General features: G+C 45.5%; 1 long non-coding RNA gene across 1 annotated transcript; it reads right to left on the reverse strand.

Moving 5' to 3' along the window:
• Window positions 1-18,001: 18,001 nt before the first annotated feature.
• Window positions 18,002-39,255, reverse strand: LOC131273996 (uncharacterized). Its single transcript, XR_011646162.1, has 4 exons — window positions 38,856-39,255; window positions 26,358-26,508; window positions 26,117-26,238; window positions 18,002-23,704 (listed from the first exon to the last, which is right to left on the reverse strand). It is a non-coding gene; the product is annotated as an uncharacterized lncRNA (long non-coding RNA).
• Window positions 39,256-72,089: the final 32,834 nt, after the last annotated feature.

Consider the following 72,089-nt stretch of genomic DNA (forward strand, 5'->3'; position numbering starts at 1 on the left):
AACAGTTATGGCTTTCTGCTTTAAAGGATTTGAGATCACTGACCAGGGCTTGTCCAAAAATAGTGGGTACATTTTTAAATCCCTGAGGCAATCGCATTCATGTAAGCTGTTCCTTTTCACCTGAGTTTGGATTTTCCCATGTAAAGGCAAAAATTGGCTGGCTCTGGGGTGCTACCCAAATGCAGAAGAAGGCATCCCTGAGATCTAGGCATGAAAAGTAGATTGCTGATGAGGGTATTAACCTGAGAAGAGTGTATGGATTAGAAACCGCAGAATGAAGGGTTATTACTGCCAAATTAACTGCTCTTAAGTCCTGGTCTGGGTGGTAATCCCCATCAGCCTTTTTAATTGGGAAGAGTGGGGTGTTCCATGGAGACTGGCACGGCCTCAATATGCCTTCATTCAGTAATCTCTGAATATGTAGCTGGACCTTTTCTTGCACTTTGAACGGAACTGGATATTGCCTTATGCTTACTGGACTGGCGGTAGCCTTTATTTCAATGATGATTGGAGGAATGTCACTTGCCATCCCTGTTGGGTTACACTTTCTCCCTACTTCAGGCACATCTTCAAAGGGGAGCTGTGTGGCCATGGATTGGCCAGTCTCACTGAGGCAAAACAGTCTCCATTCCTCCTGCAGAGGAAGGGTTAGTGCTATTTTCAGAGGGTCCTATGGCCCCAGTGTCAGTGTGGATTTCCCTGTGGCATCAAAGGTAATTTGAGCCTGCAGTTTTGACAGCAGGTCTCAACCCAGGAGGGGGACTGGCCATTCTGGAAGGTAAAGGAATTTGTGAGTGACCTGCTTCCCCACAATGGGCAGGTCCTGGCTTGAAGGAAGGGCCGTTGGGGACTTTTGCCGGCTGCCCCTACGATAGTGGCTTGTCTCTTTGATAGAGGCCCAACAGGCTTGGTCATGACAGAATGTTGAGCCCAGTGGCAACCATCATATGTATGGTGTGGCCCCCAATTTGGACTCCGACCATAGGCCCTTTGGGGCTGAGAGAATAGGAACCCGGTCTATCCTAATAATCTCTATCAGAGTCCTCCATTCCTGCCAGCCCAATGATCTGATTTGCAGGGTTTTTTCCTGAACCTTTAGGGACCCAGCGTTCGGGTTGTGGTGCCCCACTAGCCTTTCAGGCTAATGTTTTCACTGCAGAGGCTGGGTCAAGTGGCCGGCTGGGACACTCTTGCTTCCAGTGCCCATCCTCTTTGCAGTATGCACACTGATTTTGCCCTAGACGTGGGCCTTTCCCTCTCCTTGGGGCTGGGGCTTGCCAGGTTACTCTCCTTGACACAGGAATGGATTTTTCCACCATTGCCACTTCTAGAAGATCTGCCTATATTTTCATCTTCTGATTTTCTTCCCTTCTTGTTTCTACATCACAGTTGACATAGACCTTAGCAGCTACTTCCAAGAGCTGAGAGATATTCATTCCAGCAAACCCATCCAACTTCTGCCGCCTTCTTTGGATGTCAATCTGTGACTGGGCAGTGAATGCTGCATTGACCATTGTTTGGCTCTCAGGAGCATCTGGGTTAAAGGCGTGTATACATGAAACGCTTCACACAGTCTCTCATAGAACTGAGCCAAACTATCATCCAGAGCCTATAGAATTTGACTGGTTTTTGCCATATTCGCTGCCTTGTGGCTCCCTGCCCTGAATCCTTCAACTAAGGCCCTGTGCAATGTTTCTAGTTGGCTGAGCCTGGCAGCACTCTTCGGATCCCACAGGGGTCCTCCTCTGGGAACTGCAAGCGGGCATATTGATCACTGTACAAAGTTCCCTCAGGTGGGTGCTCCCTAAGCCAGGTTAGAGCTCCCTGTGTGACATGCATTCTTTCTTCAAAGTTTAATAAAGTCATTATAAGTTGTTTACAATCAGCCCAGGTGGTTGTGGGTCTGTGTGATGGACTGGAAAAGGTCTGTCATGGCCTGAGGCTACTCCGAGAATGGTGGGGTATGGCTTTTCCAGTTAAAAAGGTCCGTTGTCCTAAAGGGCTGATAGATGACTGTGTGGTTCCCCCCTCCCGAACCTGGTCATCTGCATAAAAAATTGGGGTCTGGGTTCAAGGAGAGGTAGCTGGAAGGCAGCCTTTCTCTCTGCTCCCTCTGCCCCTGGGGCTCGCCGTAGTTTGAGTTGCAGCCTCTCAGTTTCTCCCTCCTGACTGATGGGCAGCACTGCAGTGGTGTTGCCAGGGGCAACCAGCCATAAAAGCAGCGGGTCTGCATTTTACATTATGGAAAGTGCCAAAGACCAATGCGGAGACGGTAAAAGCTGCTGCAGGGATGGCGTAGGCTCTCAGGTGCAGATGGCAGTAAAGGCAACTGCAGGGATGGTATAGGTGCCCTCTCTGATGGTGATAAAAGCAGCGGCGGGGATGGTGTGGGCGTCACACTTCCCCAATCGGATGATGACAATGTGGCACTGCCTCGGGAGCCTAGCTCATTTTCATTCCTTAGTACTGCCAGGGCAGGAGTCATCGCATAAGGCCATGGAAATTCATGTTCATATGTCCCTTCTAAGATGGGCGGATTGGCACTGGACTTGGGACGCACTTTCTCTGGGCCCTTTGCATGGTGATTGTTTGGTCTGGTGCCCGGGACGGCACTCCTCAGTTTTTGTATTAGGCAAATTCTAGCTTCCTTAGTCACGCACTTCCCTAACCAAGGTGGGTTTTAGCTCACAGCATTTTCCCAAGCATCGATGTTGGGGAATTGGTCTGGATGCCCTGGATTTCCAGTTACTGCATCGTGAACTTTATGGATGATCCAGGGATCTAAAGTGCCCTCCTGGGGCCAGCCCACGCTGAAAGTTGGCCATTCTACTTCACAAAGCTTCCTAAGCTTTCCTGGCTGGAACCTTATGCCATACACATCTTCACAGAATGCACGGGGGAAGTTTTTCAGCATACGATGTAATGGGGTTTTACTGTGCCTGTTTCCCATTTCCACCCTGTGCTGACGGTGAACAACAGTCACTCAAGCCTTATGCTTCATCTGTCTCTGGCCAAGTCCCTTGCAGGAGTTTTCGGTGCCTCTTAAACTTAGCGGATTGGTATAAGACCCAATTTGGAAGAGGGCCCCTTTGCAGGGACCCCCAGACCGCCCTTGATTGTATGAGGTCACCGCGGATCAAGACTCCTCACTCAACCTGCAGAAGTGATTTTCTGCATCACACTCAGTTGCCGCAAGCACACGCACACAACCACCCCCCTTTCCTTTCCTCAGACCTGGAGAGGAGATGGCTTCCTCCTGTATTCTCAGGAGTACTAGGGCCTCCCCTTTTAGAGAGTTAATCAGGCTCCCTCCTAATTTTAGAATTAGGATTTTCCTGCACTGTGTCCCCCGGGGGTCTTACCAGTCTGACTTGTAGAGCTCCTTGTTTCTTTCTCAGGGTCTCTCAGACCCTCCGGTGCCTCCGGTTCATCCGGGAGGGCTCCAGTGAAGATCACAACTTCTTTCTGGACTCAAATGGGGTGTCCAGGGGCGCCCAGGGCTGAGCTTTGCCGAGGCCCTCCAGGCCTCCTCAGAGATGTCTGGGAGGGGCAAACAACTGTTCCTGCCTCTTACCTTCTCAGGACAATCCCGCACAAGGCCCCAGAGATGCAGTAGAGAAGTCGGGTGTACACGGTGTCAAAGGCCAGGAAACGAGAACTCTGAGAAGGAGGTTGATTTATTTCAATTGGCCAGACTCGGCAGACTCCTGTCCTAATAAAAACAGAGCCCCAAATAGAATTCTTCGGTCCCTTTTATACAGAGGAAATAAGTAGGGAGACAAACAGTGCTTCTATGCAAAAAGACTTTTGTTAGTTTCTTCAAGTGTTTTATCTGAGTATTAAGTTATTTCCTGCAGGTAAGCTTGATTTAACACATATTCCCCACATTCCAAGCCAACTGGAATTTAGCATATCCTCCAAATCTCCTCTGGATGCAAGCTTGAATACACATTCAGTCTTACTTCCTTTCTGAACATTCAAAATCTATAGGGTCTATATTACTTATTTGGATTTCTAGAGATTAGGTACACTTGGAAACAATTTTGAATTTATGCACAAGCTATTACTAATAGAACTTTCCTCAGAGAGTCGTAGCAGAGTCAATTAAACCATGGAATGAAGACACCGAATGCTTATTCAAGGGATGCATGTGCCAGGCTCTGTTCCAAATTCATCATATAAATTAACTTTCTTAATCATTATAACAGCCCTATTAGGGAGGAACTATGATTATCCCCATTTCACAGAAGAGTAAAGTGAGGTAGGCCAGTCAAATGACTGGCTTTCCCAGCCAGTAAGAGACAAACCTGGGACTGGAAACAAACAGACTGACCTCAGAACCTGGATATATGACCATCCACCTCCCTGCCTCACAGAACTTCCACCATATTGCAAGTGACAGCACAATGGTAATGATGGCTGATCAGCCACACAGAAAGCCCAGAAGCTCTTCTGCTGTTTTGAGAAATCCTAGAGGACATCAGAGCTGGTTAAGGGGACACTTAGGTGGAGGGCTAAATTCCAGTGGCCCCCACAGAAGAAGTAGAGCCACCTTGAAAAGGGCCTGGCATCTGAGCCCTGGAACCTACACAACTGGCATTGGGAAATGCTTGTTAGATCTAAAAAGGCAAGATTGCAACAAAAACAGGGATTTGGGGGCAGATTCGAGTTAGTGAAGTGTAGATTGCTTTGGGAAGGACAAGGGGGAGCTAAGAGAGCCTTTCTGCGGACACCCTTATGCTTGGGGCCTTGTCCTGCAGAAGGAGGGTGGCATGCCCTCCTGTGAGATGCAGCTGGCAGGGCCCTCCTCTATCCTGAATCGCAGGGGCCCTCATGCCTCCCAAGACCTTCCCAGACTGCCTCAGGTTTCCATGATTCTCACCGGGGCCTGAGACTTGCCATGGAGTAGGTTTTCTGGGGTTGCTTGGCTTTGAACTACAGCAAGAAATGCTGGCCATAGAGATAAAGCCACTTGGCTTTTGTGAGAGCAATACAAAGACCTACAAAAAGGATAAGCATGCCAGTGTCCTTGGCTGCCTGGAATATGCTCAGGTCCAAGGGTGAGTATAAGTGTTGTAAGAATTTTAGAGCACCAGAGAGCTGGGGCATTAGTTGGTAGAAGACACTCAAGGTGGCTGACCATAAGCAAGTGCAGATATCCCTCTAAGCTAGTGATTTTGCTCATCCTCAAAATGCTGTTATACCTTTCTCCAGACTGTGTTTACTTTCTTCCCTTACAAAGTGCTTCCCACCCTAGAAAAGCAGGCCTGAGAGACCATTTCTTGGCAACCATAACGTCTATGTCTTCCATCCCCCATGTGAGGGTCAGGCTCTCCCCTATATCACAATGTGTGGGACCCCAACCTGAAGGTTGGGTCATCACACTCAGAAAGACTGAAAAACATAGGTCTAGGAGAAAAGACTGTGGACACCAGGATGGTGGCCTATGTCCATCCACCAATGCAGATTCACAGAGGGTGACAGCTGTGCAGGCTTCCCACAGAGGAGGCAGGGCAGAGCAGGCATTCCACAGGACAAACTGATGACTTCCCTCCAGGTCACCTGAGAGGTCACTGTCTCCTCAGATGGCTCCAGTCAGGCCAGAGAGAACTTAATTATGCATTCTGGACATTCCTTTGGGAAATGTTCAGCATTCTTCAGAAGGAGCAAAGGGGCCAGTCCAGGCCTCAGAAGTGGCCCTGGGCATTAGCAGGTAGGGGGGGTGTGGTGGGCATCCCCTCAGGCCCACCTGCCTCCTACAGGCCCCCTCTCCCGGTATCTTTGGAAAGCCCCTGGCTAAGGGGGCTGGGTTAATGATGCACAGCTGCCTGCTCCTCCAGACCGTCACACCCCCAGATTTCAATCTCCACAGGATTCCTACCTGCGGCTCTGAGGAGGAACTTGAGCTGCTCACTACCTCACCTCCTTATGAAACACGGGCTTCATTGGGGGTGGGGCTTTTTATCTGTTTGGTTCACTGATGAATCCCTGAAACCTAGAAGAGTGTTTGCTACATAGTAGGGGTAAAATAAATATTCCTTGGATGAATGAATATTGGTTAAAAAGTAGAATTCCTGAGTGCAGATGTAGCTCAGTGGTTGAGCCCATGCTTCCCATGTACGAGGTGCTGGGTTCAATCCCTGGTACCTCCTAAAAAATATAAAGAAGTCTTTAGATTTAGTGGTTACAAATCTTTACATATTGAATAGTAACACTGAAATATATACAGCAAAAGCTATTAGAAATAGAAGGACAAAGTGGCAAAATGATCATCATACTAGGAGAGTTAAAAAAATCCTCAGAGAAATTGATTCGTTGAGTAGACAAAACATAAGTTTCATTTTAGACTATTTGAATAATAAAAACTACAATCTGAATCTAATAATATTTAGCCTATGGAGCATTTTTAGAAAATGAACATGCACTAAGCCACAAAGAAAATCTCAGTAAATTCCAAAAAGATAGGACATGTTATTTAATGCTGACTTCTAATGATGCAAAGCAAGAAAACCCTAAAACAAAAAAAAGAAATACAGGCCAAGAAATCAATATACACATCTCACTTATGGCTATTATGATGTGGGCTATGGGTGGGAGGCTGTTTATCTCTTTTTTTTTTTTTTTTTAAGATTTATTTATTTATTTAATTTCCCCACCCTCCCCTGGTTGTCTGTTCTCTGTGTCTATTTGCTGCATCTTGTTTCTTTGTCCGCTTCTGTTGTTGTCAGCAGCACGGGAAGTGTGGGCGGTGCCATTCCTGGGCAGGCTGCACTTTCTTTCACGCTGGGTGCCTTTTCCTTATGGAGCGCACTCCTTGCACGTGGGGTGCCCCTACATGAGGGACACCCCTGTGTGGCATGGCAATCCTTGCGCACATCAGCGCTGCGCATGGGCCAGCTCCACACGGGTCAAGGAGGCCCGGGGTTTGAACCGCGGACCTCCCATGTGGTAGATGGATGCCCTAACCACTGGGCCAAGTCCGTTTCCCTGTTTATCTCTTCATAGATAACCTGAGTTGTGCCTGTGGAACAGTGAGAAGCTACAGCCCCGCCCTTGGAAACCATGGCAATGACTCCAGGCTGATGGAGTGGGCGTAATTTAGCAATGAAAACCCTATATAAATAGGAGTCAGTCCAGAGAGATTCTGAAAATAGTGGTGCCAAATCATAAATAAACTTAAACTTGGCCTCAAGGGGAAATATAACATAGCCTGTGCATGAATTCAAAATGATCAAATTCTGTATTCATCTGTGCCTAGAAATCCAATGCAGTAATACAGTCCCTTTAGACTGAATATTCATAAAGGTTGTATATTCAACGTTGCATTGAGATGGAGTGTGGGTGATATGATAATTCAAAACCTATCTGGTACTCAGGCAAACACTTAGCTAACAAAGAAAATCATGTTCTTTCATAAAAGCACCACTTGACTCCCCACCCTGTATAAAAGGAACTTGAAATCCTTGTTCTGGGCTTGGGTTTTGAACAGAAAGGTCTTAAGTCCAGCGGCCATAAATAAATCTTTTCATTCCCAAACAATTTCTAGAGTCCTGGTCTTTCTATATGCAAATAATTGAACCTCTATCCACTAGTATGACATTTTTGGGGGCTCGTCTGGATTTTCAAATGAAGGCCAGAGATGGTAGCATTTCCCTACACCTTCTGAATCCCCGAGGAAGCTGGGAGGACACATGTGAACCCAAATCAGGGAGCCCCTAAATTAAATTTAGTCCAGAAAAGAGGTGGTCTCCACCAGAATCTTCCCAATGAAAATCGAGAACAATGGAAGGTCTGAAGAAAATTCTGGGAATGAAAAAGACTCCATACATGGAGGAAGGTAAGACTCCCCAGGGGAGCTTAGTCTGGAAAACTCTAGCTTTAATTGCTAGGTAGGGGAGCCTGATCCCCTCCTGAGAGAGAGTCCCAGTACCACCAGGAATTTAGGGGGAAGCCATTCTCTCTAGGCCTGGTAAAAAAAGGAGAAATAAAAGGAAAATGCCTGGTGTTTGGGTTTTGTCTAACTGCATGTTAGAATTTGGTACTGGTCTTGTCTCCACTGAGGTAATAAAGGCTTAATTATAGTAGGAAGGGATGTTTATAGGTTCGAGTCGAACATCCTGGAATTTGGTCTCGATTTTGAAAAACTTGGTCACAGAAAAATGAATCGGCCCTTTTTTTACTGGAGCTTGGTCTGGGTGTCAAGTTAAACAATGAAAAAGGTCTAGCTGGAATCTTTTGATATGGTACTGAATTGCAAATGAATTCGCTTTATATCAAATGTTAATGTTAAGTGTTCTCTCTTTCTAAAGTTTGTAATGGCTGTGGGGGCAGTCATGCTGAAGATGATATATATAGAACTTGTGGGTCAGATTAGTGAGTTTTGTGCCTCTGTTTGTGTCAGCTCAATGCTGGTGTTGGAGTTGTGTGGTTATCTAAAGTGGTGGAATTTGGTTGATCTGGAACCCTCTTTTGCCATTGTCAGAGCAGTGAGTAGACTGTAGTTTGTGAAGCAAAACCCCATGCAAAACCATGTACTTTCAGGCTAATTTTAGCAACTTCTTTCCCCTCCTCCCATTATCTTCTTTCCCCTCCTCCCTGGGAAGGGGGAGCAGCTTGCCCATTTGCAGTCAATCCACACCTTCTATTTATAAGCCACATTCCTATCAAGTCATTGACCAAACTGGAAGGGGGGAGGTAAGGGAAATATCTCTCTTTGTAAGTCTATGCTTTGAAATGTTTAAAGCTCTAAATGGGTAAAATACCTTTGTCTGAGGAAGGAGGCTATTGCTTGAATACAATAAACCTCTAATTACCTGATAGCCCTTTTGAAGGTTTGGATAAATGCAGTCAACAGTGAGGGTCCTAAAACTACAGGGGAAAAAAAGGTATAAACCTCAACTTCAAAATCTGTGTTTGGCATTTTTTAAAAAAGATTTATTTATTTATTTCTCTCCCCTTCCACCCCCTACCCCAGTTATCTGTTCTCTGTGTCTATTCGCTGTTTGTTCTTCTTTGTCCACTTCTGTTGTCAGCGGCATGGGAATCTGTGTTTCTTCTTGTTGCGTCATCTTGCTGCATCAGTTCTCCATGTGTGCAGTGAAATTCTGGGGCAGGCTGAACTTTCTTTAGCACTGGGCAGCTCTCCTTACGGGGTGCACTCCTTCTGCATGGGGCTCCCCTATGTGGGGGACACCCCTGTGGTGCTTGACTCTCCTTGTGCGCATCAGCACTGTGCATGGCCCAGCTCCACACGGGTCAAGGAGGCATGGGGTGTGAACTGCAGACCCCCCATGTGGTAGACGGACGCCCTATCCACAGGGCCAAGTACACTTCCCTAATAAGTTTATTTAAATGTAAGGTAGCTAGTCTATGAGGTTGTGATTAATTGTAACAAAGTTTGTGAAAACATCTTCCAAACTGAAACATCTAAACAGTTCTAGTTCTAGAAGTCATTGGAACTAAAAACCTAGGTTGGTATTGATGGCAAAAGGTAACCTTGTGGTAATAAAATCTGTCTGAAAGTCACCGCTAGGTGCATTGTTAAGTAAGTGTTAATCCAATGTCCTCTTTTAAAAAACAGGCAATCCAAAATTATAATTAAGTTTGTTTCTTTCAGAATGAACATCATATTAACCATATGAAAACTTTATCCAGATTCATGCAGAATGCCAGATCCATCTTCCTCAAGTCGAAATAAAGTAACAAACTTTTTACACCTTGTTCAGTGCTGGAAAGAAATCTTCTTCTGGAAGAAAATAAGGCTTGCCTGATTGTGGAGAAGAAAAGGATTTATTCTCAGTCTTGCAAGAAGGGGCGCACAACCAGAAAACGTGGCTGGCATGCCTAACAAAGAAAAGTGACACTATTTATACCCCTAAGCCTGGCATGCAATCCTTTCCTCTGTTTCTCCATAGATTGGATACTTCAGAAGTTACAGCTTATCTGAGAAGATCTAACTTTCCCATGCAAAAGTTTGTGATTCAGAGCTTCCCCCATCACATTCCAACCATTTTAGTTTTTACCTGCTTTCCTTTGCCAAATAAGGAATGGAATTTAGTGCTGAATTGGTATTGACTTGGCTCTTTCTTGGGCATCTTTTTGACTGCCTATAGGGCTGGCTTAAACTGGTTTCTTTTGTTCCTGCTTACCCCAGTAGTGGGAGACTGAGGCAGTAGGCTCCCAGGTTACAGTAATCAATATTTTCTTCCTTTATGTGAAAACTAAACTCGTCTTCATTTCTTACAATTGCCCGTCTTTCTTTTAAACTCTTTTTAGTTTTCACAAGTCCATTCTTCAAATTTTCTAAGCGCTATCTCACACTCTTCATAGTAAGAATCTCCTTCTTTAAGGGCGTACACATTATTTTGCCTACACTGTATGGGCATTTGTTTGGTTAGGGCAGTTTCAATGAGTCTTTGAACTAGCCCTCATGCACAGGGAATGATACAGAATCCGACTGTTGTAAGCCCCCCGCTGAGATAATGAGGGAAGTTAAGATAGACAGTGCTACCCCTTTCCATTTTCCAAACCAATTTTCCAGCCATCCTGTGAGTGAATTACTAATGCCAGAATTCTCTGCTAATTCCTCAGATAGGGCTGTTAGGCCTTATAAAGCTTTAGATTTCAGAGGCAGTGTTATTAGGGATGAATGTACAGCAACTACCTCCAATCATAACACACACTTCCCCTTTCTCAGCTAGCATCCTATCTAAGGCCATTCTATTTTCCCATGCCATTCTGCTAGGAGCACCTAACTGTTCTGCAATTCCCTGAACTGCATTCCTGGTGTAATTAATAAATCCCTGTTGATTATAATACATACAATTAATCCAGTCTACATTTTTATTAATGGTGATCCACCAGAACAAGAATGACTGAAACCCCCCTGCTACCTGATTTATAGCCTTAAATTCATCTGGGACTCCTTGAGGAACTCCCATATTGTCTAAATAGATCCACTCATCAAAAGAACCAAGGAAACTTCCTTTCTCGCTCCCTCAGTGGGATGATATTCTTGCATCTTTTTCAAATGGCAAGGTGAATGGGATAGCCAATCGGACCAGAGCACAGGTTCTGCCCCACCTCTCAGGCAGTATTGGTTGGAGAACACCCTTTCCACAGTACCACCACAGGTCTCCTCAAGGTCTGAACAAACTGGAGAAATTGTCAGTATGATCACTGCTTACATTCCACACTTGTGTATATGAGGCCATAGTTCCAAGGTCCTGGAATCCTTTCCCCTGTCTAGAGAGACACGCAGAATGATTTCCTGGGCCCAGATAAGAGGCAGATATGGCCTTGATGTATCCGATTTTGACTGATGCAGAGAGAGGACAATGTACTACAATTTTCACCAGGCTTAGCATTTTCATGCTTTTCCATACCAAGCGGAAAGGGTACAATTTAAGCTGTGGGCTGGCCTGCTGCATGAGCATAACAGTTGCTTTTGTTTAGACTCTGGATTGTATATTTGATCCATTCAACCCAGGCACTTTTGTCCCTATATCCTGTCTCCATTTCTATGGTTTGCTTTAAATCTTCTGCCTTAAGTATCCTAACTGCTTTGGGATCATTTTGAATTGAGGAACTGGCCTTTGGTGAGTTTTCCTGTGGTCTTTCTGAAGGGTTAGTAGAGAGGGCATTCTCGATGTCATGTCTACAGGGGGAGGAAGGACACCCATATCTTTACCTGTAACATCTGGTCCCATTCCATATACTCTATTGACCACTTGGTCCCTACCACTGCTCCCAGCTTCCAGTTTCTCTGCTTTCTTAATAGTTACTACTACTGAAGGCTTTTGCAGTCTGGTGGGGTGTTACCTTTATAAAAGGTTACCTAAGCCTTTAATGGCCTTGAACTTGGTGAGACCCATCCCTATTCATGGTCCATCCCTTAAACTGGGTAATCCACCATATATCATCCCAGGAGGGGAAAGGAGGGGCTTGAATAGGCATTCCCCATGGCTCTGGGCATAGGTATTTATTTTTCCCACTCAGCCAGTGCTGGTGCTCTAAATTCCCACAGTCTATTACTTGGCAAGGCATCAAATTGCGCCATCTGGGACTCCAGACCTTCAGTCACATTTTTAACTAATTTGATGGGCCTAATTGCTTCTTGGGTTTGAAATATCATGGCTAGTAAGATTATTTTCACTTGTAAATTGAGATCTGAGTTTCTCCTTTGGTAGTCTGATAGGACGGGGGCCATTGTTGACTAGGACAATACACACCTCAATTCCCTTCCCACTGTCCCCCAGTCATTGTTTTTTCAGTGTGATCTTTAAGGGACCTGGGGCAGAAATTATTTTCCAAGACTGAGGCGAAGTTGTTGGGAACTTATTGTCCAGTTGAGGTACTGGTCCAGCCTTTTTCTGCCATTAGGCCTGCTGTTTCAGTTGTCAGCAAGACTTGATAAGGTCCTTCCCAGGTCGTTTGGAGTTTGGACTCTTTCCATGACTTGATTAGGACCCAGCTGCCAGGTTGGTGTTGGTGGACTGCAAATTCAAGAGGCAGTCTGAGCCAGCAAACCCTGATGTCTGAGGGATGACAAAGTAGAAGACAAGGACAGTATATCATTTTGAAGAAAGAGATCCTTCAACTCAAAGGAGGGGAGTTCTCCAGGCTTCCCAGGGAAGGGCAGACCAGAAAGCATTTCATAAGGAGAAATTCCCAGTTCCTTCCTAGGGGCAGTTTGGATTCTTAACAGACCTACAGGTAAACATTTACCCCATGGTAATTTGGTTTCTAAGACCAACTTAGAGAGATGTTTTCTTAAGGTTTGGTTCATTCTTTCCACTTTCCCTGAGGATTGTGGGTGCAGGGTGTATGGAAATTCCATGTGACACCTAGACCCTGCATAATATTTTGCAACACTCTGGATGTAAAGTGACTACCATTGTTTGAATCTATGTTTTCTACTAACCCATATCCAGGAATGATTTCTTCAAGGATAATTTTTGAAGTCCCTGATGCTGTAGCTGAAGCATGAGGGTATGCTTCTACTCACCCTGTCAGGTGATCCACAATTACCAGAACATACTTTAGTCGACCTACATGGGCCAATTGAGTATAATCAACCTGAATGCTCTGGAATGGTCTGAGACCAGGCTCTCTACCCCCTGGCACTTGCTTCCTTAAGAATTTCTGATTAACTTTCTGACAGACTAGGCATGGTTCACTTATTTGTGTCGCTATAGTAGAAAGGCCCATACACCCAAAATGCTTGAGGATGAGGTCATACATGCCCTCTACTCACCAGTGACGAACTTGGTGTAAAACTGCTAGTAATTCCCTCATTATTTGCTTATTCAACAAGTGCTGGTTGTCTGGGAGGAGCCACTTCTCTTGGTTATCTAAGGTTGCCCCAGTTGTTCTAGTTCTTTTACTTCCTTTTCAGAGAAGACAACGATTCCAATTTCTTTGGGGATTGTTGGAGATTTGGACCTGAAGTGTATCAGGAATGAAAGAAAGAGAAATAGGAGAGTGAATGAAAGAGAAAGAAAGAAAGAAAAAGAAAGAAAGAACAAGAGAGCTGCGATCAGGGGGTCTGCGAGTAGAGACTCATCAGACAACTTTATTGTTTACAAGGAGCTCTCTATATACCCCAATCTACATGACAACAAGCAGGAACATGTAGACCAGTAACATGCAGTTAACTGTCAGAATTACCCATAGTCTAAGGAATTTTTAAAAATCTCAACTGAAGGTACAAAGTCTATGTTTTCTATTCACTACAAAAGGTATGTTCTCATCTTTTCTTTCAGCCTTTAACTGCTTCATCCCATTTGCCGGGAACTCTTAATCACTGCATTCCTGAGAGTGCAAGCATAGCCATGGAGACAGCACTAGCATGGAGACAGCACCTTTCTCCTTGTGAGGCCACTGTGCCTCAGTTTCCAACATCTCCCCTTTTTGTTTTAGTCGAGGTGACTGTGCCTGTCTTAGGTTGCCCTCCTCTGAGAGTCTTACCCATCATTGACTACCAGCCAAGCTCTTCGACTAGGGGAAGTGATTGAAGTGCTTTTGCTAGAACCAGATTATTCGCATGTCTCTTGGCTATTATGCTTTGCAATGATCTTCGAAAGCAGTGTCCAGCACAGGCAAGAATCATGAGCAACAGAACAAATATGATTAAACCTATTCCTAAAGCTGACAGGAAATGCTGTGATTTCCACCAAGTAACTGGGTTAAATTTTGTAATATGTGAATCATCTGAGAAAATATCCTTGATATTGGCTACATGAATTTGATTTTGAGACATTTCTAATATTTTTCTTTGTAATTCAATTATTTCCTGAGAGATATTTCTTTTCTGGCCTAGCAAATGATTAATCTTTTTTTCTATATCAGATGAATTACAGGCAAGAGGAGTAATACAAAAGTGGCTTTCATTCCAATCACATTTCAATCCCCTTAACAAGTTTCAATTATACAATTTATCTCCAATATGCAAAACAGCTATTTCTAAATCATTAACCCGATTATTAAACTGTTCATCAATGTGTTCTTGGCTATGCCACAAATGACTAGCATTTTTATGCCAATCGTGCACGTATTATTGAGTCTGAACAGTCTCATGCAAAGCGTCAGCAGCAGTTGCAGCAGCTCTGATGATTCCAGTTAGTCCCATTATACTAATTATTAGGAGTCCAATAAATCTTTTTGTCCATTTCATGATTTCTTGCGCCATGTGTAGCAATAGCTGACTTTCACGTGATGACTGCCATATTCGGTTCATTTGCATGGGAATCCATATACCTCGTCGTCTTCTGGCTATTGTGACGGTGTCTCAATCCTGCAACACACTTTCTGACAGATAAGTACACAAGGCACCATTTTTATAAAACAAGGCATTATCTTTTATAGTTATTTTTCCAATAATGAATATGAAAGGATCCCTGACACATGCTTTCAATGGATAGATTTGATTTAATTGTAGATATTAACCTGTTTGACTGTAATTATCAATCCATTCATAAGCAGGGGCAATTCCAAGAAATACTTTCCACAAGTTTTTATGTATATTAAGACTATAGGTGTCATTAATTCAAGGGGTTGGTAACCATTTTCCTTTACATTTCCAAACAGTAAAATTGTTAGTATATACCACTTGTTCACCCAAGAATAGAGATTCTGAAAGAGGATATTGCATATGTCTAACTTGTTGACCCTTGTTAAGTCCATACCATATAAATCTACCATTATATTCTTTGGGGGTCTCCATAGAAGCACTTTCCCTCACTATTCAATAGGAATCATTAAAAATGACAGATCCTCTTCCTATATGGCATTCCTGCCATCCCTGTTTTCAGGATTTTCGGGTGGACAATTATCATTTTGCTTTTCAGTTACTGAAGAATTATATGAAGGAAACAAAGTTATGAATAATTTTGTACCATTATTTGTCATGGTAACCATAGTCCAATTTTTTGTTGGAATGCAAGGGCGACTTTTTCCAATATATAATGGTGTATGATCAAAAGGAAGGATAAGATTATATATTTCCTCCCTTCTTCATCAGGTTTTAAGGGTAGTCTGTCATCTATAGGCCCAGGAAACACATGCGTTTCATTCACAAATATAGGAAATGATTGGTCTCTCCATGTTTCTCCGTGGTCGGGATGTACAACAAAGGGCTTACAGTTTGATTGTCTACCTAACAAATATTAGTGGTAGAAAGAATGGGGACCTCAAATCCTTCTCCTTTTACCCATGAGACTGTAAGGGAACTTCCAGAGAATTTGGTTCCTCTGGGGAGATAAGTCACAGAGGATCAGGCTGTGCCAGTGTCCACTAGAAATGTAATTTTTTTATGACATGGGCCCACCGTTAGATGTACTAAAGGCTCCCAGTGGGCTTTAGAAGTGAGGAGCCTCAGACCCCCCGAATGCTCAAAATTCATGAGGGGAATTACCGGACTCTCTTTCATTAAACTCCGGCAATCCCTTTTGAAATGACCCATCCTCCCAGTCAGAGCACCCTGCAGAGCCTTGCATTCTCCTTGTCCCCTTATCTAAATAAGACCAAGTTGCATCTTTATCTTGCCTCTGCCTATTCCCTCCCTGACCCATCTCCAGTCTTTTTCTTACCATTTGATCGACTTTGCTAATCACCACCTTTGCTTTCTGTTTCTGCTTTTCCTTCTCTCTTCTTACAAACACTTTCTGGGATTCTCTCAATAACTCTTCCAATGGCTTATCCATCCATCCTTCTTTTTTCTGAATCTTCTTCTGAATGTCAGGCCAAGACCCTTTTACATAGCTGACTTTTAACATTCCCTGAGCCACAGGATCTTCAGGGTCCATCCCTGAATATTTCCTCACTTGGTCCCTCAATCGTTGCAGGTAAGCAGAGGGCATTTCATCCTTCTCCTGGGCTACTTCAAAGGCCTTCTTCAAGTTTTGAGATTTGGGTATGGCCAATTTGATCCCCTGTATAATGAGGTCTCTAAAATCCTTCATTTGTGTTCTGTCACCCAGGTCATTATGATCCCAATTAGGGTCTGTGTTTGGGAACTTCTGTTCTCTTGCCATCACCCCCTGTCCAGGTGGATGCTGCCATTCCCACTCCTTCATAGCTGCCCTCCACACCATTCCTCTTTCTTCTCCCGTAAAGAGGATATTCAGTATGGACATAAGTTCAGGCCAGGTGTATAATCTAGGACCCAGGAATTGATCTACTTGTTCAGCCAGCCCCACTGGATCTTCCATTAGAGATTTCATCTCCTCCTTGAAGTTCCTTACTTCAGTACTTGTCACTGGGGCATTGACATAGTCAATCTCCCCTGGCCCCATTGGGACTTCTCTCAGCGGATACAACGGCTGAATGGAGTTTTGTTTTTTCACTCTCTTCTCCTCAGATGCTCTGGCGAATGGAAAACTGTGTATATCTTTCTTACACTCTTCCAGTTCTTTCCTCAGCTGTTGGTGGGTTGTAACCGGTAAGGCTGTTGACCCTGCTTGATTCTCCAGTTCCCAAGGTTTTAGAATGGGTTCTATTGGGCCCTCCATGTCTAATGACCCTTTTCCTGGGAGGGGAGGGGGAACATGTGGAGGAGGGAGATTAGACAGGGGGTCCCAGGCTTTAGTTTCTACAGCTTTTGTTTCTGCAGCCTTAGTTTCTGCAGTCTTAGTTTCTGCAAGCTTAGTCTTGGAGCCTGGATTTTCAGCTTTCATAGGATAGAAAGTGGCCCCCTTTCCCTTTAACCAGCACATGGCATAGTCAGACTCTTCTTTGGAGAAGGGTATTTTTCCATTAACATACAGTACAAGGTCAGCACAAAGCCAATCCTCATCTGACCCATATTTTGGCCAGAATACACCAGGCAGTAAAATATTTTCCTTGGTCCAGATACAACAGCAGTATTGAATCATTTTCTTCTTGTCTTTTCCCTTGGTCCAATCACTATCGGTCCAATGCCTTAACATCCTCCCTAGTGGAGTATCTGGAGGAATGTCTCTGGGGGATCCTGCACATACCCCCTTCTGCTTTTTCCTAGTTGACCGACTCCCTCTATTTCCCATTCTGAATCTTGTCTGGGTCTCTTTCTTTTGAATCTTTTGCTTTGTCCGTCTCTGGCCCTTTCCCTCAAGGGAGAAGGGAAATGCGAATCGGGACTCTGCACTCACTTCCCACCGTATGTCACAATTCTCAGGCACACACAGTGAACCTCAGACTCATTAGAAGTCCCATCCACCAAGGTAATATTTAATAGCCTTTCTTGTTACCTTGGTCCATGCATGGAGTCACCTGGCCAACGAGAGGAAGATTTTCCCTTCCCTTTTTCTGGTCCACAATTGGCAGATCTAAGCGTCTGTTCTTGGGCCTCTTGGCTGCAAGAAGTGGGGCCACTGCCGGTGGAGTCCAAGACCACTTAAACAGTGGGGCGTGCCTTCTCGTCGTCCACTCCAGGGGTCTGCTCCCTGAAGGCTCAGAATCCCAGATGAGCCCCCAAACCTGTTGGAAAAAAATCTTCTTCTGGAAGAAAATAAGGCTCACCCGATTGTGGAGAAGAAAAGAATTTATTCTCAATCTTGCAAGAAGGGGCGCACAACCAGAAAACGTGGCTGGCGCACCAAGCAAACAAAAATGCCACAATTTATAGCCCTAAGCCTAGCACGCAAGCCCTTCCTCTGTTTCTCCAGATTGGATACTTCAGAAGTGACAGCCTATCCGAGAAGATCTAACTTGCCCGCGCAAAAGTTTGTGATTCACCGCTTCCGTCATCACATTCCAACCATTTTAGTTTTTACCTGCTCCTCTTTGCCAAATAAGGAATGGAATTTAGTGCTGAATTGGTATTGACTTAGGTCTTTCTTGGGCATTTTTTGACTGCCTATAGTACTGGCTTCAGCTGATTTCCTTTCTTCCTGCTTAACATGGGAGTGGGAGACTGAGGCAGTAGGCTGCCAGGTTACATTAAAAAATATTTTCTTCCTTTATGTGAAAACTAATCTAATCTTTGTTTCTTACATTATGGAATGACTACAAGCCAAGGCCAGCAGGAAGTAGTTACAGAAAAGAGAGCATCGCCCTTCATCACCTCTTTAAGACAAAAGTATAAACCCTTTAAGGGTAAAATAAAATTAATAGATGGATCTGGCACCACAGGAAATGCAGGTAAATGCCAGTGGCCCCCAGGCTATGGGTGGGAGGATGTTTATCTCTTTGTAGATAAAACTAAGTTGTGCCTGAGGGACAGTGAGAAGTGCAGCCCTGCCCTTGATAATCATGGCAACCACTCCAGTCCTGGGAAACAATTTAGCAATGCAAACTCTATATACATACCAGTCAGTCCAGAGAGATTCTCAAAATAGGGATGCCGAATCTTAAATAAAATTAAACTTTGCTTCAAGGGGAAATAAAATATAGCCTGTGCTTGAATTCAAAATTATCTAATTCTGTATCCAACTATGCCTAGAAATTCAATTAAGTAAGATAGGCCCTTTAGACTTTGAATGTTCAGAAAGGATGTGTATTCAAAGTTGCATCCAGAGGGAATTTGGGCTATATGTTAATTCAAAACCTTTATGCTAACTCAAAACCTATCTGGTACTCAGGCAAACACTTAACAAAGAAAGTCATTTTTTTTTTCCATAAAATCACCATGTGACTCTCCACCCTGTGCAAAAGGAACTTGAAAATCTTGTTGCAGCTCGGGTTGCAGTCCTGAGTCCTGCTGGCCTTACTGAAATATTTTTCCTTCCCAAGATCATTCCAGAGTACTGGCCTTTCTATATGCAAATAATTGAATCTCTCTCCACTTCTACAACAGTAAGTGGAAAAAAAAAAAAAAAGAAAGCAATGACTAAACTATCAGGAATTCAAATCCAGCAACATACTAAGAGAATAATATACCATAACCAAAGAGGTTGCTACTCAAGAAACTCAAGGACAATTCATCATTAGGAAACTATTAATGTGATCAATATGTTCACAGAGTAAGGGATAATGATGAGTATTTTGATAGACATTGAAAAACCACTTGTACAATTCAACATTCAATCCTAATTTTAAAAATACACTCTTGTTGATTTGGAACTGAAGGGAATTTTCTTTACTTTATAAGGGGTAATTATCCAAAACCAACAACAAGCAATAAACAATAGTGCAAAACCAGAAACAGTCACATTAGTGGAAGGAAGGAGACAGGAAGGTCTGCTATCACTCCTTCCAGGCAACACTGTTCTGGAAGCTTTACCAATGCAACAACAAAAGGAAAAGGAAAAGGTCTAAATTCTGGAACAGAACATGGTTATTATTATTGGCATAGAATTTCATTTACACAGAAAACTCAATGCAATTATCTAGAAACAAATAGGAGAATGAATAAGAATTATGATGTCTATATTGGTTAAAGTGGCTGCATATGAGATAGACAAACTTCAATGCCATTCCCTAGTATCCTAATATCTTATGAGAAAATATCATGAACTTCCACTTAAAAGGGCTAGATTAAATATGTACATTCGTAGCTGCTTCCTCCCAGAAACAATTATAATGACAGTAAAGGAATAAAGAAGAGAATAGCCCATAAGGAAGTAGACAGTGGAAGAGGAATTAACAGAAGACAAGAAATGGCAACAAAAGTTTGGAGGCTAGCAATGGGTAAATGAATGGTAAGTGATTTAGCAGTAATGGGGGGAGTGAGTAAAAAGTGGGACAATCCATGCTATAGAACACTGGCAAGCTCACAACTCACAAGTATTCATTACCTCTAAAGGCAGGGTAGGCTGAAAACAGGAAAACTGTTTATAAGAGTTTTATGGAGACCATTGAGACATACCCATCCACTCCTCTACCTCCCGTAACCAGGCATTAGCCCCTTATAGAAGAGAAAGGAGGTTTATAACAGGAGAGGTTTGCACAGCCAGGCTGAAAGCAGAGGGATTCAGGAGACATCTCTATACCAAATGGTAAAATGCTGTGTCTCCTTACCCCACTAGGCCAGTAGAAGACTGGCAGCTGAGCTTCTATCTTTCTAGCAAAAGACTGGAGGACTCCTTTGTGATGAAACTGACAGACTTCAGAAAAAGGAGCAATAAAGAAAAACATGTAGGAATGTTCCAGCCAGCCAACTGTGGTCCTTCAGTGAAATTCAGCAGTCACCAAGACCTGGCCAAAAACAGAGGTAGAAATTTTAGAAAAAGCCAGAGGGGCTTGCCCCAGGTGATAACAAAACATAAAGATATAACAATGAAAACAGTGTGGCTCCAATAAAGGAAAAGTGAGCTCAGTGAAATGCAGTCAAGAATCCAGAAACAAGCTCATACATTTCATATTAGATAGAGTTGGTGTTGGAGAAAAACAATGCTCACTGGGACACGGAGACTGATATGACCACAGGCAGAAAATTTACTGAGGAGCTCTCCCATCAGAAGGGGTCTGAAGAACAGACTTGAGCCCCAAAACCACCATGGTGGGGGTCTGAAGAGAGACTTCAGCCCACTCCTAGAAGGGGGGGAATTGAATTTTTGAATTGATACGGAACTTTCCTAGGTGGGGAAATGATGGTCAGTGGGAGAGGGTTGAGGGACCCAGTGAGGTGCAGGGGCCAATGGGGAGCCCTAGAAGTGAAAAATTTCCCTTGTATGGCTAGAGGGTAGTGGGATAGGGAGTTAGGCTTTCTTGGAAAGATGGAGCACTGGCTGTTTCTTAGATCTGTAGGGAGTAAAGGGTTTCTTTATCTCCCTTTGACATGCAGGCACTGAAGGTTTCCATCTCCCTCTGATATGCACACAGCCAAGATCTCTGTCTCCCTTACTCCTGCCTCTACCTGGTTTCTTTGTTTAAACTGCAGGGAAGTGCAATATCCTTAGACATATAGGCTTATGAGGGAGGGGTAGCCTTTCCCCAGTGCATATGATGGTAACTGAGCTACAGCTTGTTAATTACTGCAAACCATTAACACTTGGCTTACCAATTGAGTGAAGAACAGGTTATGATTTAATATTTGAGCAAAAGTAGATGACTATCTCACAATAGTCTCAAAAACAAATTCCAGGTGATTAACCATATAAAGGTAAAAATAAACAAATATAGGTACTAGAATATAGCAAAGTGTTATTTCAATCCTGGCACAGAAGAGGAGTTTCTAAGATTGATTTAAAAAAAATCGAAAAAGCCATAAAGTAAAAGATTGATAAACATGAGTACCATAGAATTAAGTTTCTGTTCAAGAAAAGTTATCATCAAAGACAAAATTAGCACTTCTGGTTATGGTGGAATAATTCAACTAGCCCTTTTGCTGCAAGCAATGAGGGAACTGGACAAAATACATGAAATAATTGTTTTTAGATATTGAACAGGCAGAGCAAAACTGAGACAAGGAAGCCTTCCAACCCCCTGTGTTTCTTCCTGGAGGCTCTTTTTGGATGAGGTCATGCAAGAAGGGGCTTTTCAAATGGGGCATGACAGTCTCACTGAGCTGAGGGAAGGTCCAAGTGGGATGGGAGCTTCAGGAGACTGAAAGCAGAGGAAGTTTACGGAGGAGGAACACTGCAGAGGCTTGTCTCCAGAATTCTGCATAGTGTTCCCTGTGCATGTACACAATGGCTATAAGAGATAAACAAGCAAAAGCCAAGGGGAGGAGCTAGAATCTGGAAGTCTATGGAAGCTGCAAGACAAAGGAGAGGGCATCTTCAAAAGATCAGAAAGTCAAGCAACCTGAGAATTGTCAGCCAGCCAGAGTGCTGCTGACCCCGGGAGGAAGCAAGTCTTCTAACCCCTGATACTAGAACTAGTTAGAAGTTCAAAATGCTGATGCATCTGCTTCCTCACGAGCCTTTTACCTCGACAAGGTGAGAATGTCACCTTAGTTCAACCCCAGTTTTTATCCTACTCAGAATTCTGCCTTAAGCAATGGAAACAAGGAACTGATTTAGGGAGAGCATAGCCAATTTTCCTGAGAGTGTATTCAAGACTGTTGTGTTTGGAACAAAGAATGATCCTTCTTTAATCAGAATAAAGTATCATGTCCTAACAGAGATGTGCAATGTCTGCATCAACAATAATGAAATGGAAACAAGAAAAATTCCATTTTCAGTAAGGACCCAAATGTTTTTCCATGTCTTTTTAATAAAGAAAAATGGAACCAAAAAAATTAACAAGCCAAGGGCTTTCATTCATTCAAGTGTTTACTGAGGACCTGCTGTGTGACAGCCTGTGCTGGTTGTGGAGGTGGACACTGAGGAGCGCACCAGGGCACACCATTGGTCCCCCTGCTTATGTGGGACAATGTCTTGAAGTGGGATCAGAACTAGTATCTAGGTTCTCAGCTTCCTCTCAAGAAAGAATTCAAGGACAAGCCACAAATTAATCAGGCAAGCAAAGAATTTAATGGGGTTGAGGAAAGAGAAGGAAAGTATACCTGCAGGGATGCAGGCAAGGGGGGGAAATGCAAAGTTCTACCATGGGGTCCGTGATTTATGGGGGTACAGGACTCCAGGTGTGCCCTGATTGGCATACTTGAGACACAGCAGGGGAACTCTACTAGGTGATCCGATTCCCTTAATGGGTTAGGGGCTGGGTTAGGGGATGCTGGTGGGGGGTGATTGGCTTCTGGCTGCTGTCCACGAGCTCTGCAGGCTGTGCTGACTGCCGGTGATCGGCCTCTGGTCTCTGTCAATGAAGCAAGAGGTAACCTGAAAGTGGGTGGGGTGGGGGTGCTGCCCCCCTTGCCCTGTCCCTCTTTCCGCCATGTGATGAGGTTGCCTCCTGATCACAGAGCCGCTGGGTGTGTGCTGTGTGCTGTAAGCTGCAGGGTGTGTGCTTGTTAGCTGCCCCTTCCTAATTTGCCCCTGTGCTCAGCACATTCATGCTAGCCAGCAGGCCAGTGCCTCAGTTTCTCTTGCCAGGTTTATTAGGTTTTTCTACCCTTCCTCCTTAGGTCCCTATCTATCCTGCCTCCAAAGGGTTAAACAACAGTTCAAGGCAGGACACCCAGGAGGCCAAGTGGAAGCCCCAGAGAGCAAGCAGAGGCCAGTGGCTCCCAGGCAGTACGGAGGAGGCCCAGAGCTGGCCACCAGGAGGGACCCCCCCCCGCTCTGCTCTGCACTCAGGCCACATCGTGACCCACGGATTTCTTGCAGACCCACTGGTAGGTGCATCACAGTATATGTCATTCCACGTCTGCTGAGTATGGACACAGTCCTCCATGGGCCCGTTCCTGTGCTGCCAGTTGTCCAGCTGCTCCTTGCTCAAAAACCTGGAAATAGAGGGACGTTATTCAGCTAGACATAGACAGTGGTCCTTGTCCCTGCTGTGGCACATGGAGCTAAACTGACGCGGCTCCCCAGTCCCCTTGCAGCCCCAGAACAGGGACAGAGCTGCGATGCCTGCGGACCTGGGTCTGCTGAGGACATCCTGAGTCACTGATGATCCAAGGATGGGGAGGGTGTCTGTGAGGCGGCAAGTTGGGGAGAAGAGAGGGGAGGGGTCTTTCCTTTCAACTTCCACCCCAGAACTCGCACTTCCCTGCAGAGCTGGACCCCTCCCTGCACCTTCCCTGGTGTGTCCAGGGTCGAAGCAGCAGCCAGGGCCCCTCGGGGAGGCCCAGCATCCCGTAACATGACTTTTCCTACCTAGTCCCATCCCTGGATACGAGGTGTGCTGTCCTGGGACAACATCTGGCCAGAGCTTCTCAGGATGCTTTACAAAGCAGCACGGCCTTTTTCACACCCACACAACAGTCTCAGGAGCACCCTGTGGCCTGGGCGGTCATGTCAACTGAAATGACCAGAGCTAGTGAGGTCTTTTGTTAATAACCTTGACACATCTTGATGCTGACCCCCACCAGATGGCCACCCTGGGCATCGATGGCCTTGGTGCTCCTCAAATCGAATGTGAGTGCCTGGCCTTCCCAGAAAGCCTGGGTCTCCTGCTCACATGCCCTCCACAGCCATGGGATTGACTGACATTAAAATCGAGATTGATCTGTACCTGTGGACAAGGGGGTGTGTGTGGGGGTGCCGGTGCCACCCGGGCGCTGCACACTGGCCCTGTCTGCTCTCAGTACAGAAATTCCCAGGCAAGCATGAACAGATAACAGCAGAAAACAGTGCTGGAATGCGGGACTCGGCGGTTTTGCACAGGAAGCTTTCAGACATGTTGTTTCCTCTAATCTTCTCAAAGTTGGGACAAAACTGAACTAACGAGATGAGCTGGGTGCTTCAGAAAGTGCAAAAGTTACTAGTGAACCCTATTCTCCTCTATCAGGAGAAACAATAGAAATTTATGAAGTTGCTGCAGAAAATCCAGGACTTGTCAACAAATCTTGTTACCCAGGTGGTAACAAGAAGACACTGGGGAAGTGAACTTGGCCCAGTGGATAGCGCATCTGCCTACCCCATGGGAGGTCTGTGGTTCAAAAACTAGGCCTCCTTGACCCGTGTGGAGCTGGTCTATGCACAGTGCTGATGTGCGCAAGGAGTGCCGTGGCTCACAGGGGTGCCCCCACGAGGGGAGTCCCATGCCCAAGGAGTGCGCCCTATAAGGAGAGCCGCCCAGCACGAAAGTGCAGCCTGCCCAGGAATGGCACGGCACACACAGAAAGTTGATGCAGCAAGATGACACAACAAAAAGAAACAAAAAAACAAAAACAACAACAAGAAATCACAGCAAATAGACACAGAGAATAGACAACTGGGGCGGGGGGAGAGAGAAATAAATAAAATAAAAAATAAATCTTCAAAAAAAAAAAGATACTGAGTAAATCTTCAGAAATTGTTCAATGAAGGAATGGAGCAGCATTTGAGAAATATGTAACATCTATTTAGGAATGAAAATAAACTAATCTGAAGCAACTTAATCCAGAATAGTTATTTTAAATTGTGGTCGATAGAGGTTTAAAATGGCAACTTGTAGTAATATCAATGGAAAAGCTACATGTTGCAGCTATACTACTGAAATAAACTTTCAAATGATTGCAGATAAAACATAATACAGGGTGTTTCTTTTTTTTCACAGCACTCTGCGACATAGGCTACAGTCTAGTTATTATATTCAGAATTCACAAAATGACCTGAAAATAAAAGCTACTTCTAAAAATTATGTAATTCAAGGGTAACATTGTTATCATAAACCTTCTATAATAGTGTAACTATTGCTTAATATCCTACTAATGAAACATTTAACTTCATTTTAAAAAGTCAAGATTCTGGAAGTGGCTGTGGCTCAATCAGTTGAGCTTCCATCTACCATATGGGAGGCCCTGGGTTCATGTCTCAGGGCCTCCTTGTGAAGGCAGCCTCGCCCGCACATCCCCGAGAGCCACTGGCCTGCAAGTGCTATGTAGAGCCGACTCAGCAAGGTGACACAGCAAAAAGGGAGACAAGTAGAAACACAGAAAAGCACGCAGCAAATGGACACAGAGAGCACACAACAAGCAAGCCTCAAGGATGCGGTGGGATAAATTCAAAAATGAGTAGAGAGACACAGAAGAATGCACAGCAAATAGACACAGAGAGCAGATGGCAAGCAAGCCTCAAGCAGGGGGGGGGATAAAAAAAAATCAAGATTGATGACAGGAGAGGAAGCCCAAAGGGACCTGAGGGGCTGAGGGAAAAGCATGCTCCCTCATGCTCTCAGAGTGCCGCCCCGCCACCCGCCTCTGACATACCCTGCTGCTGACATCTGTCGACCTCCGGGAATCTCCCTCAGTCACTGAGGACAGTGGGGTTTGTTGTCCAGGTTTCTGCCTCCAGTGCAAGATGCTCAGAGGAATTCAGTATTTGTTACCACCTGACAGGAGACATGAAGGTTATGGGCTGTGCCCTCCCCTAGAGGAGGAAGGTCAAAGCACCAAAGTCCCTTGTCACTCACCAACCCTGTCAGAACCACCCCAAGCCCCCAGCTCTGACCTGCTCTTCCTCAGAGGTCACCGATGCCAGGTGAGCTCCTTGGGACACACAGAACTGCTCAGCCTCCTCCAAGACTTCTTGACATCAGAAAAGTAATGCAAGCTCCCCCTGAAGAACTTCCAGCCTTGAAGGAGCAGTCAGAGAAGCTGAGCTGCAGCAGAGGTGGGAGGAGAGACAACCAGGGCTGATGGCGGATGTCCCAGAGCTGGCCTCCCTGAACCCGCCAGCGGCTGGCCACTGAGGCCCACGCCCTTGAGGCTCGGTTCCCCAAGGGCAAGTGCTGCTGAGACCATGCCCCTGTCCCACTACCCAATTCCCCAGGGAGCTGCAGCTCAAGACTCCTGGCTCAGTACTCCTGGGACACTCGGCTCTGCTACCCAGAAAAACTCTCTGCTGAGACATGTGCTTTCTGACCATGTCACTTTATTTCCCATCTCATTACTGCCACCATGCAGTCTCCATCTCAATTCCCACCATCTCTCGAGGACGTTGTCCATCCATCCAGAGTCTCCCTTACTTCCTTGACTTGATCTCCATCCACTCTGGCTGCCCACACCCAGGACTGTCCCAGGACTTCCTCATCACCTGCTCTACCTGCCCTCACAGGTGTCACACACTAAGAGCTCATCCTGTCACCAGGAGCTCCAAGTCTCAGCTCTTTCCTCACTCCATGTCACCACATCCTGCTCTTTAGTATCATCTCTACCGCAGCTATTGAAATGGAGCCACAACACTCATTTCTTCATTCATATCTTCAACATTCATACATTCATTGTTCGACATTCCTCAGCTTCTGTGAGCCAGGGACTGTTATAAAAAGACCAATAAGACACGATTCATGCCCTCGAGGAATTTACAGTCTTGTGAAATGAGACAGATGTAAGAAGGGGATGGAAGATGCACTAATTAAATGCCACGTGCAGGTTAGAATAGAGGCATGAAAGGGGGTGTCGTCTCTGTCACCTGGGCTGGGGGGGGGCTTAGCAAGTGAATCTGGGATGAGATGTTCCTTGAGATGAGTCATAAAAAAAACTGAGGGGGTGGGGAATGGGAAATTAATACTCAGTTGTTAGATAGTTCCCATTTGGGGCCAAGGAAAACTTCTAGCCAGAAAAGATGATGATGGTAGCACAATATTGTGAATGTACATACTGAAAGAGTTAAAATGGGAGCTTTTATGTTATGTATATGTTACCACAGTAAAAAATTTTTAAGGAAACAGAACTGTAAAATACAAAGTGTGAAGCCTACTCTAAACTATGGACTATAGTTAATCATATGATTATAATAATGTTGGTTCATCAATTGTAACAAATGACCCACTAAGGGAAAACATTAATCATGGGCAAAGCTCTCTACCTTCTGCAGGATTTTTCTCTAAGCCTACAACTATTGTAACATTTTTTAAAAATTTTTAATCAGAAAAACACTTAAAAAAAAAAAACTGAAGAAGAGTTTGCCAGGGGATCATTTCCAAGAAAAGCCTTCCAGACAGGGGAAATGGCAGTTGCAAAGGCAGGCAGGCACAAAAGGGCATGGCACGAGCTGATCTGTGCAAAACCTGGGGTGTGGCCGGCATTCAAGGGGTGGGAGAGGAGCGTGGTTGGCTTCCAGCACTACATCTTATGCCTGTAAGAAGGAATTTGGATTTTTCCCTGTGAGCAATGGGAGGCCCTAAAGGGTTTAATGATTGGCGCAGATTTGCACTGTAAATATTTCAGCATGGTGCAATGTGCAGGATCAACAAGAAAAAAAGACCATCCTGCTTGGGCCAGAAACATCCATCAGAACCCAACTGCAAAGATCTCAGGGAGAGACAGACCATGGGGACCAAGCGTTCTCAAAGTGCATTCCCTGGATGAGCAGCATGGCACCTCCTGGGAACTGGGTAGAAATGCCCCTTCTCAGGCCCAGCGCAGACCTGCTTTTTCAGAAATTGTATCTGAACAGTCTGAGTTTTAACAAAGCCACATGTGATTCTTATGCTCTCTGACGCCTCAGAACCAGTCGTCCAAACCAGGGCTGGCTAAATTATAGCCCATCAGCAGCCTCTTTTTATAAATTGTGTCACTGGAGCAACCACGCCGATTCATTTACACGTTCTCTTCGGCTGCTTCAGCAGTGCAAGATGACAGTGCTGAGGAGCTATGACAGAGACTGTGGCCCACACGTCTCAATTTTACTATTTGGCCCCTTAAGGAATAGTTAAAGTAATGATACTCCACCCTGACTGTCCATGTTTTAAGACTTCCTGGTGCTCAGGCTGCATCCCAACCAAAAGAAATCAGATTTCTGTACATGAGTCCCAGGCATGTACTTGGGTGACTCCAACGTGCAGCCAGGATGGAGCACCTCTCAGTCCATACTAAAGCAGGAGGGCAGCAGTGGGGCTCGAGGAGAGGCAGGAAGGAGGAAAGACTTCCAGGCACTGGTCTGCATGGCCAGTGATTCCTTAGACTTGACTGGAAACAGAGGCAAAGAGCAGGGGCTTGGCACTGCCTGACAAGTCCTCAATTGTCAGACCCCATCTCTCCAGCAGCTTCTCCCAACCATCCCTTCTCTCCCCCAGCTCCCTACAGGCATCCTCCTCCTTAGCAAGTGACCTCCTATGCCACCCAGAAACAGATGTGGTTAACAGCAGCTCTCGCAGTCTCGTGTTCCCACATCTGCACAGTAGGGTGCTCACCAAATTCCACACCTGCTCCCTTCCCAGCCTCAGAGATTCAAGTACCATCCCAACCCTCTTCAAGGCCAGTCACTCATCGTGCATTTCACTCTCCTCCCTCTCTCCTCCCCTATCTTCAACATCCACCTCTTTGCTGTTTCCTTTCTGTAAACCCCAGGTGAAGCCTGTCTGAATCTGGAGACACTCTCTCAAGTTTACCAAAATATTAGTGGGGGTTTGGGGGAGGGTTCACTTGGAAGTCATGCAAATTTTCATGGCAATACAGATGCTTGTTTTCTCATCTTGCAATTTTTCCATATTTTCCACACTGTTTATAATAGAAACATGTTTTAATGGAGAAATAGATGATGTGCATTGTTTTTTACTGTTCCGCTCATCTCTCCTTCGCTCTCAGCTACGTTCCTTGACAGACTCATGTACCTGATTAATTCATGCCCAATAACCATGATCTGCTTCCACCAAAACTTCATTTATGACTTTTGAATTGCCCAGCATCAGTGGATGCTTTTCATTTCTTATTTTACATGGCCTCTCTGGCATGTGCCAGAACTGACCACTCCCGTCTTAAAATTCTCTCCTCTTTTGGCTTTCCCACATGCACATCTCCCAATTCCCCTGTCCTCAGTTGGTTCACACACATCTTTCCCTTCTTGCCTCCTGAAGGTTGATTCCTGGCCCCATTCTCAGCCCTCTTCTGCATTTTGCCTCATGCAAACCCCACCACTCCCACTGCTGCAATGAGAACCCACATACCCGGGGCACCCAAGCCTGTGTCTGCAGCCCTGGCCTTTCTCCTCAACTCCAGACAGCCTGCAGGCGATGTCCACTTGGATGTCCCCCAAAGCACCACAGTCAGCATGTACAAATCTTGCTGCGAGGAGGAATTCCTCCTTAATTCCTCAGTTGGGGACCCTCGACGGCCACCCAAGTCAGAATCTCAGGGTTCTCCTTAAAACCCTTCAGTGCCCCCACATTTTCTGGAGGATAAAGGCCAAGCTCACTCACAGGCCTTCCATTCTAGCATGTGTCTCTCCAGTCCTGTGCACCCCTCTAGCCCAGTGTTTTTCAAATTGTAATCACCGACCCATTAGTGTGTCATAAAATTGGTTTATCAGTTTTGACAAGCTTTGCTCCTTTTTTTAAAGAATAGAATATAAAATGTCAGAGTGAATTCATGCAGTAAAGATTTTACTTTTTGAAACTTGCATAGATAGATTACATAGATGATTAGATAGATAGATGACAGATAAGTAGATTTCCTTCCCCCCTTCCACAAAAGTTTCCTTCTCACCTTTCTTGTTGCATCCGCCCTCTCAGTTCCCAGTACTTGTTTCTAACTTAATACCTCTGTCACCAATCCATATGACTTTGCTTACAGGTCTGTCTCCATCTTGCATCTTGTAACCTTCTCAAGAGCAGGCATCATGTCTTATTCATCTTTAACCCCTGACACATGGGAGATGTTCATGAAAGTTTTGTCAGACACATGCTCGAATGCTGCCTACTAGTTTAAGTGCGTTACCTGTGTTGATTCACTTGATCCTCCCTGTGAATCAAATCCTATTGCCTCATTTTGCAAGTGATACTCAGGAAAGGTAAGCAACTTGTTCTGGTTCACACCATTTGTGATAGCTGGAAGTCACAAACAGGTTGTCTACTCCCACAAGCACACTCTACCATTACCACACACCTCATCACAAAGATCCAGTTTCCCAAAGGAGAAATTTTGTGGAGAGATTATAAGCCACCTGAGAGCAAGGACATAGCTTCTCAGGTCTTCTGTGCTACTGCCGGGGCACAGAGGAAGTGTGTTTATTGGATTTATTCTCTCTCCACCACCCTTGCCCTTTCCTGGATGGGACTCATGCTTGAGGCTAAAGAGGCTAACGTCCCAGCAACTCTGCCCTCTCCAGGGTGGACCCTCCCTACCACTTACTTTGGTGCCTTTGTAGCTGATCCTGTGAAGCACAGGCTGCACAGAGGGTCTCCGGGCTGTTCTGCTGCTCCTGGATTTTCACATGTAGCCTGTTGATATTACTCACATTAACTTGTAGCCTGTGGATCTCAGCATGTGCCTCCTGCAGTCTGTTCTCTCACATGTGGGTCTGGGAATTTAAGGCAGCACCCTTCATTCCTTGTTTTAGGGTCTCTAACTCTCCCCTGGCATTTTCCAACTCTGCTCTTACTCCTGGGAGCTCAGCTTCTGTCTGCTCCATGCCGCCCTTTTCCATTTGGGTCTGGGCAATGGCAGTTTCCAAATCTCTTTTCAACAACTGAATCACTTCACCAGCCCTGTCCAACCGACCTCTTAATAACTGGATCTCAAAAATTGTGTTGTGTACACTGCCTTTTATAAAGGGCTGGGTCTGGGAATTGAAAGCACTTGCATTTCCCAGACCTCCTCAGAGCCTCTGGATCTCGTATTTGGGCCCTTCCAAACTGCTGCTTAACACCTGGTGCTGGGTCCTTAAAACACTGCCACTCCCCAGATTGCCTTTCTAAAGGTAGGTCTGAACACTGGCATTTTGTAAACTCATATTTGTGTAGTGTAAACCTGCCTTTAACACATGAATTTCAGTGGTGGCATTTTCTAGGCCTTGGCTTAACATGTGGAGTGCAAAGCTGGTGTTTTCTGAACTGCTTTGTAAGAAATCTTGGGTCTGGGAATTCAATGGGTTTGCCTCTTCCAGAGCTTTCTGTAGTCCCTGGATCTCAGCATCAGCCCCCTCCAAGGAATTCCTTAACATCTAGGTCTAGATATTGCAGGTGCCAGCATCCTCTACAACTCCTTTGACCATCCGGATGTCAGCACTGGTTTTTTCCAGGTGGCCGCTGAGCATCTGGATCTGGGAACAGACATTGTCCACCTTGTACTTCAGCATCTGCATCTCCACAGCCCAGGTGCTAGAATGCTCTTTACACAGCTGGAGAGCTTCCTGTACATCAGCCACCCTGGCAAAACAGTAGGAATCTTCAGGGGAGGAAATGCAGAGGTCAGCCAAAGAGGCCCATTTCAAAGGGAAGCATATAGATCTACCAGCATGTTCTAAAGATTTCCATGGAGAGATGCCTACACCACGGCCTGTGGCCTTCTTGACCCTGGACCAAACAATAGCCAAAGACCTAATTAGCCATCACACATGAACTAAAGGGCCCAAAGGATAGAAATTCTTGTTTACTGTAAACTAGCTACACCCCCACGCACTAGGAGTCATGCAGATGAGATTGGATTCTTCTGCCATTGTAAATGAACTTCAAAATAACTCATTATATAATTTAGAGCTGTTGAAGTTTAATTCCACACAAATTTCACCATTACAAGAGTCATTGAGAAAAACATATGAATAAGGCCCATGTTTAGTCCTGAGCTATATTTGTACACCAACCATTGAGCCTCTTGATTCATCATCGTTACTCCTTGAAACCATGTAGACACAAACATAAATTTTCTGATTACGAATTCCAGGGGGGAAAAAAACCACAGGAACAAAATAGGTGCTCCTGTCAGAAGGCCCCTGTTCAATCCACAGTGCTATGATGGGGGGGTGCCACACCTTCAGGTCACCCGGGGCCTCTGAGCTGAAATTGCCTCTGAAAGGGCTGGGCACCCCTACAGAAAACAGAGGACAAGAGTCCCTTCAGAGCAATTTGGGGATATGAGAGCCCTGAGTGAGAGATCTTGGCCACCAGGGCCGTTCAAGGAAACTGCAGCCGTTCCTCTGCAGGGTCTTTCCCAGCAAGCCCACCTGCCACTGCCCCTGGTCTTGCCATCACCCTTGGCTCTCCTCATGAGCAAGGACTCAATTTCACACATCCATGGTCACCGCCTGGTTCCATCCTACCCTCAGGATCCATGCCCTATTCCTCAAGCCCTGGCTAGGGGAGGTGTGAGACCACCTGGCCTTTGGAGGTGTGAGAACAGAACAGGAAGTCAGGGTTGATCTTCAACAAAGAAGCAAAGGCAATTCAGTGGAGAAAACATAATCCTTTCAAGAGATGGCCCTGGAACAATTGAATAGTAATATCCAAACAAATAAAAATGAACTTTAGGGAAGCAGACTTGGCCCAACAGATAGGGTGACCACCTACCACATGGGAGGTCCTCGTCAAACCCCGGGCCTCCTTGACCTGTGTCGAGCTGACACATGCGCAGTGCTCATGGGCACAAGGAGTGCCGTGCCATGTAGAGGAGCACCAAGCTCAAGGAGTGTGCCCTGTAAGGAGAGCCACCCAGCATGAAAGAAAGTGCAGCCTGCCCTGGAGTGGCACTGCAACAAGGAGAGCTGACAGAAGAAGATGACACAAGAAAAAGAAACTCAGATTCCCAGTGCAGCTGATAAGGATGGAATCAATCACAAAAGAACACGCAGCAACTGGACACAGAGATAAGAAAACTGCGGTAGGGGGGTGGGGGTGGAATAAATAAATAAATTAAATTAATCTTTTAAAAAATTAACTTCAATCCACACCTCACACCTTTACACAAACACTAACTCAAAATGAAACATTGACCTAAACTTTAAAATTTCTGGAAGAAAATGGGAGAATATCTTCATGACCTCGGGCAAGGCAAGCAGACTGAGAGAAGATATTTGCAAATCACACATTTGAGAAAGGACTTGTGTCTAGAATGCATAAAGAACTCTCAATATTCAACAAGATGACACACTCATTTTTTATTTAGACAAGAGTTTGAATGGATAAATTTTTTTTCAGTGACGTATTTAACTATACGAAGTAAAATGCTCAAAATCATTAGTAATTAGAGAAATGCAAACTAAAACCACTATGAGATATCACTCCTACCTACTTATTAGCCAGGCTGAAATGAAAAAGACCCATCATCCCAAGTGTTGAAAAGGATGTGAAGGAGAAGAAACTCTCATCTCCGTGGGTGGGACTACGAATCCTACAAACATTTTGCAACTTGACAGTTTCTTAAAAAGTTAAACATGCACATACCCTATGACCCAGCCATTCTACTCCTAGGTGTTTACCCATGATAAAATAAAGATTATTCAATAAAAGGACTTATAGATGAATGTTCACAGCACCTTTATTTGAAATAAAAAACTGGAAACAATCCAAATTCTGTCAACAACTAAGTGGGTAAGTCGTGGCGTAGCCATTAAATGGATCACTGATCAGCAATAAAAAGGAATGAACTACTGTGCATGCCACGGCATGAGTGAAACTCAGGATAGTTATGCTGAGTGAAGAAGCCAGAGAAGAAAAAAAAGAGTATGTCCAGTCAATCCCTTATATGTCTATAAGGAGAAAATGCGAACTAATCCACAGAGACAGAAAGTTAGAGCCGTAGTTGCCTGGGGAGGAGGGAAAACTGAGCAGAGGGATTACAAAGGGTTACAAACTATGGTGCAGGTAGGGCAGGTGGTGAATGTGTTCAGCATCTTGATTGTGGTGATGGTTTCATGGGTGTACACATATCAAAACATATTAGACTGTGCACTTTATGTGCAGTTTGAGATGCACATTATACTTATAGCTACATTAAAAAGAAAAAGATTATGCCTTCCTCTAAAGAGGTCAGACCCACTGAGGGGCCTGGGGATGGCAGGGGAGAGGGTTGTCCTGGGTTCTGGGCCTCCCGACACCGGCTCCCTTCCCGCCCTCCCTCCCTTCCACCATGGTTACTCACTGTCTGGTTCCACAGGTGGTGGCCAGGTGGTGTCTCCCAGGTGGGACTGAAACTTCTGGAATGAGGGATCTGCCTGTGTCTGTAGAACTGAAAGACCCCACTCCTGGGTCAACACCACCTCTCAGCCTGGGGCTTGGGGGACACGGTGCACACACCCCCTAGCGGTTGGATTCCAGAAGGAGGGAGTTGGCTCCAAGCCCCTTTCAGGGTCTTCCCTCACGCGCTTTGGCTCTCCTTATGGGGCGCACTCCTTCCTCATGGGGCTCCCCTATGCAGGGACACCCTGAATGGCAGGGCACTCCTTGCGTGCATCTGGACTGCACATGGGCCAGCTCCACACGGGTCAAGGAGGCCCAAGGTTTGAACTACGGACCCCCCATGTGGTAGACGGACGCCCTATCCAGTGGGTCAAGTCCGCTTCCCTTTTCTAAGTTTTGACTTTGGTAATACTGACACACACCACACAAAATATGTTGTACAGGAAAATATTAACTTCAAATATGTATTTACTCCATGAAGGTAATCTCATGCCATAATGAAAACCACTATGAAACCATCCTGGAATGACCACACAAATGGTATCAGTACATATTAATGAAAATAGTGATAGGTAAGATATAGTGAACCTTACATATGTTCTACACTTCTCACACATAACTTATTAATCTGCTCATTAATCATGAAATACTGATTTACCAGAAACTAATCTCCACATTAGAAGTGAAACTGAAGAATAGAAAAGTTGAATCACTTGCCCAAAGTCTCACAGCTAGTGAGGAGAAAGCAGGCTCTGAAGCCAGGCAGTCTGGCTCCCCTAAACCATTACACCAAACCACCTGCCTCAAGCTACTGGATGCAAGGTCGGTTTTGCAGCATTACTAGACCTGCATTACATGGAGATCTAACCCATTACTACGGAAACCAGCAACAGAAACTTTTTCATTATGCTTTTACTACAAAACCTGCTGCTGGTAAATTATTGCAACTTTCATTCACGTGAAGATAGAATTGGCATAAGACAGCTCCTTTCTTTGCTGATAGGGCAGTGGTCACCAGGTGCAGCCTGTGCAAGCCTGGGCACCTCCTCTCCCCTTCACCCTTGCCAGTGAGCCAAGGTCACCAGGTCTGCCCCTGGCTCAACCTGGAAAATAAGCAGCAAATAGAGGCCCCAGCGTCTGTTTTAGGCTTGCCATCAGGGTGATTGAAATGAAGCCACTAATTTGAGAGAATTCACAGACCCCTCGGTAGACATATTCTCAGAACCAGAAAGGGGCTGAGAGCTGCTGCCCAATCTGATGGTGCTGCAGGAGGGTAGCGTGTGCTCGTGGAGAGGGACACTATTAAAAAATGACCCTGTGAAACTAATCCTTACATCTGACAAGGAAATGACATGTACCATGCTTGGAAAAAGCATGGTCTTGGAATCAGGAATGGTTGTGCTTCCCTTAGGAAGTGTGTCTTTTGGGTTTTCATCTTCTGGAACATGGTACATTTTTTGTCTCCCTTCATAGCTATTATCACAGTGTATAATTAGAGGATCATTAGAGAGATTTCCTGATGAATGTCTGAAGTGCTATCTGAAGAGACAGTCTGTTTTCTGCCCTATTAAGTGCCATTAGGATCTCTGTCTGCTTCACTGTACTTCTCACAGAACTTGGCACAGTAGGCCCTCACCAAATGTCTGTTGAATAAGTGAGTGCATGAGTCAATGAATAAATAAAACATGAACAACGGACTGGTCAATTTCCTTTTTTGTGTGCGCTGCTACAAAATTTACAGTTGAATGATTCCTGTATAACATAACAAGTGAAGAGGATCTTATCCTTGTGTTTTTGTATTAGCCTCCTTCTTAATACTATTTTGTGTCTCTACACTTAATTTCCTTCTTTCTTTTGCATCTTCTTAGTCTGCCTTGCTATATTTTATGAATCCCTATAGACTGCCTTAAAGCCCTTTAGAACAAAGTGATAAATAGATGTTTGCCAAGGTCTTACATATATATTTAAAGTCTTCACAATAAAACCTCTGCCAAACATTTGATCATCTGTGAGCTCTTAAGAAGAGTTGAGGGGAAGCGGACTTGATCCAGGGGTTAGGGCTTCTGCCTAACACATGGGAGGTCCTGGTTGAAACCTTGGGTCTCTTTGATCCGTGTGGAGCTGGCCATGTGCAGTACTGATGCGTGCAAGGAGGGCCCTGCCACGCAGGGGTGTCCTCCATGTAGGGAAGCCCCACGTGCAAGGAGTGGGCCTTGTAAGGAGAGCCTCCCAGTGCAAAAGAAAGTGCAGCCTGCCCAAGAATGGCGGCACACACATGGAGAGCTGGCACAAGAAGATGATGCAAGAAAAAGAAACACAGATTCCCAGTGCTGCTGCTAAGGATAGAAGCAGTCACAGAAGAACACACAGGGAAGGGCAGAGAGAGCAGAAAACTGGGGGCAGGGGAGGTGAGAAGGGGGAAAAAAGAAATGAAAAATAAAATCTTAAAAAAAAAAAAAAAAAGAATAGTTGAGGTTTGGTAGGTCCAGCACTATGCTAATTCTTGGAGCAAATTTGCTCCAAGCCTAGAAACTACATGTGGTGTGTCATTTCAGTCACTTGTGTGTATTGTGTATGTGACAAGCCCTTTTATAGGAGATCTAGGCAACCTAGTATCTAAGAACCAACATAGAGTTATGGATTTTGGGCCAAAAAGGATCTCACTTTAGAGGATTCCCAAATATATGGACATCCTAATAGACAGTTTGCTTTCACTTGTGCCCTATTTGGAGGGGGAATGGAGACTGGGGGCAGTGAGGCGGGCTGGGCAAGATCCTGGTCTGGCATTGAGAAGAGTCTGCTCACATTACAAAAAAGAAGGCAGGGCAGCATGAAGTAAAACTATTAACAAATAACTTCAACCCCTTTTTAAAATCTCTACTATAAATTATTTACGTGCTAGTGGGAGGAGATACTTTCAAGTCTGAAATTCTACAATTACTATCTTTAGCCATATCACTTCAAATCTTGACCAAGTACTTTCCCTTAAAACAATTTCAAAATCCCATGATGAGAACACCTCACGCTGCACAAGTTAAACATTTCATATCCTCCAACCTGAGAAGAGCTGAGTGCGCACCCCCAGTGCATTTGCTTCTGTTCGGAGGCCAGACCAGCGCTCCTTAGGGGTTAGTCAGGAGACACAGAACGTCCATTTATGAAACTGAAGTTTGGTTTCTATTATTTATTAGGCTCATTTGAGTCAGTTAAATCTTAGACGACAAACTGGAAGAGGAGGGAGGAGTGGGTGTAAAGAAACACATGACCAATAGTCATATGTTGTAGATAAATGACAGTTTTGGGAAGAATTGGATAGGGTGTGGGCTGGAGTTTTTTCTTTTTTAGGGGATGGAGATTAGGATCCAGAAGAAAAAAGGCAAGACAATAGGCCAGACCAGAGCGCCTGCTCAGCACCCTAAAGCTGCCTGCCCTTCCCATCCCCCTCCTGCCCCACCCCCAACACCAGGTACTGAGGTCTGGATATGAAAACCAGCAGACCTGGACCTGGACTCCCCGCTGCCTCCCTGGATGGAGGAGGGGAGGGAGGCAGGGAAAGCAAGGAAAGGAGATGGAAGCTGAGATGAACAGACTGTCAAGACCTCCTCAGGGACTGTGAGGTTTTTTGTTTCCCTCCAACGTGGTTGAGTTGCACAAAAATCCAAATCCACTGAATGGTCACCTGCCAGCTCCCTTTATCAAAATGCTGGTGGCTGCAGACCTCGCGCTTGCTCACCAGCAGCTGCAACCGCTCTGCGATGCCCGCTGGGCCCCAAGGGAGCGCGCCCAGGGCGGAGGCCAAGCAGGAAGGCAGGGACCCAGAGGAAAGCCCCACCAGGCAGATGTCGTTCTCCAGACAAACCGGCCCACGGCCCCCCATGCGCAGACCAGCGCCTGGCAGCCCCGATTTCTAAAAAGCCTCCAATGTTACATGAGCAGAAATCAGTAGGTGTGAAATACATACTCTTTCGCTGGGAAGAAATGTAGTACGGATGCGAACAAAATCAGAGAGGGCACTCCTCTGTCTGGACCCAGCAGCTCTGGGAAGGGGAGGGATGCCGGAACGCTCGGGAATTCCATGAAAATTAACAAAACCAAGGCAAGCCTAAGGGTCTTACCTCCTGCGCGGCATCGCAGCCATCTCTGGTCTTCGCTGTAGGATTCTCCTCTAAGTCAGCTGAATAAATCCACCCAGCTAACCTGCAGGACAATATTTCCTACCCCTCCTGCAGTCCCGCGCTGGTCAGAGCGGCCGAAAGGGTTTCTCTACCCACATCTGCCTGAAATCCCCCAGACATGCGCTGCTTCTTCCGGTCAGTGGGGATCACAGACAACAGAGGCTGCTGCTCCTTGACAAAGTTTTCCTTCCAGCGCCTCCCTTACAGCGCTGCCATCAGAACTAAATCCATCTCCCACCCCGGGCTGCGAGGACGCGGGCTCCTCCCCGTGCGCGCTGACGACAGCCCGCGCCCCGGCGCCTGCACAGCCTCCTCTAGCGGCCACGGGGCGGGCGCCGGGAGGGCGGGGCTGCAGTGCCCGCCCCGCGCTGCCGCAGTCCCGGGCCCCCGCGGGCAGCTCCCCTGCTCTCACGCCCACCTTCACCCACTAGGGAGCCCCTCACAGCAGCCCAGAGCTAATAGCAGTAACTTACCAGCGGGAAATCTGAATCCTCCCTGGGGTGAAAAAAGAAGCCTCACTTAGAAGGTTTTTGTCCAGGAAGTAGGTACATCTTGCCTTGAGAAGTAACGCTGTTAGTGATTTTCATAGGAATTTTGGACCGTTTAAGTTCAAAGCCAAGATTACCCCTATACTAATTCTGATTCCATTTTCAACTAGGACAAAAATCTTTGTCTTGCTGAGCCCTCTGGGGTTATGGGACTTGTCCAGCTCCCTAAATTCTAGTTACTAACTCGCCTCACCCCTTCATCCTCGGTGACCTCCCTCTCCTCAAGAAAAGGTGTGTAGTGAGGAGGAAACTGGATGCGGAGCCAGGACACCTGGTTGCAGTCTGAGTCCTGCCATTAATTCGCTGTGTGCCCTTGATAAAGCCAGGACCTCTCTGGGTCTCATCTTCAACCGGAAAATGACACTGTACCTAAAAAGGCAGCTTCGGGGTCTAATACTTGCTGGCAGTGTTTCTCAAGAGTGCCCTCGAGGAGCAGGATATCATGGGTACCTTGGATGTTAGACCCCCAGGCCCTCTACCAGCTCCTCATATTCCCCTCTGTCAACATTCCCTCTAAGGGGCTGGAAGGCTGTGTCTGCAGGGCAAGCCCCTGTCACGGCCTCCAGATCGTCGCCCCCCAAGGATCTGAGCCACCACAGCCCTCAGACCCCACCATGGGGCCTGCCCGAGCTCAGTCTCTGGAGTGAGCCCAGGAACTGAAGTTTGGAAACAAGCAGCCCACGTGACCCCTTTGCACACTGACCAAGAGAACCCACCACAAGGGCCCCAGAACCACCAGCAGGCAGTCCCTGGCCAGTGCCAGGGAAAGCTCCTTCCTTCTCTAGCGTCCTCACGTCCACTCCTGCACCTTCTCCCCCCACCCAGGGCTTCCTACTCATTCCCATTCCTTCTCCAGAAGCACCGAGTCCACTAGCCCTTGCCCATTCTGCTGTCAAAACCTGCTAGAAGAGTCAGGACAAACTCGGCTCCCGTCTGTGCAAAGCTGCGAGGTGACGTGTCTGAGACCCTTCAGGGGGCTGTGGCACTGTTAGTGCCAGCGAGCAACAGCAGGGGGAAGGCAGGGCCTGGGAGGCACAGGTAAGCGAAGCCCAATCACAAAATGAGCCCCTAAATGAGGAGTTTTCATTTAGTCCCGAAATACCAGATCTAAGACTGCATGGCCACACGCCTTCAGATGCCCTCCCTGGTGCATGCAGGGCTCAAGTCACAAGCCACTGGTGGCTCCTGGTATTTTTCTGAGGCTTTCCCTGCATTTCTACTCATTTAACCCACACAAGAGCTCTGAGGGTGGTACTATTATTCCCATTTTTCAGGTGAAGAATCTGTGGACAGAGGTTTGGTAACTCACCCAAGGTCACACTAGTGGGTGGCCCAGCCAGGATTCCACTCAGGGGCCCTGGTTCCAGAGCATTCCATGGCATGGCCTCTCAGAGACAAGAGCAAAGCTGCTCTAGGTTATCTCATTTCTACATGCTGCTGTGTTTCAGATTTAAGGCTGCTACCCTAAGATTTTATTAAATGTGATTTTTTAACAAAAGCAGTGTAACACACTGGCAACACCATATTTTCTATAAAGGAAAATGAGGGGAAAAGGGGAGCAGGGGTGGAGGAGGGAATGACTGTCCTCTAACAGAACCAGGTATTAAAAAACCTGCATCCAGGGATGCCGATGTGGCTCAAGTGATAAGACCCCTGCCTACCATACAGGAGGACCCAGGTTCACTCCCTGGGACCTCCTGGTGAAAAGAGAAAGTGTGCCTGCAGCCAGCCGAGTGCCTGCCCTACTGGGTCACGCACCAAGATGACACAACCAGAGAGAGATGAAGGGGAGAGTCAAAGTAAAGCACAGCAGAGACCAGGAATTGAGGAGGCACAACTGACAGGGAACCACTCTCCACATCAGAGGTCCCCAGGATCGAATCCTTCTGAATCCTAGAGAAAGATGAGAAGAGAGCAAAGAGGAAATAGATGCACAAGATCACACAGTGAATGGAAACAGCAGAAACAGCAGGGTGAGGGTGGGCGTGGGGAAAAATCTTAAAAAAAAAAAAGTCCATCCAAATGCTAATACATACCACAAAATGGGTGAACACCAAAGACATGTTGAATAAAACAAGCCAGACACAAGAGGACATACTGTACAGTCACTCCCAAAATAACTAGACTACACATTCACATGGAACAATGACAGGCTACCAGAGGTGGGAGTGCGGAATGGGCTGCTAATCCCTAGCACACAGCTGCTGGTTAGGGGGAGGGAAGTTCTGGCAATGGATGGTGGTGGCAGCAGCACACTGTGTAGTTACTACCTGCGAGTTATATATGCAGAAGTGGTTCAGATGGGAAGTGTTATATGAAATGGCACAAAGTTTTAAAGTGTCCAGCTCCTCCCAGACACCACCTGATTACAGGTGCTGAGAAAGTGGCACAAGTCCATGTCCTTAGGAATTTTTCATCTGTGAGACAAGAAATGAGACTTCTTCCTTCTTTGTATTAGTTTTCACACCAGAAAATCTTCCTTGAAGGTCCCATGCCCTCCCCCCGACACTCAGACACATACACCCAATTCCAAACTCACCTTGAAATTCAATGAGAACCATCACTGTTTGGCTCCACAGGGTATACCTGTGAGACCATGAAGATTCAGAGCTCCTACAGCAGAAAGTGTGAGAGGCCTGGCCTTCAACTAGGCACAGCAAAGCACAGGAAAGTAGTATCAGAACCCAAAAAGTCACATTTGACTAGCCACCAAAGGCCTGGTCAGGATTTTAGTGTTACATTTGATTGATTTGCAAGTTTTTCAACCTCCAAATCTTTTTGACAACTGTTTCTAGCCAGGAGTCACTTATGGAGAGTAGATGGAAGTATAGGAAACCCCAGCAGCACCCATGCTACGTGGTTTCTAAGATGGCTCAGTGGCCCCCACCTCCTGCTCTTCACATCCTTACAGAATCCCTCCCGAGATGCCAGCAGGACCTGTGACTTGCTTCTAACCCATAGAACATAGCAGAGGGAATGGGATGTCACTTCTGTGTAGGTTACATAAAATTCATCATCCTGTCACAATCTAGAGCCTTGTCGGCTTGCATGCCTTGGTTAGGCCAGTGGTCATATTGGAAAGGCCGATGTGGCAAGGAACAGAGGACAATTTCCAGCCATCAGCCAGCTACAAACAGAGGCCCTCAGCCAAAGAGTCCCAGAGGAAGTGAGTTTCCCAGTTACAACTCCCGTCAAGCTTTTAGACGAGACCCCAGCTATGACTGACACATTGAATTTTGCCTTGTGAGAGACCTCAAAACAGAAGATGCAGCTAGACTGCTCAAACAGACTCCTAACCCACAGACACTGAGAAAAACATGTTGTTTTAAGTTGCTAAGGTTGTGATTTGTTTCACAGTAGTAGACAATCTTGCCTAGGATCTGAGGGTGACAAGGCCCTACTCTGGCTGGCCTTCCCCCAGGTCAGGCTGGAAGTGCTAGAGGAAGCCACATGCCCTGGGATCTGGCCAAGTTCAATGATGGTCAGGCTTAGTATACACCTGGCTTCCTCATCCCTGAGTGCTGGGGGGACAATGCTGGGGCACGTTCCACAGTGCCTCCCAGAGTTGCCCACAGCAGTAGCCTGCTCAGGTATACATCTTTGATGGGCTTTTCCTCCCTCTGCCCTGTTGGTGCTTCACGTAATAACTACTACTTAAAGGTCTGTCTCAGAGTCTGCATTTCAGGGAACTCAATTTAAGATTAAGAAGGCTAGAAGTGTTAATGGGGGGTAGTATATGGGAACTCTTCAGCAGGATGTAAGGCTACAACTTCTCTACTAAGAGGCAAGACAGTGCTTTCAAACCAAGTCAGTGGCTAATTCTATGTCTAGATGTCCTAGAGACACCACCCTCCACATAAATGAACATTCAACCAACTCTGTGGTGAGGCCTGTGGAAAGAACAGAAAGTCCAGAGCCTGGAGCTCCAGACTCAGTCCCAGTGACTTTATGGCATAAGGAGAAAGGGGTAACAGTGCATGCCCTCCTCCTATCCTACACCTCAGGGTTGTCATGCAAATAAAGTGGTACCCCAAGTACTTATGGTCCAATTACTGAATAAAGTGAGACAATGAGCAACTATAACTCCAGCCATACCAGAGGATAACCAACAGGCTCAGGGACAGGGGAGCGGGAGTGAGGACCCCCGGATTGCAATTCCCACCTTCATGGAAGCTCTAAATGTCAAGGGCTATAGCTAGAACCGTGTTCAGCCTTGATGATACAAAAGGCTTTCATGGCATTGGGAGTGGGATCCAGGCTACATCATTATTAGTTCCTCCCTCCCAGTCCGGTGGAAGGTACAGGAAGGTTTCAGTACTTTTCCAGTGATGACTTGCCCAGCAGGACTCACTATATTCCAGAGTTGTTATTCTTGGAGTCAGTGTTGAGCCTTAGGGCTAATGCCTCTCAACAAAAGACCAGAGCATTTTGTTCCCAGGACTCTGGTTCTCTTAGTTATCCCAGTGCCCCTCAGTAGCCTAGAACCAGCAGACTGGTCTCATTCCACAGATCCCACTTAGGGCGTATGACATCAGTAGGGGCCTCCTTGTCCTTGCCCTGAGACCCAGTGACACACAGTCCCATGTTCAAAACAACTCCCACTTCCAACAACTTGGGAAGTTTTGCAAGTCTTTAACCAACTTAGTCTTATACCATCAGGAGCCCCTAGCCTTCCTCCTCCCTTCCTTTCTTCCGTGGACAGCACCGTTTCTTCTCTAATGAAGAAAGTTGGCTCTCCCCGATCCTTCTTCCATTCTTTTCTGTTTCTATTCACTGCCCCCAATGAACAAATGCCCCAAATCCAAAAGATAGAAAGCCAAAAACCCCTCTTTAGAGGTAAGGCTGTAGGGCACGTTAAATTTAAGGCAACTGTAGGTATTGCCAGAGATGAGGCATTTGGAATTTTGACCAGCAGATAGCTGTTACCAAAGTAATTGTCACTTTCTATGTGACCTTGAGCAAGACCTAAGCCTTTCAGCCTTTCTGTGCCAGTTTGTTCATGTGTAAGACAGGGATAGTGGTACCTACTTCATAGGATTGTAGTGAAAACAAATTAGCATGTACAAAGAATGGTGAACAAAACCCAGCGGACATTAAGTCCTGCATCATTGTTAGTTATTGTGAAAAGTGAAGACTGTCTTCATGGTCAAGGCCCTTGGGTGTCTAACTTGCACAATTGTGCCATATAGCCCTGGCTGCGTATTTATTTAGAGAGTCCTAAATTCTCACTCCCTTTGGTCAAAGTGTACAACTATAGCTAACATTTTTATTCCTATTAAAGTTTAGTTTCCCCAGAAGGGTTACAGTCACTTATTCCTAAGTGATGAAAATAGAATAAGATATTAGGTGTAAGTCCTAGAGAAGATAGAGAACCCCAAAGAGTGGGAGGGGAGCGGGGGGACACTGCAAGGGCTATAGGCCCTGAAGCTTATTTATTCAAGTTAGAAAGTTAAGATACAAATAGAGTTGTGTACATTTGTGATAAGCAAGGTCATTTAAAAGGTAATTATTAAATTGTCAGAGACTCTAAAACTTTGAAGACTGAACATACTTTTCTCTAGAAGGCAGCTCTGGGCCTTTTCACTTTTCATACTTGGGGAAGGCTGAAACAGAAGAAAACCAATTGTAATGGCTAAAGGATAAAAGCAGACAGAAGAAATGTAACTAACCAAAATGTAGTACATTTACCTTCAGCAATAGATGCTTCAATTTAAAGTTACCATTTTGTACCCATTAAAGTCCCATCACTTTAATATATCCCGCTGCTGGCTAGGATGTGAGGAGGTCAGGAGACTTTTGGTATTAGAAGGTGGTATCGTACATCAAGTCATAGGGCGTACCTACACCCCACGACTCAGGAGTTCCACTTCTCAGGATCTATCCTGAAAAAAAAAAGTACAAACAGAGAAAGGGCAAACCATGTCAAGTTATTTGCCATGTTTGAGAAGAAAACAAGCCAATTTAAATGGCAGAGAACTGTCTATTTGGTGGTCTACTAAAATTTGTTAGAGAGATTATATAAGTAGTCTCTGAACATGCCAATGATAAAAGAAAACAGGACACAGTGTTATGTACCCTCAGAAAACTTAACTCGGTTGTATAGGGAAAAAAGCAACATTTAGAGTTTTTCCATCAGTGGTTCCACCAGGGTGGTAAGATCACTGAGTCTTCTAAATTTTCTGAAATTTCTACTTCAAAAGTGAATCCATGATTAAAAAGATAGTCACTCAAATCATAATCAGGCAGTTCAGATATTAGAAACCATGAAGAAACTCACTGATTACAATCAAATGCTTTAACTCAAATTTCCTAGTCCACTAGTTTACATTGAGTGGAGCTTGTCAGATTAAAGTATATCAGGATGTAACATTATTACTACATCCTTTGCCCAACATATCACTGACTCTCATTCCATCCTCTGTGTACATATATTCATCACTGGACTGAGGAAAGACAGAGGATGCTTAAGAGGCAAAGAACCCCCACAAGGATTCAGGCATTGACTTTAAATTCTGAACACAGTTCTTTATTTACTCAAAGATGATGGGCCTTAAAGGGGCAAGTTAGAGGTTCCTATCATCTGAATTATAAGGGTTTATCAGGGAACTCATTGACAAGCTGAGGATGCTACAGAAAGTAAAGTTACATTTCTTCCCATCTAATCATGTTCATAACTGACAATCATGTTTTGGGTGCATGAAAGTCCAGCAGGAACCAGAGACCAGAACCAGGCATTGTGGCCACAGCCAGGCCTTCCCACATCCAGAGAGAAAGCTACACAAATGATCCTTCCCCAAACCCCTCATAACAAGTAGAGGTTTGGGCACCAAGCCTGATAGAGCCTTAGTCTCTTCCTGGGCTCCCGGTGCAGATCACACAATGCTGGGGGACTCTGCCACTTGGTTCCTCTCTCCCCAAACCCCCTCATCACAGAGAACAGACAACAGGGTGGCGGGGAGAGAAATTTAAAAAAATAAATCTTAAAAAAAAAAAAAAAGGTAAATCTTTCCAAAGAGAAAGGAAGTAATACAAAGAGGACAAGAAGAGTCCCTAAAATAATCTGGTATTTATAACCCTCTACTCCTCCCATTAAGAGATCTACTATTAACATACTTCTTGGAGTCATTTTGTCCTTGATCTGTTCTGGACACCACAGCTATACCAAATGAGACATGCCTTTTATAAAGCCTCTCCTAGCGTCTCCTAGAAACATTTCCTCTAGAAGCCCACTAGGATGGATGAGGACTAACTTCGGTCAACTTAACCACCAGGCCCAGGATGCCAGAAATAGAATTTGTGGCTCTTTCAAATTATGCTCAGCTCACTGACAAGCTTGGGCAGCACACACCAGTGAGAGTTCTTGTCCAACATGCCAGACTTCATACCATAAACCTACTTCCACGATTAATTCAATTCCCCCCCATAGAAAAATGAGTTCCAACAAAGGGAATCTCCCTCTCATGTTCAAGAGATAGAAGCCTGTGTTCCCTCTGACATTTTCTTATCTCAGTCAGATTCAGCCTTAAGAGTCTCCCTTGGGTGTCTGGTTTCATCACTTGCTCAGTGGCCCCAGCCTGGAGAATCCACCATTGGAAGGGGCATCACTCCAAGGTTACTTCCATCCCATCTACATGCTCTGGATCCCCCACCTTTTCAAACTACCAGAAAAGTTCCAGAGCACATACCACCCCAGCACCAGCCCTTAAACCACCCCCAAGGATTGAGAAACAGTCAAGTCTCAGAGCCCAGTGAACCACTGGAATAGCCTTCCCTCTGAGCGCTAACGTCCTTAGTCCAGGGCTACAAAGTCAGACATCTGAACAAGTCGAATGGGCTAGTGAGATACAATAAGGGGTGGGTGGGGACTCTGACAAGCCAGAGAACATCTCCATCAGAACAAAGTTCAGTTTGGAGTACTCTTCCAGCCAAACTCCTCAGAATATGCCCTGTGAGCCTCCCATGGTCAGAGATTCTTAACTTTTCCTGTTCCATGGACCCCTTTGCTAGTCAGGTGAAAACCACAGACCCCTTATGAAGCCCACACTATACTGTGTACTATTTAATAAATATATCACACCCACACTGACATATCCCCACAGGAATGTCTGAGTTTCAAGTTCTCGGCCCCTTGTTAAGCAGCCCTGCCCTGAGGGAACGCTGGAGCAGATGAGCGGCTCCCCAAGCAGAAGCCTAGGGCAGCTTCAGGGGGGAAATTTTCCTGTCACAAGTAGCTCCTACCTGGGAAAAGGAGAGACAAGGCGGCTTCAGGGTGTTTCCAGGGTGCTAATAAGTTTTTCCCAACTGTCTAAGCCATCTCAATTCAGAGCTTAAACTGTTCAAGGAAGTTTCCCCAGTGATCAGTTTTATGCACCGATGATCACAACCTGAGGAGGGGGTTAGTGGGACTCCAGCACCCACAGAGCAGCCTCCTCTCAGCAGCTTTCCAAGGAAGCTCCTGGGACATGCCAACACTTGAATCTTTGATTCTGCCTTATCCAGGCCCCACACAGGGTCTTCATCCATATGTGCCCCAAGCTCTCATGGCATCTCACTCCAAAACTGAATGGCTTATTTATTTTTTTAAGATTTATTTCTTCCCACCCCCACGTTCTTTGCACTTTCTGTGTCCTGTGTCTTTAGGAGGCACACAGGAACTGAACCCGGGACCTCTGGTATGGGAAGGCAGTGCCTAATCGCGTGAGCCACCTCCTTTCCCTGCTATGTATGTCTCAATGTTTCTTCTTCTTGTGTCTCTTCTTGCATCATCTCTTTACATCACCTTGTTGCGCCCGCCGGTCACATCATCTTGCTGTCTTGTTCATTTTCTTTGGGAGGCACTGGGAACCTCTGCTCCAAGATTTTGTTCTGTCTCTTATTATGTTTTTTTTCTTCTTGTATCTCTTGTTGCATCATCCCGTTGTGTCAAAATCCCCACCTATCCATCACACCAGGTCGTGGTCTTCTACAGTCAACCACAGACCTCCCACGTGGTAGGCGGGAGCTCAGTCACCTGGGCTACATCCACTTCCTGAGTGACCCTTTTCCAGAGACACAGCCTCGACAACATCAAAGACAATTCTGAACAAAAGTTACACTCTTGAATGATGAGACATACTCACCTCACAGCCATGCGTGACAAAGAATAAATAAAGTGAGGCAGCAAACACCTTTACCACCCAGCAATACCCAACCCCTACACAGTAAAAGCCTCCATCCTGAAACTCCATCAGTTCTACATGAGCCTCTTCTGGACTTTTTTTAATCCCCATCTCCAGCAAAACCACATGCTGTGGCTACACACAGCTCTAGTCTCTCTATCAGGACACATCCTTGCCAATTCAGTCCCCAAGTGAACCTGCTCTGGCCACACAAGTCAATCTCCATCCCCGCGATCAGCAAATTCTCATATACTTTAAGGACTTTGCCTTCCAGCGACGTTGATTTTGTACTACCTGTTTTTACCCCCAGCCTCCCAAAATAAATGCCCATCCTTGCCAGCACCAGGATTCTACTTCCCAGGTCCTCTCCAAGGGCAGGAAGAGGAAACTACTCTGCAAACTGCCTCCCAAATCTTAGGCCCTTCTGCACACCAGCATTCAGTCCAATGTGGCATATCAGCTGGCACCGGGTTTCCAGTTAGGGTGTCTGACCAGGATCCTGAAAACCTTACATAGCAACCCCCTTTGGATAAGCTGGACAGGACTCTAACCAGAGCCAGGAACCTTTAGTCAAATAAAGGGCAGCCAAAAAATTGTGGGAAGACGGCAAAGCAGGAAGTTCTGAGAAGTATTAGACAGTAACTGTCTCAATCAACTATTTCACAACTCTGGAGTCCAGTAGAATGCCCTACAGCATCCAGGGGACAATGGGGAGAAAATGCTCGTACATGGAAATAAGTGCCAGTGAATCACACTTACAGCACAGCTGTTACAACCATCCAACCCCCATTCTCGTGGCAGGCAGCAGAGGGGTCCAGCCCTTGGCATAATTTGCTGATGCCAGAAGGGGACAAAAGCTAGTTCCAAGATCCAGGGGGTGGGAGGAAGAGAATGGTCCAAATGCTCCTTTGGATTAGCTACTTCAAACCACTAGGCACCCAGCGCTGAGAGCTGCCAGTGTTCTAGCCCACACTGGACAGAAGCAGTAGAAGAGACTTAAAAGACGACATACTTCTTCAGAGCTGCGGGAAGACAGTGGAGGGGACGCATTTGGTAGGCAAATGCCAAGTCAAGAAAGCACAGCTTTGGGGAGCCATAGAAGCAGGTCTAGGCACCCACCCTGTCCCCTCCCTCAGGGCAGTTTGGAGCAAACCAGTGCTCCCTTTGTGGGGCCCTGGCCTTGCTCCAGCTGGCAAAGACCAACTTAGGACATTCCTCTCTGGTGCACCCCCTGCCTCTTCCCAGAATGTGCCAACCAGGGAAAAGCAACTGGAGACTACAAAGCCAGTGAGAGAAACAATGGAGGCCAGTGGCTGGGGCAAAGGCTGCCAAGGCTGGCCTGCTTTACCCCCTGCAGAGGAACACCAGGGAGAGGGAGGATGTCTGTGGCCTGAGAAGTAGAGGACAGGGGGCTTTCACACTCCCATAAACAGGGAACTCCTAACACCACTAGCAAGCACAAGCCCAGCACAAGACACAGGCCAGAAGAGACAGGGAGGCCCCTGCACTGTGCATTCACCACGTGCTGACCTCCCTGATCAGAAGGCTCACCCCTGCAGAGAGTCCAGCCAATGCATATCCAATTTGCAAACTGCTGAAAGGGTTTCTGCTAAGGTTTATTTGATTTTCTTATCTCCTGACACACAAGAAAACCTGTCATATCATGAGCTGGATACAAAGTCAAGAAACAGGTCAAGGAATAAGTCTGAGCTAACATTGATATATGAGTATGTATAGTATGCCATGAGAAATCAAAGAAACTGGAAACAATGGTGCATTCAAAGAAAAGAGATACAAATCCAGAAGACAATGAAGGTGACCTGACTGTGGATGTACTAGACAGACTTAAAGTGATCTTCAGTTTGCTCAAGGAGATGAAGGGGGTGGGGCGGGAGAAATGAAAGGCTTCTGGGAATTAAAAAAAAAAAGAACATGTGAATCTCAAAGAGCCAGAAGTTTTAAAAGAGAACCAAACAGAACTGCTGAAGACCACAATAACGAATATGAAAAATTCCCAGGAGGCTTTCAGCAGCAGATCAGAGCTGGCTGAAGAATGAATCAATGAACCTAAACACAAGACAAGTGAGTCAGGTGGAGAAGCATTCAAAAAAGCAAAAATAGCCCAAGAGACCTCTGGGATACCATCAGGCATACCAATATTTGCATTCTTGGGGTCCCAGAAGAAGAGGGGAGAAGGAAAGTTCAAAAAACAACAACTTCCTAGACTCAGCTAGAGACATTAATATGAATATCCAACAAGCTCAGAGAACAAACAGAATAAAGTTGAAGAAATACACCCTGTCACATCCTGATCAAACTGGGGAAAGCAAAGGACAAGGAGAATGTTCTGAAGCTGCCTGAGGAAAGCAATGTTATGTGCAATGGAGTCCCAATTAGATTAAGTGTGCAGCTCACCAGAAACGGTGGAGGCCAGGAGGCACTATGTTGAAATACTTTGCGTGCTGCAAAACGACAAATGCCAACCAAGAATTTTATATCCAGTGAGACTTCCTTTCAAAAATGAGGGAGAAAATAAGACATTTCCAGATAAACAAAAGCTGAGGGAATTCACCCCCACTAGACCTGCCCTACAGGCGATGCTAAAGGGAGCTATTTAGAGTAAAAGGGAAGGACTTTAGACAGTGGTTCAAAGTGGCATAGAGAAATAGAGACTCCTGGTAGAGGTAAGCATAGGGGCAGTTACTCCAGTACTGTCGTATTTAATGGTATGCAACCCTAACTCTTACCGCAGCAGCTAAAATGCAAATTAATAAGAACAGAGAGATAGAGAATAGATAACAGGAATGGTAAATGTGGATGCTATTGAAATAGGTACCAAATTAAATGATTGTTAGAATTAAGATGTTAAATTTCAGCTCCACAGGTTAATCACCAAGTAAACACATGAAAAATATCATCAAAGAAATGTTTTTCAAAATGGCATAGTACCAAAAGCCAAATATGAGAGTAGGCATTAAAAGAATTGAGGGTCAAAAAATATATATATATATAACTTGCAAATTCAAAATAGGAAAATGGCAAAAGAAAGTTCCACATTATCAGCAGTTACTTGAATGTAAGTACATTAAACTCCCCAGTCAAAAGGCAGAGATTGGCAAAAGTGGATAAAGTATTACCTAATTATATGCTGTCTACAAGAGACTCATCTTAAATTCAAAAGGCATAAGTAGGTTGAAAGTGAAGTGATAGAGGAAAAAAAATATGCCATGCAAGAAGTAATATAAAAAAAGGGGAAGGGAGGGAAATGTACGTGGTTCAAGTGGTTGACCACCTGCTTCCCTCACGGGAGGCCCCAGGTTCAGTCCCTAGTACCTCCTAAAACGAACTAAAACACAAGCAAAACAAAAAAATCAACTCAGGACAGCCAATGAAGCTCAGTGATTGAGCACTGGCTTCCCACATACAAGGTCCTGGGTTCAATCTAATACCTCAAAAACAACAACAACAACAAAACAGAGCTAGTATAGCTATACTAATAACATAAAATAGACCTTAAGTCAAAGCAGCTATGGGGGACAAAGATGGTCATTATATACTGGTAAAGGGGTCAACACAACTAGACAGTGATACATATACTTAGCAGCAGACTCCTAAAATATATTCAGCAAATATTGACAGATTTGAAGGGACAAATAAACAAAATAAACAGTTCTACATTAGGAAATTTCACTATACCACTTTCTTTTCTTTTTTTTTTAAGATTTATTTATTTATTCTCTCCCCTTCCTCCCCACCCCCACCCCAGTTGTCTGTTCTCTGTGTCTATTTGCTGCATCATCTTCTTTATCCTCTCCGACTTTTTATCCACTTCTGTTGTTGTCAGCGGCATGGGTATTTGTGTTTCTTTTTTGTTGTGTCACCTTGTTGTGTCAGCTCTCCGTGTGTGCGGTGCCATTCCTGGGCAGGCTGCACTTTTTTCACGCTGGATGGCTTTCCTTGTGGGGCGCACTCCTTGCACGTGGGGCTCCCCTATGCGGGGGACACCCCTGCGTGGCACGACACTCCTTGTGCGCATTAGCACTGCCCATGGGCCAGCTCCACACGGGTCAAGGAGGCCTGGGGTTTGAACCGCGGACCTCCCATGTGCTAGACGGATGCCCTAACCACTGGGCCAAGTCCGAGTCCTATACCACTTTCAATAATGTCTAGAACATCTAGTCAGAAGATCAATAAGGAAATAGAAGAATTGAGCTATACTCTCCACCAACTAGACCTAACAAACATATACAGAACACTTCATCCAACATCAGAGTATACATTCTTCTCTAATACAAATGGATTATTCTCCAGGGTAGACCATATCTTAGGTCATAAAAGAATATTCTTTTATGAATATTCAAAAATATTGAAGTCGTACAAGGTATCTTCTCTGAACATAATGGAATGAAACTAGAAATATCTGAGGGAAAAATGGAAAATTCACAAATGTGGAAATTAAACAACCAACGGGTTAAAGAATAAGTCACAAGGCAAGTTAGGAAGTGATTTGATGTGAATGAAAGTGAACACACAACATACAAAAACTTAAGGGATGAACAGGCAGTGCTGACGGAAATGTTTAGCTCTAAATGCTTAAATACGAAGAAAGGTCTTAAATCAGAGACCTTACCTCAAAACTCGAGGACCTAGAAAAACAACTAATCTCAAAACAAGCAGAAGAAAGGAAATAGACATTAGAGTGCAGTAAATGAGAATTAAATAGAAATCAACCAGAAGTTGGTTCTCTGAAGAAAAAAAAAAAATTTATCTAGAAGGGAGAGGGAAAGGGGCCAGAAAGAGGGGAAGAAAATCAGAAATGAAAAAAGACTACCATTAGCCCCACGGGAATAAATAGGAAAACCTAGATGAAATGAACAAAGTCCTAGAAACACAAACTACCTACACTGACTCAAGAAGAAATAGATAGCAGTGATCCAATAACTAGTAAAGAAATCAGATCAGTAAGCATCTCCCAAAGAAGAGCCTAGGAGCAAGTGGCTTCAGGGGAATTTTACCAGTGTTCCAGAACAATGAACACAAAACCTGCTCAAACACTTCCCCACACCCCAAAAACAGCTAAAGAGGAAGGAACACTCCCTAACACATAGGAAGCCAGTATCATCCTCATGCCAAAGCCAGATAAAGATACTGCAAGAGAAAACTATACACCAATATCCCTTATTAATAGTGATGAAGAAATCTTCAGAATACTAGCAAGCTGAATCCAACAGCATATTAAAATTATACACCATGATCAAGTGGGATTCCTAACAGGTATGCAAGGGTGGGTCAACATAAGAAAATTAATGTAATATACCACATTAACAGAATCAAGGGGGAAAAGCTAAATGATCATCTTAGTTGATGCAGAATAGGTGTTTGGTAAAATCCAGCACTCCTCCTTCACAAGAACACTCAAAATTACGAACAGAAGCAAACTTCAACATGAAAGGGGGCATCTATGAAAAACTCACAGCTAATATAATTAATGGTGAAAGACTGAAAGCTTTTTCCCCTCTAAGATCAGGAACCTGACAAGGACGTCCACTTTCCCCCCTATTAATTCAACATTGTACTGGAAATTTTAGCTAGAAATTAGGCCTTAGAAAGAAAAGCCATCTAAGCTGAGAAGGAAAAATTAACTTTCCTGATTTGTAGATTGCATTATCCTATATAAAAAAAAAAAAATTGAGGGGCGGCTGGGAGGGAAGAACCATAGAGCTACTGGAACTAATAAATGAATTCAGCAAAGCAGTATGGTGCAAGATCAATATGCAAAAGGCAGTAGTGATGATATACACTAATAATGAACAATCATTCAATAGCACCACAAGGATCAAATATCTATGGGAAAGGAAAAAAAAATATCTAACGTAGGATGTAAAGGACTTCTACAGAAAACTATAAGACATTGCTAAAAATTCCAAGATGACCATGGAAGGGCATTCTGTGTTCATGCATTAGAAGGCTAAATGTCATTAATATGTCAATTTTATAACAAAGAAATTTACAGATTCAAGGCAACTCCAGTCAATTTCAACAGACTTCTTTGTAGACATGGAAAAGCCAATCGCCAAATTTATATACAATAGTAAAGGCCCCTGAATAGCCAAAACCATCTTGAAGAAGAACCACCAAGTTGGAGGACTCACAGTTCCCAATTTTAAAACTTATTACAAAGCTACAGTCATCAAAGCAGCATGGTATTTACACAAATAAAGACTATGGAATCTAACCCAGTTCAGAAATTAACCCTCACATCAATGATCAACTAATTTAACAAGGTTGCCAAGTCCTGTCAATAGGGAAAGAAGAGCCTCTTCAACAAATCATTCTGGGAAAACAGGATGTCCATGTGCAAGAGAATGAAAGTTCACCCCTATACCTCATAGCATATACAAAAAAAACTCAAAATGCACCATAGACCTAATATAAGAGCCAGAACTATAGAACCCCTAGAAGGAAACATAAGGAAGCATCTTCAGGACTTTGTGTTAGACGAAAGTTTCTTAGACTTTACACTCAAAGCACAAGTAATAAAAGATAAATGAGACTTCATCAAAATTAGTTTTTATCATGAAAGCAAAAACATAAACTAATCAAGGGGATAAAATATTTGGAAGCCATATATCCAGTAAGTGTTTAATATCTAGAATATATAAAGAAATCCTACAACTCTAAAAAGACAACCAATTTTTAAAATTGGCAAAATACTTGAATAGACATTTCTCCAAGAAAATATACAAGTGACCAAAAAGCACATGAAATATTCATTATCACCCATTACGAAAATGCAGATCAAAACCATAATGATAAACCAATTCATACCCATTAGAATAGCCACTATTAGAAAAAAGCAAAACTCAAAGTACTGATGAGTGGAAATAGGAACAAATTCATTCATTGCTGTTGGGAATGTAAAATGGTGCAGCCACTGCGGAAGGCAACTGGCAGCTCCTCAAAGTATAGAGCTACCATGTGACCCAGCAATCTCACTTCTAGGTATATACCCAAAAGCAATGAAAGCAGGGACTCAGATATTTTCATACCAGTGTTCATAATGGCATTATTTACAGTTGCCCAAAGATGGAAACAACCCAAGTATCCATCCACAGATGAAGAAAAAGGGATATATAAACAATGGAATATTATTCAGGCATAAAAAGGAAATTCTGAATCATGCCACAACATGCATAGCCCCTGAAGGCATCACGTTGAGTGAAAAAGTGAGACACAGAAGAATATTGTATGATCTCATGGATATGAAATAATTAGAATAAAACTCAGTCAATCTAGAATATCATTTACCAGGGGATTGGGGGGGTGGGGGTAGGTAATACTAGGAGTTAATGCTCAAGATGTACTCATTTTCTCTGTGGGATGATGAAAAGTTTTGGTAAAGGTTGGTGATGATTTTAGTGATTAGAGTACAACATTATGGACATATATACATACTTGAAAGTAAAAGGAAACTTAAAATTTAAAGAATATTTTTAAAAGGAGACATTTTATTTTGTATGCATGTTACTAGAATAAGACTTTTTTAAAATCCAAGGAACAGAGTGAACCGCAAGTGAAATCATTGACTACAGCAAGTAGAACAATTACATAAGTGTGCTTTCATCTATTTTAAATGGATCACACCAATGCAAGGTGTGAACAGCATGGTAAATTTTCACAAAATTGTTGTAATGTTTGAGCATGGAAATAGCCACACTTCAAGTTACAGACTTTGACACCTAGATGACTTTAAGAAGGAATACTTTACCAGTCTCCTGATGGGGCAGATAACTCTAGTTGTAGACAGCATACTCTGGTGACAAGTGTATGCTGAGTCGCCACTGCTGCCCTCTGCCCAGAGCCTGCCCTTGTTTTTCAAGCCCACCGTACAGCTGGCAGGCAGGGTGATGCTTCTGGATCATTCTCTAACCATGGATATATGGGGCGCAGAAGTATTGTTCTATAGTTCAGATCTGGTTCTTGTTTCTAGGAAGCATATTTGGTATCGAACAGTATAATATGATAAACTTTGGTGATTTAAATCAATATATTTCAGAGGTTTAACTGACCACATTTCATTTAAACAGTAAGGGCAAAGTTGATGGTATAGAGAAAAAAGTGTTACTCAGTTGACTATTCTGATATTCTATAATCTTAAGACTTTCTGCCCTGGGCATCTAAATATTACAGCATAGGAAAATTTTAACTGCTCTGCCCTTAAGCTGAAAAAAAAATCATTTCTGTTGCACAAAACACAAGGAAAACCTAAGGCAGCCACCTGCACAAGTCTAAACACTGTGACCACACCACAACCCAACCATTCACTTAGGCCAATAGACAATCCATCCACATTGCAGGACGTGTCCTCCCAGCAACACCTGACCAGTACTGGGGGACAAGCAGAAGGAAAGAACCAATTCAGCAATACATTGTACACCTGGCTGTTTCTGCCCTAACTTGACATAATATTTCTCTTCTCTTTTTTCTCTCTCCCCATCTGTCTTTAAATACAAACCTATGACCTTCACTTGATCTGACGGCTCTTCTCTTGCTTCCATTCTTTTCATCCCTCTTCTAACAGACTTGCAGGTTGACTGGAACTTGAACTCTGCCACTGCTCTCTGTTTGATTCCAAATCTTTACCAATTATATTCCCTCGACCCTCTCCCTACAAGTTGACTTCCAGCCCACTCCTCCACTAACAAATGCTGAATCTGGTTGCTTCCTCAGCACCCCTGTAGCTTCCCACAGCTTCCCTTGGTGGCCAAAACTCTCTCGTCCTTGATCTTTTACCCGAACTTGGCTTCTTTCTCATGGCTCCTCCTTCCTCTAGCCAACAGGTGTTCCCTGGGGCTCACTTCTAAGGTCTCTCTTCTTCCTTTTATTGATCCATTTTCACACCTTCTGTGGAACAAGCCCATAAAACCAGTCCAGCCTCCCAATGCCTATTGGACACTTCTGAGCTATGCCACCCTGATAACGGCGGTGATACCCGGGGTTTCATTTTGCAAAGCAGGCTCTCTATATGCCAAGGTTCAGTTAAATATTTAGCAGTTATCATCCAGGTGCCCTGGACAGTGGCAAGAGCTAAGTGTATAGATGGTTAGGAATGTGACCAAAGCTCATGTAAACCTGGATCCAAATCCCAGCCTTGACATTTCTTAGCTCTGTGGGCTTAATTTTAGTTGCTCCTTCTATAAAACAGGGATTGGAACGAGCTGACAGGATTATCAGACACGAACTGGAAGTATACATCACGTACCAGGCACACAGAAAAGGCTCATTAGATGATAGCTAGTGACATTCTGAATTCTTAAGCCTTTACCTCAGCATCTTTGGCTCCTTCCAACACATCACTGAGAATTTGGATGTATTCAGTTGCCCCTTTAAGGATATCAACTTTGCTAGGCTTCCTGCTTTGCGGAAGGAATGGCACACGTGCCTTCAGTTTGACAAAAACAAGACTGAGCTTTTTATCTAGAAAACAAAAAGGTACAGTGACACAGAGAAGGTAATTTGTACATATACATCCCCAACCCATGGAAAGGGGCTGTGAAGCTCATTTCTACAGCCCTTTTATCTGGCTGGTGAATCTAAGCAGGCATATTCTGAAGAACAGTAGTTCTACTGGCAGAGACTTTCAGGGCAAAAGGAGCAGCAAAACTCAGCACTGTGGGTGAGCCAGGGGGTACGTCTACATCGTCCCTTGACCAAATCCCACTCACTGGAGAGGGCACCCACTGCACTGTAGTAGAGAAGCACTAGGAAGTCTTTGTTAAAAACTCCAAGTCAGCTACACCCAGACAGAAAACCCCCTCCCCCATTCACTACCTTTATAAAGCCTATAGGGTGTTTAAATCAGTCAGCCTCAGATTGTTTATCTGCAAAGTAAGGAACACCACCACTGCAGCTTTTTGTGGTGAATAATGTAATGGACAAGTAAAAATACCTCACCAAGCATCGCACACTTAGAAAGTCATCAGTAAATGGTACTGATGACTAAAATGGACACACCCTTGCCTACTCAAGCACTGTGCCACCAACCCTTCAAACTTTTCTAGCTGAGCTAATGTTATAGAGGCCAAAGAATCTGTAGTTGATGACACTTGAAACGTACCTTGAGGTGCCTCATTTTTTTTGTCAGAGGCCAGAGGCCCTGGGCTACCAGCACCTCATTTCTCTGGAGTATGACTCCTCACCACCCTCTTTCCCAGCTCTAAAGGCCTAGAACTCTGACGACCTAGCCCCTGGAGGACACAGGCCCTGGAAAAACTGGCTTCCCCTGGACACCACCAGGGATTTGCTTTGAGACCAAAATGTAGAGGAAAAGGTGGAATGGGGCGTCCTTTGCGACCTGAGCACTGGACAGCACACACGGTCGGGAAACTGAGGCTCAAAGTACATGCACTAATGAGCTCTTTAAAAGCACCTGTCCGCAAGAGACATTTTCACAGCTGTCTGGAGCCTCCCCTTACCTCTTCCTGGACCCCGTTCCCGCGCAAGCCTAGGCTGTGAGGAGGCCACCCGCCCAGCGCCCAAAAAGCAGCGTGGGGATGGTAAGTTCACCAAAGCCACCGTCTCTCCCCCGCCACCCAGGCGCTCAAGAGGGACCTCAGGAGGTCTGAAGCCGCGGCGAGCGAGGCCGCCCGGGGAGGCTGAGAGGGCAGGGCCAGCCCGCCCGCGGGAAGGGGTCGGAGGCGGCGGAGCAGCGACGGCCCTGGACGCCCGCGCTCCTTGGCCTTGGCCCCGCGCCGCCGCTCCAGCGCCAACTGCACGTCCTGGGTCGCCAAGGAGTCGTCCGAGGGCAGACGCCTGAGCCGGCAGGTGGCAGCCAGCTGGGCAGCGGCCCGAACTGCTCCCGCAGCACGTCCTGCAGCACCTCGGCCTCCGGGGCGTCCAGGAAGGCGGCGGCGCTAGGCTGGGCCCTGACGGCTCAGGCGCAGCGTCCATGGCTGAGCGCGAGGCCGGGCCCGCCCCCCACAGCCCCTGCCCTGCTGGGCAGAGGAGAGGCCGCGCTCAGGGAGAATTGGGCCGCCAGGGTTAAAGGCAGGGATCGGTTTTTAACTAGCTCCAGCGGTGATTACCAGGAGCCTTGACTAACAGCACTGGTTCCCGAACTTGACTGCACCTGGAGGGGGGCGGGGGACGGGGGGAAGCAAGTCAATAATAGACGATTCCAGCCCTATTTCTACATGTGTATTCAAAAAGACACCTGTACATATGCATAAATTCACATACGTGTGCACGTATGCATAGACACAAATTGACTGCACATGCAACTTTCTAAAAATCCATTTTCAAATAAATGTTGTAGAAAAAGGTGGAAGACTAATAACAAAGAGCTCCTGCCTCCACTTCTCTCTACTATTTAATCACATTTGCTATTACCCTTTTCTATGAATAGTCCCACTTTCATTATTCTTTTTCTGGACTATTTAAGTGGCAGAAATGATGTTCCAACAGGGAGGGAGGAAGGAAGAGGAAGAAGGAATTCTCATTGTGTCTGGGCTATGCTGATTCCAGAAATTCATGGGCCCCTACTGATACGAATTGGAGAAGGGAAAGTGCTCTCTCATAATAGATGCCACCAATTTGGCCACCATCAGGGAGTCAACAATGGACACCAAGGAGTTGCTCCTCACGAAATAGTTCTCAGTGACAAAAGAAAAACTAGTCAATTTAGGGTGAAACCACCTGGCAGGCACCCCTTTGACCAGGTGATCAAGGTTAGCATCAGCAGTTGGGGCACAGGTAACATCATGCAACTCCTGATGAGATGCACGGAGAAAAGCCGAGCTCCGTTTCTATGGGATCCCTGCCAAGAAGGCCTGACTAAGTCTCAACATGAGGAAACACTGGGCAGATTCAGCCTACAGAAGGCTCATGTGCTTACACGTATACACATATATCTACATCTATCTGTGTGAATATCTCATGCATGTGTTTATTTTTAAAGCCATGAGTGCACATTAATATTTCCAGTTCCAACCCAACACCTCAGATTTCTCTCTAGTCTTCCCCCTTTCCTTATTTTTAATTCCCTTCTCCAACAGTGAAAATCCTGATCCCCATTATCCTCAATACATTGATTTATTTGCCCAGCCGCTGTGCATAGCCAATTTCCTAAGCACACCAGCCACTCCCTTGGCTCCCTGCCATCTGCTTGGCCCCACCTCCTCCCCAGCTCCCAGCCATGCCACTCTCTAAGAGAAGGGCAAAGGAAAAAGAAGAGGACACACCAAATTGTAAACCATGGTTCCTGAGCAGTGAGTCTGGGAGTGAGGTATGATCTGTGCATCCCATCTTTTACATTGTTTGCATTTTTCACAGTAAACATCAGTCACTTTTGTAAAAAAAAAAAAAAAAGAGAAAAGGACTTTCTTAAAGAAAAACAAGTTTGTTTGGCCTAGGTACATTTGATGTTATCTTCTGGTAGGCAGACAGAAGGCAGCAGAAACCATCTGTGTAGGAATGAAGATTAAAATAGAGATAGTTCACCTATTCACTTAGTTTTCCATGAGAACAGCAAAAATATCATTATTCTAATTTATTGCCAAACCCTTGAGTGAGCAAGCTGGTGTGCATCAGGAGTCCAGTGTGAGAACCCCAGAATTTACCCCTTCTTCCTTTCTTTTTTTAAGATTTATGTATTTATTTCTCCCCTCTCCCATTGTGTTTGCATTCCCTATCTGCTTTCATGTCCATTGGGTGTGTGTTCTTCTGTGTCTGCTTGTCTTCTCTTTAGTCGGCACCAGGAACCAATCCTGGGACCATCCAGAATGGGAGAGGGTTGCTCAATCTCTTGTACCACCTCAGCTCCCTGTTCTGCTGCATCTTTTACTGTCTCTCCTCTGTGTCTCTTTTTCTTGCATCATCTTGCTTGCATCAGGTCTCCATGTGGGCCTGCTATCCTACTTGGGCCGGGACTCCGCTCATGCCAGCTCACCACATGAACCAGCTTGCCTTCAGCAAGAGACCCCAGGATTGGATCCCTGTATCTCCTATATGGTAGACGGGAGCCCAGTCGCTTGAGCCACATTCTTCCCGTTATTCCTTCTTCCTCCTGCACCAACCTCAGCTCTAACTTTTGGCCTCTTGTGTGTTAGCCATATGTTCTGAAGGAAAGCAATCATAAACTCATGTGAGCTGACATGTTAAACATGAGAGTGACTGGTGTTGATACCTTGACACCACATAGCATTTAGTTGACACAAATATTCATCTGTGTAAATCTCATTGGTTCCTCATAATCCTGTGTTAAAGGCAGAACAAGTATAGTTACTCCTAATATATTCATTCACTCAAATATATTCATTGATGACTCATATGACAGACATTGTCTTAGGACCTGGGACATACAGGACTACTAACTTACTTTTGGCCTGGGACTTGCCATGGAGTAGGTTCTCTGGGGTTACTTGGCTTTGAACTACAGCAAGAATTGCTAGCAGTAGAGATAGAGCCACTTGGATGTTGTAAGTGAGTGCAATACAAAGACCTACAAAACGGATATGTGTGCCACTTTCCTTGACTGCCTGGAATTTGCTAGGTCCAAGGGTGGGTATCAGTGCTGTAAGAATTTTAGAGCACCGGAGAGCTGGGGCATTAGTTGGCAGAAGATATTCAAAATGGCTGACTATAAGCATGTGCAGATTTTCCTCTAAGCTAGTGATTTCCCTCATCCTCAAAACACTGTTATATCTTTCTCTAGAGTGTGTTTACTTTCTTTCCTTAGAAAGTGCTTCCCAGCCCTAGAAAGCCAGGCCTGAGAGGCCATTTCTGGGCAACTATAAATCTATGCCTTCCTTCCACCATGTGAGGGTCAGTCTCTCCCCTAAATCACAATATGTGGGACCCCAACCTGCAGTCTGGGTTATTACTCTGAGAAAGACTGAAAAACAGGTCTGAGAGAAAAGTCTTGTGGACACCAGGGTGGTGGCCATTGTCCATCCAGCAATCCAGAGTCATGGAGGGTGACAGCTGTGCAGGCTTCCCACAGAGGAGGCAGGGCAGAGCAGGCATTCCACAGCACAAACTGATAACTTCCCTCCAGGTCACCTGAGAGGTCACTGTCTCCTCAGAAGGCTCCAGTCAGGCTAGAGAGACCTTAATTATGCCTTTCTGACATTCTTTTGGGGAATTTTCAGCATTCTTCAGGAGGGTAAGGGCCAGTCCAGGCCTGAAAAGTGCCCTGGGTGTTAGCAGGTTGGGGGTGGGGTGGGCATCCCCTCAGGCCGGCCTGCCTCTGTCCACCACCTCTCCTGGTATCTTTGGAGAGCCCCAGGCTAAGGCGGGCTAGATTAATGATGAACAGCTGCCTGGTCCTCCAGACTGTCACACCCCCAGATTTCCAGCTCCACAGGACTCCTTCCTGCGGCTCTGAGGAGGGACTTGAGCTGCTCACTACCTCGCCTACTTATGAAACACAGGCTTCATTGGGGGTGGGGCTTTTTATCTGTTTGCTTCACTGATGAATCCCTGAAACCTAGAAGAGTGTTTCCTATAGAGTAGGGGTATAATAAATATTCCTTGAATGAATGCATATTGCTTAAAAAGTAGAATTCCTGAGTGCAGATTTAGCTTAGTGGTTGAGCTCGTGGTTCTCAGATACGATGTCCTAGGTTCAATCCCTGGTACCTCCTAAAAAAAAATAAAGAAGTCTTTAGATTTAGTGGTTTTAAATCTTTACATATTAAATAGTAACACTGAAATATATACAGCAAAAGCTATTAGAAATACAAGGAGAAAGTGGCAAAATCATCATCATATTAGGAGAGTTAAAAAAAATCAGAGAAATCGACAGGTTGAGTAGACAAAACATAAGTTTTATTGTAGTCTCTTTGAATATTAAAAATTACAATACTAATCTAATAAATATTTAGCCCATGGAGCAATTTTAGAAAATCAACATGCATCAACCACAAAAAAAATCTCAGTAAATTCCAAAAACGTAGGACATGTTATTGAATACTGGCTTCTACTGATGCAAAGCAAGAAAACCCTAAAAAAAACAAAAGAAATACAGGCCAAGAAATCAATAAACGCATCTCATTTACAGTTATACATGACACAAAATAAGAAAACAATGAATAAACTATCAGGAAGTCAAATTCCAGCAACATACTAAGAAAATCATACACTATAACCAGAAAGGTTACTATTCAAGACATGCAAAGGTCATTCATCATGAGGAAATTTTTCATGTGATTCACTATGTTAAAAGAGTAAAGGATAAAGATTATTATTATTTTGATAGACATTGAAAAACCATTCGGTAAAATTCAACATTCAATTGTAATTTTAAAAATACCTCTTTTTGATTTGGAACTGACGGGAATTTCCTTTACTTTATAAAGGGTAATTATCCCAAATTAACAAGCAATAAGCAATAGTGCAAAACTAGAAATAGTCACATTAATGTAAGGAACAAGACAAGGATGTCTGCTATCACTGCTTCCAGGCAACATTGTTCTGGAAGCTTTACCAATACAACAACAACAAAAATGTAAAAGATGTAAATTCCAGAAAAGAACAATCATGGTGTTAGACGTTTGCCATGATTACCAGGTCATCAGGCTGTGGCTCCATTCCGACTGACTGAGCAAGCTGCCTATGTGTGGAAGACAGCGTCTCTCCCCCCAAGAATGAGCCATATCACTGTGAGAATGGAGCAGAGAAGGACCATCATCCCTTCCAGACCACCAAGCTCTCCTGCATTGCAAGAAAACCCTACTTTCTAGCCCACCACCCCAAGCCATACACAAGAACTCACTCTTACAGCCCTTTATTGACCCAAGGCTGTACTCGGACCCTAACCCCCTCCCCCTGAACTAACATTTCCCCGCCTACTGATGTGCTGTATAAATTCACATCTGCACCTTCCACGAGGGGGCTGAGGTCTCACCATGCTGGTGGGGGGGCTGAGGTCTCTCTTCAGACCCCCTCTGTTGGGAGAGCTTCTCAATAAATTCTTTGCTTATGCTCAGTCAGTCTACGTGTCCCAGTGAACACCATTTTTCTCCAGCATATGGTGCCGAAAGCCCGGGACTGGGGTCCTGTTGAAACTGATTGACTGGTGAGGGGTCTCCCCTCCTCCACGGCTGAATGCCCATCCAACACCGGACATCGGATCTCCGCTGGGTGAGTTACGGATTTTTCGACCGGAGGATCCTGCTGTCTCTCTCTCTCTCCTTTCTCCCTGTTCAGGACAACCCACTGGAAAAACCTAACGTGAGGTCAGGATCCTCACCATTCCCCAAGGGCCACGCCAGGCGGTATGCCTGCATCCTTGTGGGAAGAAATGATGTCTGGCTCCAAGAGCGGTTTCCCATTTCCTTGTAGATATCTGACTGAATCTCGGGGACGCCTGTCTCTCTCAGAATCTCCCCCATTCTAGAGATCCCTGGTCTCACCCAGGCCACCTAAATAGGGAATTCAAGTTTGCCTCCCCCCAAACCACACCTCTGGGCTGTTTCCTTCATAAACTTAAAACTCTGTACCCGAAAGGAGACATGAGACCTAAAAAACTCATTTTCTATTCGACCTCTGTGTGGCCGCAATACTGATGTAGGCTCTGGGTGGGGGCTGTTCATATTTTCGTAGATCACCTGAGCGGTATGTTTTCTGAGCGGTGCCTTTGGAACAGTAAGAACTGCAGCCCTGCCCTTGGTAACTATGACAACAACTCCAGTCCCAGAGAAACAGTCTATAAACTTTAAATATTCAGGGGAAATGCAAACCAATATGCTAAAAGCTTATCTAGAATGTGTAAAGTCCATGCTAAAAGCTTACCTAGGATGTGAAAGATATATGCTAATTCAAGCCTATTGAGCACTGAGACAAAGAACCATTGGCCCTTCCTCTGTATGAAAGGAACTCAAAAATCTTGTTCCAGCTCAGGTTTTGGAATGAGAAGCTCCGAGCCTGGGTGGTTGTAAATAAGTCATTTTTCCTTCCCAAAAATTATTCCTGAATCCTGGTCTTTCTAAATGCAAATACTTGACCCTCTTTACTTCTACAGCAATACCATTTGGACAATAAAAATCAATGCATTTTAATTCCCAAGTTCTCCAAAACTTAAACAACTTTATCCAGACCAGTGGCAGACATGCAAGATTCCTTACGCTCAGGCCTTCTCTCATCTTATATCCTGTTCTTTTACACCAAAAAACTCTCCAAAAGCTTTCTTCTTCCTTCTTTCTGCCCCCCAAATCCTCCAAAAGCCTTGACTTTGATCCAGCTGATCAGACTCCCCTGCACTGCCTCCATGTATTCCTGGGACATCACCCCCACCCCCACCCTCCTCATTCTCTGACTTCCCTTCTTCCCTTATTGTAGAAGTCAAGAGAGATTCAATTATTTGGGTATAGAAAGGCCAGGACTCAGGAATGATTTTGAGAAGGAAAAATGGTTTATTGATGGCCGGCCAGACTCAGGAAATTTCTGTTTCAAACCAGAGCCCTGAACAAGATTTTCAAGTTCCATTTATACAGGGTGGGAGTCAAATGGTGCTTTTATGAAAGAAAAGGACCTTCTTTGTTAGTTAAGTGTTTGCCTGAGTACCAGGTAGGTTTTGAATTAACATATCTCCCACATTTCAGGTGAGCTTAAATTAGCATCTCAACTACATTCCCTCTAGATGCAACTTTGAAAATGCATTTAGCCTTACATCCTTTCTGAACATTCACAGCCTATAGGGTTGATATCACTTAACTGGATTTCTAGAGACTAGGCACACTTGGATACAGAATTAGATAATTTTGAATTTATGCAGAGGCTATGTTATATTTCCCACTTGAGGCCAAGTCCAAGTCCCCTTAAGTTTTGGCATCACCACCATCAGAGTCTCCCTGGACTGACTGGTATGTATATAGAGTTTGCATTGGTAAATTACCTTCCTGACTGGTGTTGTTGCCATGGTTACCAAGGGCAAGGCTGTAGCTTCTCACTGTCCCACACCCACAAGTCAGGACACACACAGCTTAGGTGATCTATGAAGAGATGAACAGCCTCCCACCCATAGCCCACATCAAACAGGGAAAGCAAAACTGTGACCAGGAAGCCCTACAACGCCCTGGGTTTCTTCCTGGACAATCTTTCCAGATGAGGTCCTGTGAGAAGGGGGTTTCCAAATGGGGCATGACAGTCTCACTGAGCTGAGGCAAGGGCCAAGTGGGATGGGAGCTTCAGGAGACTGAGAACAGTGGAAGTTGGGGCCAGAGGATACAGAGGAGGAAGTTTGCAGAGGCAGAGCTCCAGAGATCTGCATAGGGTTCCCTGTGCATGCACACAATGTTCTAGAAATCCTCATTGTATTGTGGTAGCAGAGAGAAGTCGGGTGTAGGTGGTATCCATGGCCAGGACACGAGAATTCTGAGAAGGAAGATGATTTGTTTCGACTGGACAGACTCGGCAGACTCTTGTCCTGATAAAAACGGAGACCCGAATAGAATTTTTGGGTCCCTTTTGTGAAGACTTTAAGAGTGGGGAGTCAAACGGTGCTTGTATGTAACAGGACTCTTTCTTAGTTTCTTTAAGTGTCTTATCTGAGTATTAGATTATTTCCTCCAGGTCAGCTTAACAAATATCCCCCACATTCCAGGGGGGCTTGACACATTTGGCTTGCATCCTCCCTGAGTATCCAAAGCCTATGGAGTTTATACTTCTCAACTGGCTTTCTAGACACATTTGGATATAAAATAAGTATGAATTTATGCACAGACTATGTAGTATGTCTTGCTGTGCTGGCAGACAGCAGAGTCCCTAGAAGGGGGAATGGGGATCATGGGAAGAGGCTGAAGCCAAATATAAATCTTGATAGAGATGAGGCAAGTCCAAAGAATAGAAAAAAAAGGTTTTTGGAGTTGGAATATTGCTAGTAAAATCCAGCCCCAGCCCCCTTTGCACACAAAGGAAATCCGGGGAACGAGAGAAATGGCTAGGACTTCCTGGGGATTTGGAACCCCTACAAAGTCCCTATTGAAAAACCTCTACTGTTTTTCAATGCACTAACTAGCTGCGAACCCTGAAATAAAAAATAAAATTGTGCCTATTACAAGACAGACAGACCCTGAGGGCAGGAGAGTGGAGGGGAGGTGGCTATAAGAGAGAAACACGCAAAGGGCTTTCATTCACTCATCAAGTGTTTACTGAGGACCTGCTGTGTGACAGCCTGTGCTGGTTGTGGAGGTGGCTACTGAGGAGCACACCAGGGCACACCATTGGTCCCCCTGCTTATGTGGGGCCAACGTCTTGAAGTGTGATGAGAGCCAGTACTGAGGTTCTCAGCTTCTTCTTGAGAAAGAATTCAAGGACAAGCCACAAGTTAATCAGGCAAACAAACAATTTATTGGGGTGAAGCAAGAAAAGGAAAGCAAACCTGCAGGGATGCACAGAAGGGGGGAAATGCAAAGTTCTGCCCTAGGGTCCCCTGATATACGGGGGTTCAGGACTCGAGGGGGTGCCCTGATTGGCATACTTGAGACACAGCAGGGGAACTCTACTGGGTGATCCGATTCCCTTAGCGGGTTAGGGGCTGGGTTAGGGGATGCTGGTGGGGGGTGATTGGCTTCTGGCTGCTGTCCCCAAGCTCTGCAGGGTGTGCTGACCACCAGTGATCAGCCTCTGGTCACTATCCATGAGGCGTGGGGTAACCTGAAAGTGGGTGGGAGTGGGGGTACTGCCCCTCTGGCCCTGACCCTCTTTTCCGCCATGTAATGAGGTTGCCTCCTGATCACAGAGCCGCTGGGTGTGTGCTGTGTGCTGTACGCTGCTGCAGAGTGTGTGCTTGTCAGCTGCCCCTTCCTAATTTGCCCGTGTGCTCAGCACATTCATGCTAGCCAGCAGGCCAATGCCTCAGTTTCTCTTGCCAGGCTTATTAGGTTTTTCTGCCCCTTCCTTCTTAGGTCCCTATTCTATCCTGACTCCAAAGTGTTAAACAGCAGTTCAAGACAAGATACCCAGGAGGCCAAGTGGAAGCCCCAGAGAGCAAGCAGAGGCCAGAGGCTAGCAGGCAGCATGGAGGAGGCCCAGAGCTGGCCGCCGGGAGGGACCCCTCGGCTCTGCTCAGCACTCAGGCCACATCGTGGCCCACAGATTTCTTGGAGACCCACTGGTAGGTGGCATCACAGTATATGTCATTGCACATCTGCTGAGTATGGACAGTCCTCCGTGTGCCCATTCCCATTGTCCAGTTGTCCAGCTGGTCTCTGCTCAAAAACCTGGAAACAGAGGGACATTATTCAGCTAGACACAGACAGTGGCCCTTGTCCCTGCTGGGGCACATGGAGCTAAAGTGTCACAGCTCCCCAGTCCCCTTGTAGCCCCAGAAAAGGGACAGAGCTGCGATGACCTGTGGACCTGGGTCTGCTGAGGAAATCCTGAGTCACTGATGATCCAAGGATGGGGAGGGTGTCTGTGAAGCAGCAAGTTGGGGAAAGGAGAGGGTAGGGACCTTTCAACTTCCATCCCAGAACTCGCACTCAGATCCCTTTCAGATAGGGCGCCTTGCAACAAGGCCTGAGCAGGTGTAGGAAGGGGGTGTTAAAGGAGAGAACAGGAGGACCCTCTGCAGCCCCAGGCCCTGTCCTGTCCTGACGTCCTCTGGAGGCGCCCAGGCAAGGCTCCGTGACTCTGTGACACACACATCACTAACACTTACTGGGCAAGGACACACACGCAACTCCAGCCAGGCCTGAGGTGTGTGTCCAGCGGATGGACTCACCTTTGGCTCGAGGCAGCATTGAAAGGCGTCCCGTCCACCCAGCGCCAGGAGCCCTCCTGCCCCTGTCAGTGAGGCCAATCCCATGGTGAGGGGCACTCGTGAACTTGGTCAGAAACATCTGTAGAGAGGAGGCAGTTGGTTGTCTGACTCTAGGTGTGAGGAGAAGCTTCTCCAAGACGTATGGAGAGGAGTCCGGGCCATCCCCAACTGGTCGCAGGGCCATGAGACCCACGTCCCTGCAGAGCTGGACACCCCCTGCTCCTTCCCTGGTGTGTCCAGGGTCTAAGGAGCAGCCAGGGACCTTCGGGGAGGCCCAGCTTCCCATCACGTGACTGTCTCTACCTAGTCCCAGCCCTGGATACGAGGTGTGCTGTCCTGGGACAACATCTGGCTAGAGCTTCAGGACGCTTCACAAAGCAGCACAGCCTTTTTCACACCCACAGAACAGTCACAGGAGAGCCCTGTGGGCTGGGTGGTCATGTCAACTGAAATGACCAGAGCTAGTGAGGTCTTTTGTTAATAACCTTGACACGTCCTGAGGCCAACCCCCACCAGATGGCCCCCTTGGGCCTCGACGGCCTTGGTGCTCCTCAAATCGAATGTGAGTGCCTGGCCTTCCCAGGAAGCCTGGGTCTCCTGCTCACGTGCCCTCCACGGCCATGGGATTGATGGACAATAAAATTGAGATTGATCTGCACCCTGTGGACCAGGGGCATGTGGGGGGGCACCGGTGCCACTTGGATGCTGTGCAGTGGCCCGCTCTGCTCTCAGTGCAAAAATTCCCAGGCAAGCATGAGCAGATAACAGCAGAAAACAGTGCTGGAACGAGGGACTCGGCAGTTTTGCACAGGTAGCTCTGGGACATGTTGTTTTCAAAGTTGGAACAAAAGTGAACAAACGACATGAGCTAGGTGCTTTGGAAAGTGCAAAAGCTACTAGCAAACTCTATTCTCCTCTATTAGGAGAATCAACAGAACTTTATGAAGTTGTTGCAGAAAATCCAGGAATTGTCAAGAAATCTTGGTACCCAGGTGGTTGGTGATCAAGAAGACACTGAGTAAACCTTCAGAACTTGTTCAACGATGGACTGAAGCAGCATTTGAGAAATATGTAAAATCAATTTAGGAATGAAAATAAACTAATCTGAAGCAACTTAATCCAGAATAGTTATTTTCAATTGTGGTAGATAGAGATTTAAAATGGCAACTTTTTGCAAGATCAATGGAAAAGCTATATGTTGCAGCTATACTAATGAAATAAACTTTGAAATAATTGCACATAAACATAATACAGGTTATTTTTTTCACAGCACCCTGTGACTTAGGCTACAATCTAGTTATTATATTCAGAATTCACAAAATGACCTGAAAATAAAAACTACTTCTAAAAATTGTGTAATTCAAGGGTAACATTGTTATCATAAGCCTTATATGATATTGTAATTATTGCTTATTATCCTACTAATAAAACATTCAACTTTTTCATTTAAAAAAGTCAAGATTGTGGAAGTGGCTGTGGCTCAATCAGTTGAGCTTCCATCTACCATATGGGAGGCCCTGGGTTCGTGTCCTGGGGCCTCTTTGTGAAGGCAGGCTCGCCCGTACCTCACAGAGAGCTGCTGGCCTGCAAGGCCTAAGGAGAGCTGACTCAGCAAGGTGACACAGCAAAAAGGGAAGCAAGTAGAAACACAGAAAAGCACGCAGCAAATAGACACAGAGAGCAGACCACAAGCAAGCCTCAAGGGGGGGGTCAGGATATACTTTAAAATAAATGAATACAGAGACCCAGAAGTACACACAGCAAATGGACACAGAGAGCAGACAGCAAGCAAGCCTCAAGGGGAAGTGGGATAAATTTTAAAATGAATGATTACAGAGACACAGAAGAATGCACAGCAAATGGACACAGAGAGCAGACGGCAAGCAAGCCTCAAGGTGGGGGGGATAAAAAAAAATTCAAGCCAGATGACTGGAGAGGAAGCCCAAAGGGACCCGAGGGGCTGAGGGAAAAGCATGCTCCCTCATGCTCTCAAGGTGCCGCCCCACCACCCGCCTCTCCCTGCCCTGCTGCTGGCATCTGTCCACCTCAGGGAATCTCCCCACTCATTGAGGACAGTGGGGTTTGTTGTCCAGGTTTCTGCCTCCAGTGCAAGATGCTCAGAGGATTCAATATTGTTCCCTGCCTGACAGGAGACATGAAGGTTATGGGCTGTGCCCTCCCCTAGAGGAGGAAGGTCAAAGCACCAAAGGCCCTTGTCACACACCAACCTTGTCAGAACCACCCCAAGCCCCCAGCTCTGACCTGCTCTTCCTCAGAGGACACCGATGCCAGGTGAGCTACTTGGGAAACACAGAATTGCTCAGCCTCCTCCAAGACTTCTTGACATCCAAAAAGTAATGCAAGCTTCCCGTGAAGAACTTCCAGCCTTGCAGGAGCAGCCAGAGAAGCTGAGTGGCAGCAGAGGTGGGAGGAGAGGGAACCAGGGGCTGATGGCGGATGTCCCAGAGCTGGCCTTCCTGAACCCACCAGCGGCTTGCCACTGAGGCCCACGTCCTTGAGGCTCGGTTCCCCAAGGGCAAGTGCTGCTGAGACCACGCCCCTGTCCCACTACCCAATTCCCCAGGGAGCAGCAGCTCAAGACACCTGGCTCAGTACTCCTGGGACACTCGGCTCTGCTACCCAGAAAAACTCTCTGCTGAGACATGTGTTTTGTGATCATGTCACTTTATTTCCCATCTCACTGCTG

The sequence above is a fragment of the Dasypus novemcinctus genome, chromosome 17, assembly GCF_030445035.2.
Source record: "Dasypus novemcinctus isolate mDasNov1 chromosome 17, mDasNov1.1.hap2, whole genome shotgun sequence".
NCBI lineage: Eukaryota > Metazoa > Chordata > Mammalia > Cingulata > Dasypodidae > Dasypus > Dasypus novemcinctus.